Below are 62,690 nucleotides of genomic sequence, written 5' to 3'. Positions count from 1 at the left end.
AAGCCCACCTGTGGCTTCGAAACTCAATCTCTCTCCCAATAAAAGCTAACACACCACTGTCTTCTAAACCACCTTATCAACCTGGGTGGCACCTGTCAGGGATCTATGCACATGGACGCTGAGATCTCTCTGCTCAGCTACACTACCAAGAATCTTATCATTCGCCCAGTATTCTTTATTCCTGTTACTCCTTCCAAAGTGAATCACCTCACACTTTTCCACATTAAACTCCATGTGCTACCTCTCGGCCCAGCTCTGCAATGTCCCTCTGGAACCTGCAACATCCTTCAGCATTATCCGCAACTCCACCGACCTTAGTGCCATCTGCAAATTTATTTCGATGCCTTCATCCAGGTCACTTAATAAAAATAACAAACAGCAGTGGCCACAAAACAGATCCTTGTGGTGCAGCACTTGTAACTGAGCTCCAGGATGAACATTTCCCATCAACCCCCACCCTCTGTCTTCTTTCAGCTAGCCAATTTCTGATTCATACCACAAAATCACCCTCAATCCCATTCCTTCGTATTTTGTGCAATAGCCTACCATGGGGGTTATCAAATGCCTTTACTGAAATCCATACGCACCACATTTACTGCTTTCCCCTCATCCACCTTTGATCACCATCTTAAAGAACTCTGAGATTTGTGAGGCATGACCTACCCTTCACAAAACCATGTTGACCATCCCTAATCAACTTATTCCTCTCTGAATGATTATAAATCCTATCTCTTATAACCTTTTCCAACACGATTCCCACACGCCAACTGTGAGTCTCTCTTGTTCCTTCAGAACCTCCTATCTGTCCCCCTAACTATGGCTCACTGGTCTCTAATTACCAGGGTTGTCTCTACTCCCCTTCTTGAGCAAGGGAACAACATTTGCTATTCTCCAATCTTCTGGGGTTATTCCTGTCAACCATGATGACACAAATATGAACTTGTTATTAGGAGGAACGGCCATAGGGATTCCCTACACTGTCTGCCGGTTCCCTTCCTGTCCCCTGACAGTAACCCATCTGCGTTTTTTCTTGCACATGAGGTGTGACTGCCTGCCTGTAACTCCTCTCAATAACCCCCTCCACCTCCCGAGTGATCCAACGTGCATCCAGCTGCAGTTCCCTCGTGCAGTTTCCGAGGAGCTGGATATGGGTGGATGTCCCGCAGGTGAGGTCACCAGGGACACTGTGGTGACCCTTAGCTCCCACATTGTACAGGAGAAACATTCAACTGACCAAACCTCCGTCCCCACTGTTGTCAATTCCCAAAGAGACTGGAGAAAAATACAAAACTAATTACCTTACCAATCCGGTGAACAGAACCTTTTTTTTGTTAGAGCAGGAGGAGGATGGGTGTGAGACACTACCGAAGTAGTGTTTCGGGTAATGCAACCGCTCAGATATACGACTTGACTTACTCAGTCATCCCGTGTCTGCTCCTGCTCAGCGTGCGCTCTGCCTATTCACAGGGGAAGCTTTGCAGTCAGTGATTCTCTTTCCCATCAGCCCCTGGTTGATGCTCCTGCACTTGGTGCTGCTGAAACAAAATAGTTTGAATGCCAGTGCAATTCAGATTCTGTCCTGATGAGCCATGAATTGATGATTGGTTTCAATAACAGGCCCCAGGATGCAGATAGGATTGATGGAAGGAGATGCCAATGAACACTGAGGGGAGGTGGTCAGACGTCTCACTTGTGGAAGTTATTTGCTCACTCCCTACCCCAGCTGATGGATGGTCGAGTGTACTGACCTGAAGGTCACTGTGTATCGGTTAGTGAAGGTCACCTTGTGTCAGTCTGTGGCCCCAATGGAAGATGGAATGCATTGTTCAGCTCGAACTCAGGCTGTTTGTCACTCACTCTCCCCAGCTGCTGACCACACTGGGCTCTTGCAGTGATGATGCAGATGAGCAGCCTCTCACTGAGCATGGTGTCTGACACCAGAGCAGAAAAAGCAGGAATAGGCCCTTCAACCCCTCCAGCCCTGCTCTGCCATTCCGTATGGTCATGGCTGATCAGATAGCCACCTTGAATCCCTAGCCCCTCTCTCCCTCCCGACAAGCTTTCAGCTGTCGCTTTGGTCAGAGGTGACTGACTCTGGGGTGGTGTGGATTTGGCTGTGTTGAACTGCTCGCTGAGGAAGCTGTAGCAGTCAGTGTTGTTTGCAGAGAGGTAGTGTTGTTCTGCTGTCCAGCTGTCCCCTCCTTCCCCCTTCCCTCCCAAGCTGAACCCCATGAGAGTGAAGGAGGGGGTTTGGCTGTTGAGTTGAGCCGTGTCACCCGGTTATTATCTTTGTTCTTGGTTCTTGTTGTTCCCACACAGTTGCGTTTGCTGGGCTGGGCTTCACTAGCTTCTACCTGGGAGGGAAGCTGCACTGTTTTACATCGAGGGGCCGTGGTAAAGGCTGGAGGTTGTGTGCCACACTGCTGCCCGTCTACATCGCAGCCATGATCGCACTGTCCCGCGCCTGTGATTACAGACACCACTGGCAAGGTAAGAACACAGCACTGACAGTCCCACCCCTCACAGCACTGTCCCCCAGCCCACTACGACTCTCACTCTCTGTCTCTCATATTATCTCTCTCTCTTTCACACTCTGTCCTCTATTACACACTCTCCCTCTCACGCACTCTTACACTCTCGCTTTCTCTCTCTCAGTCACACAGTGTGCTTGCCGCATGCTGTGTTTGGCGTATGCTCTCGCCCACGCTTTCTCTCGTGCTTCCCCAGGCGCACTCACGCTCGTGCTCCCTGTGCTCTCGTGTGCTCCCCCATGCTCTTTCACACTGTGTACCCCTGTGCTCTCTTGCTCGAGCTTGCCCACTCTCTCTTGCGCTCCCGTGCATGCTCTTGTGCTCCCTCGCGTTCCCCCGCGCGCTCTCGCGCCCGCGCTGCCTTGCGCTTACGCCCCCCCCGCTCTCGCGCTCCCCTGCGGTCCCTTGCTCTCTATCTGTCCCCCGCGCGCTCACTCTCCCCCTCCCCATGCTATCGCACTCTCTCTCCACACTCTCTATCACTCTTTCTCTCTGCTGTCTGACACCCTCTCTCTCTTGCCGTCTCCCTTTGCTGGCTGCGTATTCCCAGCTGACAATCCCTCAGCTGCTGCGTTGGGAAAATTCCGACTGGAGCTTGCAGTGGACAGGAAAGACCTCGCGTCCCTTGGAGCTGTTGGTTTCCTGGTCTGTCTGTACTGGTTGTTGCAGTGACCTGAGCTTGATGAGCACCGTTGACCTGCTCAGGCCCTGCTTTCGGAGCAGGATGCCTTGTGGAAATGAGCCATTGAAATTCTCCAGTCCATTTTCCCCACCTGTACGCTGACTGAGTGACTGACTGACAGATGGACGTTGGCTGCCACACCCACACAGCTTCCATTTTCCCTTCCCTCGTTTTTTTTATATGTATCTTCTCATGGAGTCTCTCCCAAATCTGACATCGGCCCAAACCTGCAATCCTCTCTGCTCTCCAACTCTGGTCTTGTGCACATCCCTGATTTGGAACACAACCCCCTCCTGTGCCGTAAACTGTTTCAGCGCCAATCTCCATCCTCGCACACTGCCTCGGTCTCCTCAGAGATGCAGCTGAATACCTCCTCCTGGGACTGGACTTGTTGTCACCCAGTCTCCACACCCTGTGTGGGGCTCAGGGCTGAAATGGGTTTGGATGAGTACTGGGATGTACGATGATTACGTCGTCCCAATCTGTGATGAAATGATAGCAGGTGGAGACAGGCAGCAAATGCTCGGTGAAGCTGGGTTTCAGGGAATGCTCAGCAGGAGGAAGTGTGGCCCAGTGATGGCCCATTGGACTGCGGATCACAAGATCCCTGGCTCCAATCCGTGAGAACCCTTGGACAGGGAATTGTCATTCTGGGAATGTGAACCGTGTGTTCTGTCTGACCACGGTTTGATGGAATTGGACGTGAGGTTTGAAGGTGAGGAAGCGCACTCCAAAGCAAGAGCAAGGGTGTTCAATTTGACGATGGGAAATTCAAAAGGCATTAGGCACAAATTGGACGAGATGGATTGGGAAAATGGATGAAAAGGCATGACCAGACCTCGACAACTCAGAGCTATGATCCTTTGAGGAAGATCTGGAATTTGATGTGGCCACTGTGAACATTAGCAAGGCTTGAGAGAAGCTCCCTGGTGCAGTCTGGGCAAGATGTGAAAAGGCCATGGGCTCCTTGGCACAGTGAGACCCAGGGAGCAAGGTGACTTTCTGTGGTAGGATGTTTGTGTGGCTGAAGATCCAGCACATGGCTTGCTGCTGGAGCTCTTGCTGTTTGGGGTCTACATTGCTAACTTGAACGTAAACTTAGGGAGTGGACAGAGTGGGAAACAGAGAGGGGATGGCCATGGAGGAGGATATCACAGACCACAGTGGCAAATGGAATCTAATCCCGGAAAACTGTGAGATGATTCACTTGGGCAAGGCAAGGGGTTACAGTGTGAAGGATAGGAGCCTGGGATCCAGTGAGGTCAGAGGGACATTCCAGTGCATAGCCTCAAGGTAGCAGGGCTGGTCCATGTGCTGGTGGACAGCATGTAGGATACTTGCCTTTTGTTAGCTAAGGTACAGAACACACAAGCACAGCAATGTTATTGCAACTGTATGACATGCTGGCTAGGTCCCAGATAGAGCACTGAGTGCACTTCTGATGATCATATGACAGGAAGGAGGTGGTTACACGAGAGAAGCTGTGGAGGGGACTTAGCCAGATACTGCTTGGTTTGGAGGGGAGGCTGTTGTCTGCAGAAGATTGGGAGGAGACCTGATGGACATGTCATGGAAGTGAAGAGGCGCACCGGTCAGGGTGGAGAGGAAGGCACTTTCCACAGTAATGAAGCACTGGGGGTGTCCTTTTCTGGGGAAAGCTGGGAGGCTCAGACTGGAGTTGAGGGAAGAACCTTTTCAGAGAGAGGCCTGGGGTGAGGGTAGACCTCCCAGCCTCAGACCTTGCTGTTGTTCCATGAGGCAACTTCTGGGCAGTCCGTTGGGATGCCAGAAGCTCCAAGACAATGTGTGAAAGGCTGCAAACCTAGCCAGAGGGTAGTGTGGGCAGGATGGGCTGAATGATCTCTTGTTAGGGTATATACTGTGAAAAAATGCTCAGTTAGATGTGGCTGCCAAACAAATGGAAGGGGATTACATCTGATTTTTCCAAGAAGCTGATAAAGTCGCAAACCTGAGGAGTGAAGGACTCGGTCAAGGAGGTCTGAGGATCTGAGAAGGGAAGAGAGAATGCTTTGAAAGCACCCTGGTAAGAAAGATAAAACGAGAGTGTGAAAGCTTCTATTCCACAGAGTGTTACAGACAGAGTCCACAGGATTCATTGTGAGGACAACAATTGAAGGCAAGTCAGAATGATGAAAGCACATGGGATTGAAGGTCAGATGCTGGTCCAGATGGGTGACTGGTTCACAGACAGTCAGACTAAGTGAGGCATTCCCCCTTTGGCAGGCCATGGTGAGTACGGTGCTTGGGGCTCAGCTGGTACTGCTATTTGTCAATGACCTGGAGATGGGGACCAAATGTTCATCTCCCAATGTCCGGATGGTCCAGATGGAGGTGGGAATGTGTCCCGTGCACTCATGATGGTGTTAAGGAGCGGGTAGGACCGACGGGCTGAATGGCCTTCTCCTGCTTGTCCCCCGGGAATAACATGCGATCCATGTCTTGCAGATGTCGTGGCTGGTTCCCTGATTGGCTTGACGGTGGCATACACCAGTTACCGGCAGCACTACCCATCCCTGTCTGACCAGGACTGTCACAAACCCTATCCGAAGACCAAGCTGTCTACAACTCAGGAGCGGAAACTCTCCAACCCTGCTTTCAAACTGGACGTATAGAGAGCCAGCGCTTCAGGGATGTGGCCCAGGAAACATCCAGCCTCTCCTCGCCGTGTAAACTCGCTTCTCCTTTTATTTTTGGGACAGGGTTTGTGGGCGGGGGGGGGGGCAACATTTGCACATATTTATAATGGGACCTTGTGCAGCACTGTAATAAGTGCACATATGACTGACACACGCACTTACATGTACACACACGTACACCTGCACGTACACACGCACACACACACACACGCGTACACACAATATGTGTGCAAAGAAAGGGAATTAAATGGACCAGCAAGACACCCGAGCATTCAGATTTAATTAGTTCATGAAGTTAATGCGACTGATTTCCCCCCACCTTTTTTTAAAATTATCAACGTAAATCTTTTATTGTTCAAATAATGCTCGCATCTAAAAATTCACAAATAAAATCCAGATCATTCCAAGGCAATGATACATCATGGTTGTAAAAAGTAAGTGCGTTTCTGAAGGTGCTGAGGATTTGAGTGCAGGAATGTGCTGAACCGACATGTTCTGGAGAGTTAACATCAGTGCCCCATCTGAACATTACACCGTACTGTACTCACAGGGACTAGCGCCTGGTGTTCACTCCCCAGAATAAGAATGGAGGGATCTCCTGTGACCAGGGGTTCAGGTCTGTGGGTTTAATCAGAGTTTGTGTCATTCCAGCCTCGGATTCCCCCTGAGGTGTCCCAGTGTAAGCCCTGTTCTGCTCAGTCACCCACAGACCATGCTGGGAAAGCTGAGCAATTTTCCTCACTGACCCCCACCCTGATCACTCCCTCGTCATTTTGACTGGTGCCCGGAGTTCACTTCCAAGTCAGCCCAGACACAAATGCAGTCAGAAACCTTTTTCCAATTGCCCCAAATGAGGTTTATACAAACATTAAACCTAGGAGCAGGCCATGAAAACCCTTGAGTGTGCTCTGCTATTCAACACCATCTGCCTCAACGTCACGTTCCTGACCTTTCAACCCGTTTCAGACTGAAAATCAGTCCGTGTGCTGCTCCTATTTATTCAGTGTCTTGGTATCCCCCGCCCACTGGGGAAGTAAACTCGGCAGATCTCATTTCTGCCACGCCTCATCCTAAAACTGTGCCCTTTTAGAGGTACAGCTCTCGTGTGAGCCAAACTCGGGCACCCACAGCCCCTCACAACACGTCTGTGCAGCCAGTTTTCAAAAGAACCTTTGCCTGTCACCTGTGGCACTCGTTTTCATGAGACACTTGCTCACCCCCATCAGCAAGACGTGACATGGGTTATGGAGGTGGGAACAAAACACACCGCAGTACGGGCTGTATCAGTGTTGAGACGGTTCTGTCCGAGAGATGGGTGGCAGGCTGCTTCTCCGTTCTGCCAGGCACTTCTCATGCTGCTTCCTGGGGTAAACTCCAGCTGAAGCTGTCTCCCTTGAGGAACTTGAGGGTTGTTTCTGGGACTGAACCCAACCATTGCAGCCTTGCTGACCAGAGATGGGACCATGCATACAGAGCCCCTCGCTGGGCTTTGCTTCCTGACCTGACCACACTGCTGCGTATGTGGAATTGGCATTGCATCGTGTATTTTGTACAGTGTTTTGGGGGGTGGGGGAGGAGCCATTTCTTCTTGTGGGTGGGGATGTCGTGTGGTTCCAATGGCCAGAGAGCAGCCTGTTGACATTCGGTGCGCTGCAGGTCAGTGTGTCTCTGCTGTGCTGTGTCCAGGGAAGGGGTGCCCAATGTGCAGCGCAATTTGGGAGGGGTGGGATGCTTGGATATGACAGCAAGGTCCAAATGTATCCAAGCTGAGGACTTGGTTCAGTGCAGTGACTAACAGTCACACAGACATGCACACATCTCTTTCGCAACCCCGCCATCTCCACAGCCCCACAAAGCTACAACATTGCACAGAAGGTAACCGCCCAGTGTGGGGGGGGACCTGTTCCTGACCCTCCTGTTGATGGCAGGCGCACGGATCTTATCATTGCTCTCCAGCAGATAGGCTACTGCCTAGACTAGGCACTGAAATTGTTCCCCTCCTCTTTCACCACCTTCATCTCTGACTGCCCATCTGGAAGGTCTCAAAGAGAGGTCCTGGCCAGCTGCAGGGTACATACTCTGGAGAGCTGTACCATCTTCCCACCTGCTTTGCACAGCAACTTCTGTTCCCCGTCTCAACTACCCAGAGAATTTGACCCAGCACCAACCTTGCTGCTACTTTGAAGTTCCAAAGGGGTGCAGTCCCACAGGCAGAGGAAGGCTGAAGCAGCACATTGTTGTGCTGTTGGTGTTAACCTCCCGCCAGCCTCTGCGCTGGGTGGGCTGCAGGAACCAAGTATTGTGTTTGTCAGCTATGTCTTGTACTGTAAATATCCAGGGGGCCGACTGTAATGTGGTCCAGATCTGTGTTATGTCCCACACACCACCTGCAGCAAATAATGTCAGGTCAAACCTGTGTATTCATGGAAAGTATTCTGTTTTGTGTTGAAATAAAACAAAGACTGAAGAAGGCTCAGGTTCTCTTGTTATTTATCAATGAAGGCATTGCACAGTGACACTGGCAACTGTTGATGTCTTACTGTTCCCTCACAGGCTTTCTGAGCCCCATGTCCCTCTGACCCTTGAGATGCAGGGCCCTGCAGATGTACAGCTCGGATTTAGTTCAGGAGATGTGCTCCAGGTTCACAGTCCGGGTGGGTGACAGAGAGAGATCTGTAATGTCTGAGTGTCACTGTGGAGACCACAGCAGGCCAGGCTTTGCATGCCTTGTGTGTTTCTTTGTGAGGCACCTTGTGTGTTGAATACCACCTGAGACGTTTAAGCAGGTCAGCCTGCGGTGATGCTCCGACTGCAGTACCAAGGGTGTGCTGCACTGTCATCTTGCAGTTTAGACACTGTACTGAGCCTCTGTTTGTCCAACACTTCACCGGCTCTCATCTGTCTTGGCAAAAGAAATCTCTTATTCCTTCAACACAATTGTGATTTACACACAAACATATTTAAAAGCAAATGTGTTTTTTAAAAATGCCTCTCCATTCTGTCATCCAAGTTGCTTAGAATTCATATGCATTGGCTTGTTCTGTTTAAACCAGCAAATGAACAATACTGTGGGTTTAAACCTGAAGTGTAGGGCAAGGCCCCACTGTGCACATCAATGAGGCTCAGGAGATCTCAACTGGACATCTTCCCCTCTAAAGGGCTGTCCTCATCCAAAACCATTCTGTTAACCCATCTATCTGCATTTTGTGGCTTTTCATCTGTATCAAAGAATACAGATGCTTTCCAATGCTGTGTCAGACATCTCCAACCCTTATAATATTATTATGTTTATAATAGACACTTCCCAGACCTCAAAACCAGTGTTATGAAGATGTAAGGGACACCTGTTAAAAGAGTGGAAAAGCTTGCAAGGACTTAGAGAAGCACACAGAGTACTGGAAAATTTAAAATGTAACATTAGGTCGAACAGGTAGATTAGCTGGGTTGCCTGGATACAAAAATAATTTCAAATTCGGCCAATCAGTTTATATTGTGCCCCAAGATACCAAACTCCAATTAAGTTTGAATTTAGTATTTTGACAACATTAACACCAGTGAAACGATCCGATGCTTTGGGGCATAAAACCGGGGAAAATTGAACAGTTGAGGGAGAACTGTCAAGCCACCAACATTTACAGACTGCCCACAGAATAACTCTCTTAAAGGTACCTTTGTCTATCAGTGACCTGTGAAACATGATCCCTAAGAAGAAAAGAAGACAGAGGAAGATGCAAAGCGATGATTCAACAACTGGCTGGTTGAACTTTGAATTTTTTGGTAAATCTTAATTGGTGGTTTTGTTGGACCAGTATTGTATAAGGAAAAGTAAAAGATGAGAGAAAGGAGTTGTAAACAGTTGAGAGTTAATTATTCTAAGACTTTAAAAACTAACAACTGTATTTGTTTTTACTTTAAATAGTGACTTTGAGAATAGTTCCTTGCCTCTCGAATTTTCACAGATTACCACATGGGGTAAATCTGTTCTGTGTTGCTGGTTTAAATTAGCAGGGAGGTAATTTACTCTGTGTCTTAACACCAGTGAAATACTTCTGAAATGTAGTCCACTGTCATAAGGTAGGAAACATTGGTAAAGCCAGGAAAGAGGAATGAGAATGGTTTGAAATTATGACAAAAGGCTCACAGAATTTGTCTTATTTCTTTAAAGCCAAGGAATTAGAGAAATGACTTGATCCAGTTCTTTAAAAATCCAGAGAGGTGAAGGTGACACTAACTGAGTGACTCTATATAATTTATAATTGTGTGCTCAGAACATGGAGAAGATTAAAGTCACCCATCCTGAAATAAAACTAAAGATGAGAAGGACCTCCTTTAGCGTAGATAGTCAATAAAATGGAAACAAATCAAAAAAGGAACAACCATTTTCATCCTCCGTATGAGGGGGTGACATTGGCTCTTGAGATTTGCCTTGAAATGTCAGTGAAATTTGAACTCTCTTTTCACCCCCTGTCTGAAAACCATTCACTCGAAACCCTTCAAAATTGGAACACTTCAATCAAATTGCCTCTTATCGTTCACTGCTCTGAGGAAAATTATCTCATTTCTTCATTCTCTCCTTGTAACTGAACTCCCTTCAATCTGTGACCATTCCAGCTTGTCTATTTATTAAATCAGCTCACTGAGTCCTGGGGTTTGCTTTCTCCTGTTATCAGAATTGTCCATTACCAGCCTGGGTCCAGTTTCTGTCAAAGGTTTGCACCATAGGGAGAGGTTGAATAGGCGAGGGCTATTTTCCCCGGAGAGTCAGAGGCTGAGCGTTGACTTCAGAGGAGGTTTATGAAATCATGAGGGGTCTGGATAAGGTGAATAGCCAAGGTCTTTTCCCAGGAAGGGGAGTCCAAAATCAGAAGGCGTAGGTCGAAGGTGAGAGGGGAAAGATTTAGTCAGACCTCAGGGCAACATTTTCACCCAGAGGATAATGTGTGTATGGAATGAGCTGCCAGAGGAAGTGGTGGAGGCTGGTACAATTACAACATTTAAAAGGCATCTGGGTAGATGACAAAATGTAACTGAAGAAGCTGTACTAAGGTACCTTTGGATCGAAGATAAATCTGTAAGTGGCAACGAATAATGGACTCATTTGCGTACATGTGACAACTGTTACAACACAGGGTAAATCCCTCTGCTAATTTAAACCCAACCCACAGAGAAGCTCACCTATCCCAGAGGTCACTATTTGAAGTAAAAATTAACAATTTTATTCTTTAAGTCCAACAGAGAGCATTAAACCACAACTATTTAGAACTCCTTCCTCTTAAAACTATCTTTTACTCCCCACTCAACAATACTGCTCCGATTTAAAAAAAAACCCAGAAGAAGATTTACAAAAAAAATCACACCAGTCAGCTTTGTTGATTCTCCTTTGGAGATTTTCCTTTGGAGACTTTTCTCTGGGTCGGTGTTCTGCTGCACAAATTTCTTATGGACAGGTACCTTTCGGAGAGCTCTGCGGCTAACACTTGTTGGTGTTCTTGGCAGCTCTCCCCCTAACTATTCAAAATGTCTGGTTTTATACCCCCAAAACAGTGCGTCATTTCATTGGTTTCATGTCATCAAATCAAATTTGATGAAAACTTGGTGTCTTTGGTTTCCTCCAGGTGCTCTGGTTTCCTCCCACAGTGCAAAGATGTGCAGGTTAGGTCAATTGGCCATGCTAAATTGTCCTTAGCGTTGAGGGATGTGTAGGTTAGGTGTATTAGGAGAAATGTTGAGTAACAGGGTTAGGGGAATGGGTCTGGGTGGGTTACTCTTCGGAGGGTCGGTGTGGACTTGTTGGGTCGAATGGCCTGTTTCCACACCATAGGGATTCTCTGATACTATAAACTGGTTGTCCAAATTCGAATTTGTTGTGTACCACGGCAACTCAGCTGCACCTTTGGGTTCGCAGTCAAATATTACACTTTTGATTCTTTCGATCCACTCTATTTCAGCTTTCAGTCTCACTTCCAGGTACAATACACACCTCTACCTTTGTAACACAGTGAAGCTAATTCAATACATAGGAAGGGTGGGGAGGGATATGGGTCAAATGCTGGCATATGGGACTAGAGGAGGTGAGAATATCTGGTGGCCATGGGCAAGTTGGATCGAAGGATCTGCCTCTGTGCTGTACATCTCTACGATTCCCATATCTTTTGCCCCAACCTCGCAAACACAAGGCTTTATATTCCCATGGTCTTTTATTACACATTGGAGAAAGTGCCAAAGTCAAGGGGGTGATGCTGGAAAAGCACAGCCAGATCAGGCAGCATCCTGCCAATCAGCATGCAGCAACTAGCCCCGCCCCATCGACACCAGGCCCCGCCCCAAGATCCATGGTCTGAGCCGTGGTCCCGCCCCCCCCGCCCCGCGGGGTGACGGGCAGCCGGTCGGACCAATCAACGAGCGGCGGCGACGTCGTCACGCGGACGGGGGTGACGTCGCGAATGAGGAGACGGTTGGGGAAAGGGGCGGGGTTCAGCGGCGGACCGGGAGCCCCCGCGGCGTCGTCAAGGCGACGCGGCCTAGTCGGCCTGGCGCTGGCCTGGATGGTCAGTGGCGGGGGAGGGAGAGGAGGGTGCAGCAGGGAGACTGCTCTGGGTTGAGGGGGGGTTTCCCCTGGGGAGGGTCTGTGTCGGTCCTGGTCCTGTCACTGCGCTCAAACCCATCACCATCAGGAAGAGAGGGGCAGGCGGAGGCCGTTCAGCCCATCGAGTTCCAGCTGCTCACCCTCCACTCCCAGCCTTGGCTCTGGATCCACTTTCCTGATGATCAATCTCTCTCTCTCTCTTAGCCTTGTGTATCACTGCACAGGGCTGAATGTTGTTATAGGGTTAAAAACACTCACTGCAGATGCTGGAAACCAGAGTCTGGATCAGAGTGGTGCGGGAAAAGCACAGCAGGTCAGGCAGCATCCGAGCAGCAGGAAAGCCCTTTATCAGGAATACAGCACTAATCCAGATGTGTTGTCACACTCAAGGCTGAGAGGGAGACCAATATTTAACACAGTATCCCAAAAGTGGCCGAAGCAACCTCCCTGTACAGCCGCAACATAATATCCCAAATCGTATACTTAACGGACTGACCAATGAAGGCGAGTGTGCCAAATGCCTTCTTCACCATCCGAGGCAAAAACCCGAAATGTCGATTTTCCTGCTCCTCAGATGCTGCCTGACCTGCTGTGCTTTTCCAGCATCACTCTAATCTAGACTTCTCCACCACCCTGTCTACCTGTGACTCCACTTTCAACCAACTATGCGCCTACACCCCTTGGTTTCTTTGTTTGGCAACACTCCCAGAGCCGTGCCATGCCTTGATTTGCCTTACCAAAATGTAATACCTCATACTTATCGAAATTAAACTCCATCATCCACTCCTTGGCCCATTGGCCTTCATGTCCATGAGTAGATGCCGATGTATAACTCATTCTCGGGTATTCCTTCTACACTGTAACACTTCTGTGATATCCTGTGTGGTATTGCTTGAAGTGGTGGTGACAGTTCCCTTGCAACACTTCAAACTTGATGCGAGACTCAGTCAGGGTCTCTCTGTATTGATGTCTCTTCAGAGTGACAGTGCATCTGACAATGTCATGGTCCCGCACTCCTGCATTGGAGTCAGTGTTACCTGGGTGTTTGCGCTCAACCTCTGTTGTGTACAACTTGAATCCATAGAATACCGCTTCAGGTAAGAGAGTACATTCAGAAACAACCATGTGGGAACAAATGGAAAATAAATTACAGTTTGTATGGATCTGTTAAAAGGTATGTGATAAACTTGATGAGAGTTCTTGCATCAACTGGTGGGCAGATTGATGGTGATGCAAATACATATGGACTTAGTAAAGACGCAGGGCCTGGGTAATTTCACACTCAGGATGAATGACCTCTTCTGAACTGCATTAATAATCTTGGAATTTATCAACAGTAAGTACAAAAACACAGTTGCTCTGTTTAGAGACAGTGTTGGCTAAATTCTCGACACCAGATGTTTGCAAAGATATGGGGGTTTTGGACAGGCATCAGAAGAGACTGATGAGTCCAGTAAATGGAGAGACTGGAGATTTCAGTCATGATGTTGCAAAACATGAAGGGTTATTTTGGATGAAATGAGATAGATTTCTGCCATGCTGGTAGCTGAGCACAAGCGTTGGTACTGATGTGCAGTAACTTGAAAGAACTGTGGAGTGGAATTAGATTCAAGAGCAACAATTGAAACAGAATTGGGGCAAACAGCTGTATAATTAAAAGGAGGACATTGGGTAGGGGTTCAGGTAGATCATTGTTTGAAGTTTGTGTTACAATTGGACAGGGTGGTTAAGAAGCTGTTTAGCATGCTTGCCTTCATTGCTGAGATCTTTGAGTTGGAACATCATGTTGAGATTGTACAGGACATTGGTGAGACCTCTTCTGGAGTACTGTGTTCAGTAATAGGAAGGGGACTTTTAAGTTCAAGAGGGTTTAAGAAGAGATTGACCAGGATGTGGCCAGGAGTGGAAGCTTTGAGTTACAAGGAGAGGCTGGATAGATTGGGACTGTTTTCACTGGACTATAGGAGGTTGAGGGGTGGCCTTATAGAGGTTTATAAAATGGTGAGGGGTACAGATAAAGTGAAGGGCAGGTGTCTTTTCTTTATGGTGGGGGATGTCAAGACTGGGGGTCTTTTGTTTGAGGTGAGAAGAGAAAGATTTCAAAGATATGAGGGGCAACTTTTACAATACACAATAGGTGCAGGAGTAGGCCATTCAGCCCTTCGAGCCTGCACCGCCATTCAATATGATCATGGCTGATCATTCCTAATTAGTATCTTCTTCCTGCTTATCTCCATAACCCTTGATTCCACTATCTTTGAGAACTCTATCCAACTCTTTCTTAAATGAATCCAGAGACTGGGCCTCCACTGCCCTCTGGGGCAGAGCATTCCACACAGCCACCATTCTCTGGGTGAAGAAGTTTCTCCTCATCTCTGTCCTAAATGGTCTACCCCATATTTTTAAGCTGTGTTCTCTGGTTCGGCACTCACCCATCAGCGGAAACATGTTTCCTGCCTCCAGAGTGTCCAATCCTTTCATAATCTTATATGTCACAATCAGATCCCCTCTCAGTCTTCTAAACTCAAGGGTACACAAGCCCAGTCGCTTTAGTCTTTCAGTGTAAAGTAGTCCGGCCACTCCAGGAATTGACCTCGTGAACCTACACTGCACTCCCTCAATAGCCAGAATGTCTTTGCTCAAATTTGGAGACCAGAACTGCACACAGTGCTCTGGGTGTGGTCTCACCAGGGCCCTGTACAGCTGCAGAAGCACCTCTTTGCTTCGAAACTCAATTCCTCTTGCTATGAAGGCCAGCATGCTATTAGCCTTCTTCACTACCTGCTGTACCTGCATGCTTGCCTTCATTGACTGGTGTACAAGAACACCCAGATCTCTCTGTACTGCCCCTTTACCTAAATTGATTCCACTGAGGTAATAATCTGCCTTCCTGTTCTTGCCACCAAAGTGGATAACCATACATTTATCCTCATTCAAAGTTTGTGAGAAGATTTGTAGCTTGGGTGCTCGTTGTTGTGGTTCTGTTCGCCGAGCTGGGAGTTTTTGTTGCAAACGTTTCGTCCCCTTTCTAGGTGACATCCTCAGTGCTTGAGAGCCTCCTGTGAAGCGCTTCTGTGCTGATTCCTCAGGCATTTATAGTGGTTTGAATCTGCCGCTTCCGGTTGTCAGTTGCTGTCCGCTGCAGTGGCCGGTATATAGGGTCTAGGTCGATGTGTTTGTTGGTAGAATTTGTGGATGAGTGACATGCCTCTAGGAATTCCCTGGCTGTTGGCTGTTTGGCTTGCCCTATAATAGTGGTGTTGTCCCAATCGAATACATGTTGTTTGTCATCTGAGTGTATGGCTACTAAGGATAGCTGGTCATGTCGTTTCGTGGCTAGTTGATGTTCGTGGTTGCGAGTTGTTAGTTGTCTTCCTGTTTGTCCTATGCAGTGTTTTGTGCAGTCCTTGCATGGGATTTTGTACACTACGTTGGTTTTGCTCATGCTGGTATCAGGTCCTTTGTCCTGGTGAGTTGTTGTCTGAGAGTGGCTTTGTGTGCTGTTATGAGTCCTAGTGGTCGCAGCAGCCTGACTGTCAGTTCAGAAATGCTCCTGGTGTATGGGAGTGTGGCCAGTCCTTTGGGTTGTGGCATGTCCTCATTTCGTTGTCTTTCCCTTAGGCATTTGTTGATGAAATTGCGTGGGTATCCGTTTTTGGTGAATACCTTGTATAGGTGTTCTTCTTCCTCTTTTTGTAGTTCTGGTGTACTGTAGTGTGTTGTGGCCCTTTTGAATAATGTCCTGATGCAACTTCATTTGTGTGTTTTGGGGTGGTTGCTTTCATAGTTCAGGACTTGGTCTGTGTGTGTGGCTTTGCTGCATACCTTCGTGGTGAATTGTCCGTTCGGTGTTCTCTGTACCATCACATCTAGGGCAAACTGGTGAAGTGGAGACAGGTGAAGACAGATAGAGGGTATGACCTGGTTGGTAACTTCCAGTTCTCTGGCCCCCTCAGTGCTTTCTCTTCACTATGGATGTGCAGTCCGTGTACGCGTCCATACCCCACCAGGATCGCCTCCAGGCACTCCACATCTTCCTGTCCAATAGACCCATCCAATCCCCCTCCACCTTCTCTGCCTCATCCTCAGTAACTTTTGCTTCAACTCCCCCCACTTCCTTCAATTCAATGGAGTGGCCATGGATACCCAGATGGGCCCCAGCTCCTCCTGCCTGTTTGTTGGTTATATCGAACAGTCCCTCTTCAGTACCTGCGCAGACACTGTGCCCCAACTCTTCAGCCATTACATCGATGTCTGCTTCGGTGCAGCGTCCTGCACCCAGTCTGAACTAGAGCAGATCATTGACTCTGCCCACAACTTCCACCCTGTCCTCAAGTTCACTTGGTTCATCTCAGACCCCTCCCTCCCCTTTCTTGACCTCACCATTTCCATCTCCGGCAACCGTCTCCAGATGGACATTGACTACAAACCCACAGACTCCCATAACTACCTGGACTACACCTCCTCCCACCCGGTATCCTGCAAGAACTCCATCCCGTTCTCCCAACTCCTCTGCCTCCACCATATCTGCTCAGACAAGGAGACATTCCACTCATGACCATCCCAGATAGCCACCTGTATTGAACAATGTGCTTTCCTCCCACTGTCATCCAGACAGACGTCTGCTGCTCCACCTCCATATCCCGTTCCACTGCTCTAAACCCCCCTCCTCCCAATGCAATAATGACAGAGTCCCCCTTGACCACACCTACCACCCCCACAGTCTCTGCATCCAATGCATCATCCTGAAACACTTCCACCAACGAGACCCCACCACCAAGAACATCTTCCCCATCCCACTCCTCCCTGCCTTCCACAAGGACTGTTCCCTTCAACAGTCCTTGGTTTGTGTCACTATTTCCAACACCCCCCCCCCCCCCCCCCCCCAACCCACCCCCACCACCACCGAACCTCCAGGAACCTTTCTTTGCAATCGGAAAAGGTGCAAAGCCTGACATATGCCCCTCCCCCCTTCACCTCCATCCAGGGGCCCAAACAGTCCATCCAGGTGAGACCGAGGTTCACCTGCCTCTCCTCCAACCTAGTTTACTGCATCAGCTGCTCCCAATGCAGCCTTTTCTACATCGGGGAGACTGAACATAAACTTGGGTAACGGTTCATCAAATATCTGAGCCAGGCCCACAGGGACTGACCAGTCCTCCCAGTCACCGGCCATTTTAATTCCCCTTCCCACTCCCTTTCCGACATGACAATCCTTGGCCTCCTCCATTGCCACAACGAACCAAACCGCAAATGGAAGGAACAACACCTCATCTTCCGCCTGGGCAGCCTACAGCTCGGAGGAGTCAACATTGAGTACTCCAATTTCAAAAAACCTCCCTTCCCATCCCCTGACTCCCTTCCCAGCCCCTCCGCCTCCCTTCCACTCTTCCCTGCCACCTTCCATATTCACTCCTCCCATTGACCAACCAAGTCGTACCCTATACCCGTGTTCACCTAACTCCACCTCCCCACCCTCCTCCCACCATCCCCCTTTATTTGCAGCTCCCCTGATGGATGTGGGTCCATTGACATTCTGTCAAAGACATTTTGCTGAGGACGTGAACAGGAATGTTGAAGGGATGGACGCCCAATGCAGGCAGGTGGGACTCATTTAACTCGGGATTATGGTCGGACCGAAGGATCTGTTTCTATGTTGTATTCCTGTATGATTTTGACCCAGTGCCACTGAAGGTGTCAGGACCTTTTCCAGGTCAGGATGGGGAATGGTTCAGAGGGGAAACTGTTGGGGTGAGATTCCCATCTGTCTGCTGCCCTGACCTTTCTCTGGTTGAGGAAGATACTGAAAGGTCTGACCCCTTCGTCACTGACTCTGTGAGTGATTATGCAGTCTGATGGAGTTTATCAGTAAGAAGTGATGGATAATCGAGGGAGAACGTAGACAAAGATGAAATAGAACATCGGGAACTTGGGATTCACAGATCAAATATTATGTTATTAATATAATATAGAGTTAAAATGATGCCAACTCTTTTTTTGCTTGTATTGGTTGGAATATAAAAGCAGCGATGTGCTTCTGAGACTTTACAAAGCTCTAGTCAGGCCCCATTTAGAATATTGTGGCCAGTTTTGGTCCCCACACTTCAGGAAGGACATACTGGCCCTGGAACATGTCCAGCCGAGATCCACACAGATGATCCCTGGAATGGTAAGTCTAACATACGATGATCTGCTGAGGATCCTGGGATTGTATTTATTCAAATTCAAAAGTTTGAGGGGAGATCTAATAGAAACTTGCAAGATAATGTCTGGCTTAGAAAGGGTGGATGCTGGGAAGTTGTTTCCGTTAGACAGGGAGACGAGGACCCATGGGCATAGTCTTAAAATTCGAGGGAGTCAATTTAGAAGGGAAATGAGGAGATATTTCCCCAGCCAGAGAGTGATGGGCCCGTGGAATTCGTTGCCATGGAGTCCAGTGGAGGCCGGGATGTTAATTGTCTTCAAGGCAGAGATTGATAAATTCTTGCTCTCGCAAGGAATTAAGGGCTACCGAGAGAATGCGGGTCAATGGGATTGAAACACCCATCAGCCATGATTAAATGGCAGACTGGACTCAATGGGCCGAATGGCCTTGCTTCTACTCCAACGTCTTAAATCTTTACAACCAGCTTCAGGGGAGCTGGATCACTGAGATGAGCATCTTGTCTTTGATCAAAGATACTGAACATAGAAGTACTTCCCAAAAACAGCACCTTTCAGGCATGTGTCTGGTGGCCATGCAGTTAGAGCGTTTGGATGAGATCTGAAAGGTGTTGAGTTCAAGTCTCAGGCAGTGCCTTAGAAGTAGCCTAAGGTAGGAAAGGTTAGCTGTAATTTAATTCAGGGTGATAGTGAACTAAATGCTGAGTAAGATTGAGTACAAACTCCATGATAACTGTAAGGAGTGCCACCAGAGGCTGCTGGGTTTTACAGCTCAAAACAAAACCAAACCCCAAAAATATAAACAACATCGTGTATTTGGGGTGGGATTTGAACCCACACTCTGTCTCTTCACAAGCCCATCACTTTTCCTCTGTGCTACCAGGGCTTTCATACACACAAAGCTTTGGGGAGTAAACTTATCATTTGATTAAGTAACACAGCTCTCTACAGCAGATATATAAATTCAGAGACATACCCAAACCTCCAGGGTACACATGGACACACCAGGTAAGAACTAGGTGCTTGGAGGAGTACATGCTGAGAGACATTGGTTCAAAACTGGATTACACTTTTTACAACAACCAGCATTAATCTGAGAATAATGCAGTTTGCAAGTTCACCATCTTCAGTCTGAGTGCATTGACAACCCTCCTACCAGAGGAATCCTATCACACACAGTGTCATTCCTCAGTACCTGTCTCAGCCAGTGCACCAACTGGGAAGGGGCTTCTCATTTCTTGGGCACACACTGTCCACTGCAACATCTCTCTCTCTCTCACTGGTCCAATTCAGGACCATTCTGAATCTCCAAGTGCTGTGCAGCATCTCATTGGGTTCTACAAGCCTCTCCATTATAGATTGAGTAAAGCACCATCCTGTGTTTGCTGTATCCATTCACTTAACTAATTCCACCCCCACCTTCCTGCCATACTGACCCTCATATCACATTACGTCTTCTGTGGCCCCTGCTTGTTACACTTTCCGAATTGAGACATTTGACAAAAATTGCCTCCTACAATTTTCTAAATGGCCAGCTACTCCCTCCTCAATAATCAATTCCAGTATTTTCCTGTGGCTTCGCATCTCCTGCTTTCTTGAACAGAGAAAGTGTCACATTAGACTTGTCAGAATCTGGGGAGTTCTGGAAGCTGATTCCTCGTGCAGCCAATATCCAGAGCCACTTCTGCCCATTCGGGGGGGAACTGCAGATAAAGGAGGGGGATGGGTTTAGGTGGGGAGTCGGGTAGAATGATGAGGTAGTGATAGATGAATACAGATGCTGGGTCCGACCTGATTGGTCAATGGGAGGAATGAATCAGTAGCTACCCCAACCCTCAGTCCTGAAGAAGGGTGACATCTGAAACGTTGACTTCTCCAGCTCCTGCTGCTGCCTGGCTTGCTGTGTTCTTCCAGCCTCCTGCCTGTCTTCTCTTTATGTTAGATCCTCTACTTTCATCCTGAAACTCTCCCACAGGTGAACATGATCTCCCTCAGTCTCTTGGAGGTTCAGTCTGGAACCTACACTAACAATCTGGTCAGCAGAGTCTACTCAGTTAAAGTGAATTATATTTTGATGGAGCATGACAGAGTCAGTGCAGGAAGGCTGTTTTCCCTTGGCAGACCACAGTCTGGGACTAGGGGCACTGTCTCCTAAATAGCAACAAGCCGTTTGGCACAGAGAGAGGGAGAAACTGTTCACACAGACAGCTCAATCATGGGAATTGTCTATCCCAGAGCATTGTGGGAACTCAGCCATTGACAGAATGTTTGACAGGAAACAACACCGGTCAACCCTTGTAAAAACACCAAGGACTAAAGGAAACTGCACTGAGGGAGAAGATCAGCGAAGTGTTGGGATAGCAGAATGGTAGAGGGTGCGAATGGTCTTCACCTTTCCCTACCTTCCTGTATAACAGCTGATGGGTCATATTCTCTTCTCCTTCCACAGACCCCTCTAGGAAATAGGGCCGGTGACTAGAGAACCAAAATACTGTCTCTCTCTCTCTCTCTCTATCCACTCAAACCTGAAGCTCAGCTAGCAGTGGCTGTCTTCCTTTCTGAACACAAAGCCTGCCCACAAAGTGGGTCAGGAAAAGAAGAAACAAATCCAACTTCTTCTGAAACCCGTGACATCTCGCGAGACAAGGGAAGTCAGTGCATGGAACATACTGCCTTGTCAGATGGCAAGTTCCCCTCCAAGCCATTAACCATCCTGATGAAAAAATACAATTGTCATTGTTTCACTGTCAGAGTCAAAACTACACCCCTAACTGCATTGTTGGTCTGCCTCCAGTATGGAGACTGTGCTGGTTCAAGAAGGCAGCTCACCCCCCACCTTCTCAAGGGGCAACTAGGGACAGGCAAGAAATGCTGGGCCCAGCCAGCAATGCACATGTCCCATGGGGGATTTTATTCAAAAAGGTCTCATCTTGAAAGATTTAGACTTCCCCTCGTTCTTTTGTGGTTCCAAACCAACAAGTCCCTCCCTGGGAGCGCTGTGGGTCTGTAAATGCACACGCAAAAACATACACGTTTACATCAGAACATCAACAGTGCTAACAGCTTGTCGAATGCAATATTGCTGCTATTTTTCAAATCCTTGTTCTAAGCTGGGTGTGAACAAGTTAGTCTGTGTGCAGTGCAGGGACTCAGTGATCTGGTTACAAAACTGGAGGCAAATTGATGCTCAAAGTCACAAAACTGTACTAAGGACTGGGCAGTTTCACATTTCAGTCTCACTCCAACACACACAGCAAATGAAAACACCAAGGTAGCACATTTGTTAGACTTGGTTTAATTCCATCTTTCTTATTAAAAAATAGCTGAGACGTTTTAAAACTATCCGAATGTATGTTAGGTCATGAAACAGTGCGACAAAAAAATGTATCTATTTCTTACAGTCTGCTTCAAGTTCAGGTTGAACACTGATGGGAAGGCGATGCTGTGTTATCGGAAGCAGGGTGGTGCTCACAAAAGGGGATTTGCCGGGCATTCGGAAGGAAGGGATCAAGCACCTGGGAACTGTGGGCATCTTGCAGAACCTTGTCAGGATGGGTAAGGAGTCAGGGTGTGGAGAGGTGCACACTTCCTTGGGCCAGCTGAACTGTGATGTTGAGTCTGTTGGCAGACTGCCTGGAACTCTGACTCCACAACCTCAGGGAATAAGTTAATCCACCATAGCACCCCAACTTTTCCCCGCTGAACAATAAGATCATGGCTGATCTGACAGACTGATCGAGAATCTCTCTTCCCAGTCTTAAATATACACCACAAGGCAAATTTTCATCAAATCAGAAATATCAACAATTGGAAGGAGAACACAGCAAAAATATAAATATATATTTTCTTACCATTTTTTGTACTCAAATCAAGGTCATTTTTTGATTGCACCGCATTCACTGAGAAATATAGAAGCAGGTATGGGCCATTCAGCCCTTTGGACCAGAGATGGCCAAATGGATAGAAGTTTGGAGCAATGAGATCTGACTGACTGGGAATATGGAGTGTAGTCAGCCATTGTGGAGAATGGGAGTTATCCCCAATCTATTCCAAACCTCCTCCGTGGAATTCCATCACATGAACACATGCTTCCTAAATGACAGCAGTATTCTTGCCCCGTTCAGTTTCCCTTCCAGATCACCAGCTCAGCTCCCAACTACATAGAGACCGCCTTCAGTTACAACATCCTGTCCCTGAGGCTCAACATGGTCAGTCAGGTGAGGGGACCAATGGGACACTGCATAAGCTGCACCTCAGTCCTGTGCAGGATTCCCTCTGTTCATTAATGTTACTCTCACACACCTCTCCCACTGCCTCTGTCCACTCCACCCTACACAGGGAGGAGGGGCGCTCAGTTGGCTGGATGGCTGGTTCACAATGCAGAGTGACACCAACAGCCTGAGTTCGATTCCCACCTCGGCTGAAGTTATCATGGAGGTCTCTGATTCTTAATCTACACCTTCCTCCCTGAGGCATCGTGATCCCCAGGTTAAACCTCCACCAGTCTCCCCCCCGAGAGCATGCTAACAGGATGGAGACTTCACCTTGTTGCAAGTGTAGCATCACTTCTGTGCTGTGACTGAAGAGGATTCTTCCCCCTGCCCCACACCAGGATCACTACCACCATGTACACTTTCACTCCTTGTGTGTCAGGGTTTGAGTAAGACGTGAGTGGAGATGTGTTGGAATATTCCAGGGACTCCCATTCCCAGTCTGCTCCAGTTCACCGATCCGGCAAAAAATGGGAGAGCTCGACAATAGGTGAGAGGAGGAGGAGTTCTGCTCTCCTGAACCTCAACCTTGACTGGGAAATGCCGAAGGGGTGGGGACGAACCTGCCAGGGCCCATCAGTGGGGACTGGTCGTTTGTGGACAGGACCAACAGGCTGAGAGGGAACAGTGCAAAGCTGGTCTAGCCTCTATGTGACTCCAGGCATCAGGTTCCTGGTTCAACGAGCCTCCCCACCCACTCCAACCTCTGCAACTGTTCACAGGACAGAAGGAAGGGGTGTGGGGTGGGTGGGAGAAGAGGTGGTTTTGGTTCATCTCCCGACCACATTCGCTGGATTTATTGGAGTGTTTCTGAAGATAAAGCATCCCTTCCCAAAGAGCACAGGACAACCCCCATTTAGGAACCTCCACACCCACCCGCCTCCCAGCTCCTGACAGCTGACAGTTTGGGAGTGCCAAGGTCCCACTCCACAGTGCGTAGTCATAGCATTGTCACCCAATACCAACATCTGAGAGAGTGCCCACATCTAAACGTCTTGTGCCATTTGTTCTATCTGCTGTGCCAGGCTTCAAATCTGTGCCCAGGACTCTGTTAGCTCTTGTACTCGGGTCTCCAGAACAGCACGCATGACTGAATACCTGCAGATACAAACACCATCATGTCTTATTGTCCATCCTCAATGACAGTGTGGCACTTCCTCAGTACATCCCCAAGGAAGGGGGGTTCAGCAGTGAGATATAATACACAGCTATCAGTGTCAGGGACAGTGTGGCACTCCCTCAGTATTGCATTACAATTTCCTGTGTAAACGAGTCATGCTGCTGTTACAAACACATTCAAAGAGGTAATGTCAGGGAGATAAATTACAAATTACCGAGTAATTCTCTCAATTAACCCAATGTTTAGAGCTCTGACCAAAGTTCAAATCATCGCGATTCAGGTGTTAGTTCTCTGACTTGGTGTCCCAGTCTTCCCTCCGCCCAACAACTGAAACGAACAAAAACTGTGAAACAGACAGGGACAAGAACTCACTTGCGTGTTAATTTCTTCACCTCTCGATCTTCCTCTTCCTTCAGTTTGTGAATGAAACTCTGCAGCACTGGCATTTCAAACTTGATATACTGGGCAACCTGGCCAAAGGAGAGAGAGAAATACCTGAAACATCTGTTGTCCTGAAGCAAGCCAGTGATTTCCCTCTGAAAACACTGGGGACAGAAGCAAGGGAGAGCCATGAGAACAACTGCTTGGTCCTGCACGAGACACATCTATTCCCCCCTCCCCCCCCACCAAACTTTACTTCCGGCACTTCCAGCTCGGATCCAATAGGGAAGATGGATCATGTTTTCATCAATCTCACACATGTTGGAGTACACATTTCTGATTGGAATGGAAAATTCCCATGTAAACATGTCACATTGTAATGATATCCTCCTGCCTGTGGTGGCATTGCAGCACCTTAGCTATGCCTTTCATTGTCCATTCTCCTGCCTCCAATTCTCCACTTGATGTCAGTTATTCCCAGTTAACTATAGTATGGTTACAACACCAAAGGAAAGGCTTCAACCCTGGATCCCCAGAACATGACCTGTGTTTCAGGATTAATAGTCTAGCAATAATATTACACAGCCATCATCTCCTCTTATTGGGTCTTAGACATGTCTTGTTTCCTTCATCCATCAGGAGTCTCCCATAGCCCCTCTCAATCGGTTAAAACTATGAAACTGCAGAGGATTCCTAATTGCAAGCAGACTCACCCAGAACCCTTCACAGGCACTAAGCCAACACTTAATATGAAACAGCAACTTTTGGAAAGATTTGTAGCTCAGGTTGAGGTTCTGGATGTAAGTTTACTCACTGAGCTAGAGGGTTTATTTTCAAATGTGTCGAGACTATATGAGGTAACACCATCAGTGAGCCCCTGGTGAAGTGCTGGTGGTATGGCTCACTTTCTATTTACATGTCTTGGTCTCTTATGGTGGGGGATATCATTTCCTGTCCAATTCTCAGAGGGTGGTAAATGGGGTCCAGAACAATGTGTTTATTGATGGAATTCCCATTATAATGCCAAGCTTCTAGGAATTCCTGTCTCTGTCTAGCCTGTCCCAAGATGGATGTGTTATTCCAGTCAAAGTGGTGTCTTTCCTCATCTGTATGTAAGGATATGAGTGAGAGAGGGTCATGTTGTTTTGTAACTAGTTGATGCTCATGTATCCTGGGGGCTAGTTTTCTGCCTGTTTGTCCAATGTAGTGTTTGTTACAGTCCTTGCACGGTATTTTGTAAATGACATTAGTTTTGCTTGCTTTTACGACTTGCTTGTATTGAGAGAACTGTGAAAGATGATCGTTAGAGCATCTCCAAGATGCCACCCGTTTGAACATTCTTGAACAGAAACCTTCCACCTATCGTTGTGACTGAAGTTTCTCAATCAAGTTTCTCATTGACTGCTTCTGCACAGAATCCCCATTTTCCTCGACAATGTGGCACCCACACTTGTACACAATCCCCCAGCGGAGTTGATTGGCAACTTAACTTGCAACTGAAAACAATGCTCCTTTCCTGGTCTGTTCACTCCCATGTGCTCTTTCCTCCATGTAGCTATTTGACACAAACGCACAAATCTTTGGCACAATTCATTGATGGCACATGGCTATCACTGGCTGGACTTGCATTTATTGCCCACTCTGAGTTGCCCTAAAGCAGAACCTATTTGAGAGGGATGGACAAGAGGCTGCAGTTTCCACATCCAAAACAACACTGCTCAGAGACTCCAAGAAGAGGCAGAGAGAGTGAGTTGTTTATTGCTGGTACAAAAGGTAACATTGCATGAGGTTCCCCGATAGTCCGCCCTTCCTCCCTTCCCCCAGAGTCCATGCTGCATTTCTCTTTGGAGTGAACGCACAGCAGTGAGACAACACAGCCTGAGAGCAGTCCAACTTGGGACCTTGTTCGTCGGTAGCTTCACTGGGAGTTTCATTTTCTGAATCTCAAGAGGAAACTCATTCATCAAATAAGACGGGATTCTCCTCAAACCTGCTCATCACCCAAGTGGAATTTGAACGTGAAAATAAATAAGCCTGTGTCGATTGGTCCATGTCGAGCCACCTTGTGTTGTCCGTACAGCTCCCTCATCGGCAGACAGGATCCAGGTGTGAGTTAGTGGGGGAGTCATTTCCCCTTGCCTCCCCCATGGGTGGGTCTCTCTGGGAACACGCCTGCCATGAGCTGTGCTGTTCAGACAGAGCTCCAGGCCCTGTGGAAAACACACATAGTTCAGTGTTCCTGCTGCCCCCGGAGAGGCTGAGCTCGATAAGGAATGACGGGCAACATGCTCTGGCTCCTGTTAATGTCAATCTGATGGGTGCTGGGGGCTGTCTGGTCGAAGGCCATCAGTGCTGCACTTGTTCCAAAGTGACTCCCAGCATTTGGTAGATTTCCTTCAGAATTAACAGTGCCGTGTCTTCAGACTCCCTGCAAAAACCAGACAACAGGATTAGCTCAGTTCCCGAAAGGATCAGGACCGCGTTTGAAACAGCAGGGGCAAGGATTTTAAACTGTTCAATGGTTTGACAAGATCCGAGAGAGCGTCACAACAACACAGGGCTGCTATACGGAAATAGTGATCAGAAAGACAGGAGTGGGGGTTGGGGGGGGGGGGGTCAGAGAGACAGAGGGGACTGGGGGGTTCAGAGAGAGACGGGGGGACTGGGGGGTCAGAGAGAGAGGGGGGGGACTGGGGGAGAAGAGAGGGGATGGGGGGCTCAGAGAGAGACGGGGGGACTGGGGGGGTCAGAGAGATGTCAGGGACTGAGGGATCAGAGAGACAGGGAGGGACTGGGGGGGTCAGAGAGACAGGGAGGGACTGGGGGGGGTCAGAGAGACGGAGGGGACTGGGGGGATTGGGAGGGTCAGAGAGACGGGAGGATCAGAGAGATGGGGGGACGGGGGGGTCAGAGAGACGGGGGGTGCTAGGGGGTCAGAGAGACGTGGGGATGGGGGGGGGTCAGAGAGACAGGGGTGGACTGAGGGGTCAGGGGGACGGGGGGGTCAAGAGACGACGGGATGGGGGTGTCAGAGAGACGGGACTGGGGGGGTCAGAGAGACAGGGGGACTGGGGGGGTCAGAGAGACAGGGGGGACTGGGGGGGTCAGAGAGACAGGGGGGACTGGGGGGGTCAGAGAGACAGGGGGGACTGGGGGGGATCAGAGAGACTGGGGGACGGGGGGGTCAGAGAGACTGGGGGACTGCGGGGTCAGGGAGATGGGGAGGGAGTGGCGGGGGTCAGAGACACGGGGAGGACTGGGGGGGTCAGAGAGATGGAGGGCGATGGGGGTGGTTAGAGAGACGGGGTGGACTGGGGGTGGGGTCAGAGAGATGGGGGACTGGGGGATCAGACAATCTGAGTGATGCAGAGGGAGGTCAGTCCCTTGACCCTGTAGCCCACCCCTTACACACACTATCCTTACCAATAACAGAGGTGACTCTGCAGAGCAAACAGGTACTCGTTAAAACTCTCGATGGGTTTCTCCTGAAGCACGTAGTCAATCCGATCTCCTCCGTTCAACATTCCTATCTTTACCTGTTCCTTCTCCTCCTCCTGCACTGGGCAGCTGCTGTCTGTCTCCTCACCAGCTTCAAGACAAACATAGCAGTACCTCAGACAACAACCACCTGTGTGTTTGTGTATGTGTGTCACTCACTCACTCACTTGCTCGCTCGATCTGTCTGTCTCGCTCAGACCCTCACCCTCTCCAACCCATGCATGGGAACTTTCCTGCTCTGCTCCTCTCCCATGGGAGAGGCTGACTGACCAGGATCCTCCCCCATTCCCCAACTCATCCTACCTTTCACAGGCCAAGTGGGGGCAGGCAAAGATTGATGTGTTACAGCACCTCAGGGAGGACACACACACACACACTTACAAATTGTAGGCATGTATTGTACCTTTGAGAGAGAGTGAAAGCTGCTAAGGACTGACTGCAAGCACAGAGTGTGCTGAAAAATTTAAAACTGTAACATTTGGCTGTGAAACAAATAGCTGAAACAGAGTTGCTAAATTGAGCCATTTAAATTATGCCCCAAGATACTAAAATCCAATCGCATTTGATTTTTACTGTTTTGACGACATCAAACCAATCGATGACGATCCTCTGTTTTGGGGTATAAAAATCAGACATTTTCAACATTTAGCCACAGCAGCAAAGAGCACCAACAGACTGCGCCCGCAGAGATGCTCTCGGAAAGGACCTGTTGGTGGGCGGCACGGTGGCATGGTGGTTAGCACTGCTGCCTCACAGCGCCAAAGACCCGGGTTCAGTTCCCAACTCAGGCAACTCTCGGTGTCTCCTCCGGGTACTCCGGTTTCCTCCCACAGTCCAAAAATGTGCAGGTTAGGTGAATTGGCCATGCTAAATTGCCCGTAGTGTTAGGTAAGGGGTAAATGTAGGGGTATGGGTCTGGGTGGTATACGCTTCGGCGGGTCGGTGTGGACTTGGTGGGCCGAAGGGCCTGTTTCCACACTGTAAGTAATCTAATCTAATCTGTTCATATGAAATCTGTGCAGCAGAAGACCGAAGAAAAGACCCAGGAAAATCGACACAGGAAAATAGACAGCTGGCTGGTTTTGAAAAGTGATTTTTTTGTTAACTTAACTGGAGGGACTTTCTTGGATCAGTATACTGTCGTAGAGTGGGAGGTAGATAAATCAATGGGACAAAGGAGGTTTGCAGGATAGTTAGTTGTTGTTTACTGTTCTCTTCTTTCTTGGAGTTAATGAATAAATTGTTAATTTTTTTCTTTAAGTCGTGGGATTTGGTAGTCCTTTGTCATTCACACTTTCTTGGATGCTGCCTAACCTGCTGTGCTTTAACCAGCAACACATTTTCAGCTGTGATCTCCAGCATCTGCAGACCTCATTTTTTACCCTTATCATTCACACTTTATCAGATAAGGGCATGGGGTGAGGTTTTTATGTGGCGTCTGGTTTAATTTAGCAGAAGAGTTTACCCGATGTCATAACAGACCCACCGCACCCTCCTACCCCTCATCCACGGTCACCAAATCCTGAGCTCGGACTCAAACCCAGGGCTTCTGACCCACTGGGAGGGACACTGCCCACTCCCTGAGATGTGATTCATGTAGCACCCATAAGGTGATGAGCGGTCACAAGGAGGTCTGTGGGAGTACTGTAAACCTTGGAAACCACACCAAGCCACATGGGGTCAAAGACTCATAGAGATGTACAGCATGGAAACAAACCCTTCGATCCAACCCGTCCATGCCGACCAGATATTCCAACCCAATCTAGTCCCACCTGCCAGCACCCGGCCCATATCCCTCCAAACCCTTCCTATTCATATACCCATCCAAATGCCTCTTAAATGTTGTAATTGTACCAGCCTCCACCACTTCTTCTGGTAGCTCATTCCATACCCGTACCACCCTCTGCGTGAAAACGGTGCCCCTTAGGTCTCTTTTATATTTTTTCCCCTCACCCTCAAACTATGCCCTCTAATTCTGGACTCACCCACCCCAGTGAAAAGACTTTGCCTATTTATCATATCCAGGCCCCTCATAATTTTGTAAATCTCTATAAGGTCACCCCTCAGTCTCCGACGCTCCAGGGAAAACAGCCCCAGCCTGTTCAACCTCTCTCTGTAGCTCAAATCCTCCAACCCTGGCAACATCCTTGTAAATCTTTTCTGAACCCTTTCAAGTTTCACAACATCTTTCTGATAGGAAGGAGACCAGAATTGCACGCAATATTCCAACAGTACCCTAACCAATGTCCTGTACAGCCACAACATGACCTCCCAACTCCTGTACTCAATACTCTGACCAATAAAGGAAAGCATACCAAACACCTTCTTCACTATCCTGTCTGCCTGCAACTCTACTTTCAAGGAGCGATGAACCTGCACTCCAAGGTCTCTTTGTTCAGCAACACTCCCTAGAACCTGACTATTAAATGTATAAGTCCTGCAAAGATTGACTTTCCCAAAACGCAGCATCTTGTATTTATCTGAATTAAACTCCATCTGCCACTTCTCAGCCCATTGGCCCATCTGGTCCAGATCCTGTTGTAATCGGAGGTAATCCTCTTCGCTGTCCACTACACCTCCAATTTTGGTGTCATCTGCAAACTTAATAACTGTACCTCTTATGCTCGCATCCAAATCATTTATGTAAATGACAAGAAGTAGAGGACCCAGCACCGATCCTTGTGGCACTCCACTGGTCACAGGCCTCCAGTCTGAAAAACCACCCTCCACCACCACCCTCTGTCTCCTACCTTTGAGCCAGTTCTGTATCCAAGTGGTTAGTTCTCCCTGTACTCCATGAGATCTAACCTTGCTAATCAGTCTCCCATGGGGAACCTTGTCGAACACTTTACTGAAGTCCATATCGATCACATCTACTGCTCTGCCCTAATCAATCGTTTTGTTACTCCTTCAAAAAACTCAATGAAGTTTGTGAGACATGATTTCCCACGCACAAAGCCATGTTGACTATCCCTAATCAGTCCTTGCCTTGCCAAATACATGTACATCCCTTCGCTCAGGATTCCTTCCAACAACTTGCCCACCACCGAGGTCAGGCTCACTGGTCTATAGTTAGTATTTAGTGAAATCAGCTTGGTCAAGGAAGGTTGTTTAAGGAGTATCCCAGAGGGAGGAGAGAGAAGGAGAGTGGGTGGGGTCCTGTCCTCAGGGGATTCCACAGCTGGGAGGGGCTCAAGCACACACAGACTCCAATGAGACAGCAGTTAGGAATGAAAATGGCTGAGACACCCTCACGAGTACAGCACAGAGATCGGAGGAGCGGGTTTAAGGTCAGATGGCAAAGATTTAAAAGGGACCTAAGGGGCAACGTTTTCACACAGAGGGTGGTATGTGTATGGAATGAGCTGCCAGAGGAAGTGGTGGAGGCTGGTACAATTACAACATTTAAAAGGCATCTGGATGGGTAGATGAATGGGAAGGGTTCAGGGGGATGTGTCCCAAATGCTGGCAAATGGGACTGGGTTAATTGAGGATATCTGGCCAGCATGGACGAGTTGGGCCGAAGGGTCTGTTTGCGTGCTGTATATCTCTGTGAGTTAGTCAGTTGGGGTAAACTCGGGATTTGCGTCAGTTCAGTTATATTTTTTGTGTGTATGGTGTGTGTGTGTTTGTGTGAGAGAGAGAGAGGGAGAGAGAGTCACAGGGGCTGGCTACAGTGAGGTTAATGCTCCATCACTCTGCCCCAGTGGGGTGTGGCAATGCGCAGACACAGGGATGCTCTGTATCTGAGGAAGCATGTTGTAAAAAACAGACGGGCAGTGTGAGAGAGGGAAAGCAAACACTACCTTGAGTCTCCTTGGCTGCTGGTTCATTGGTTTGATCACCCATAGTAGATGTATCAGTTGGCAGCAGCTGAGGCATGGGGGACTGGATGCGGGTAAACGATTGCCAGGCATTCCTCAGAGAACAGAACAGACCGTGCTTTAAATCAGAGCCCATCCGCGTCAGACTATCCTTCAGTTCTGTTTGGGGAGAGGAAAGAAAACAGATAATGTATACATCCAGGAGAGAGACAAGCTGATGTGTAAACTCCTGCTCAAAGACTGCTCTCAAGAAACCAGAATGGCAAATAGCTTCACAAAACAGAGAATTCTTCTGCTCTGCAATTTACCAGCATCTGTCTCCTCTTGGAAGCAGTGCTTGTTTCTAATGAGCAGCTATCTGCTCAGACTATACCTCAGTGTCCAGGGCAGATGTTCACACACACAGGGACACCACCCGAACACAGTGTTAGGGACCAGGCTAGACCCTCTCAAAATATTTTCAGAAGGTCGCCCAGACCCTAACATTTTCTTATTGTAAAGGTAGGTGTGAAGTGGATATTCCAGGAGTGATACAGCTGGTCAAACCACTCGGCTTTAAGCAAAACAGAATTTATTTACCCACTACAGTTGAATCACAAACAAAAGAATACAGAATTTAGAATAACTTAGCAGGCTTGATACCCAACTGAGAAGCTGTTCCAATTCCCATAACATCCCACAAACGCACCCCTTGGCAAACACGGGTTCCTCCAGGCAGGAGAGATTTCAGAGACAGAGGCTGGAACCTGTTTGCACTGTAGCAGCTTCTGACTGCCTGCTCCCAGCACCTTCTCTGCTCCAGCTAAACCAAACCAGAAAAAACCTCAACAGGGAGAACTGGCCAGTGTTGCTGTCGGCTCTTTGCAGACAGTTTGACACCTCTGCCTGTACAACCTCTCTTTTTAAAAAAACGAAGACAAAATAACCTTTTTAAATTGATGGCACCATCACAACACAAAAACACACACACAGGGACATAACACCAGAGGCAGGGATTGATGCATGCACAGATAGGACACTGAGTACAGAGACCCATAATAGGTCCAGCCATCCACCCAAACAAGGGGACAGAGTTGGGTTGAGAGTTGCCCGCAGTGTCCCAGCCTTGCTGCAGGACTTGGCCTCCAGTTCGGACAGTCGAGCTGAGAGGAGTCCAGGCTGGAAGGAGCAGTGAGTGGGGATTTCAGGGACGATCTGACATGGTGTTGCAGGGGTGTGACGGAGAGCCTGTGCTCAGGGCTGACCACATCAGGCCACAGCCACCATCCACTGCCAAAAACATGGGACAACCTCACCCACATGGACAGGAGAAGGAAGCTGGAATATTGGAATAACATGCCTGGGTGGGTGGCGGAGAATGGGACAACAGCTGAATCTTCCTCCCATCTCTCCCACCTCCAGTTCTGGTCAACTGGACATCCTCAGGGCAATAAGGCGGACCTGATTACATCTGAACACCGTGCTGAGGCCAGGGAGATTCTTGTTAATGGACACCCAGTGGAGAAAGACTGGGGTCTGCCTCAGGTTTTTAGGTGAGACCACCCCCGCCTCTCTGCCCCAGAAGTGTGGTGCCTTACCCAGGTGCATTCTCTTCCTGCCCTTGTGGTGAGGGATCAGCATGGGTTCCAGTTCTAAATCCGGCACAATCATTGGCTCGATCCTGTAGGCTACTGGGTCAAACTGCAGGAGTAAAGACAGACAGACACAAGGTCAAAGGGTGTTAAGTTAAACTCACCGTCTGATTGGCTGCAAACACCCAGTCACCCTGCCCCGAGGGAGGAGGCCATCACTAGCAGGTAAAGCAATCTCCTTATCATCAGCAGCAATATCCTGGGAGTGACCACTGACCAGAGACTCAGCAGGACTCACCACCATCAAAACACTGTGGCTGCAGGAGCAAGTGGGGGCTTGGACGGTGATCATTTCCCAGGAGGCCAGCATTTATAGGAGAAAGTGAGGACTGCAGATGCTGGAGATCAGAGCTGAAAAAGTGTTGCTGGAGAAGTGCAGCAGGTCAGGCAGCATCCAAGGAGCAGGAGAATCGATGTATCGGGCATGAGCCTTTCTTCAGGAATTCCTGAAGAAGGGCTCATGCCCGAAATGTCGATTCTCCTGCTCCTTGGATGCTGCCTGACCTGCTGCGCTTTTCCAGCAACACATTTTCAGGCCAGCATTTATAACCCATTCCAGGGAGCAGTGAACAGTCAACCTCAATACTACAGGTCTGGAGTCACATGTTGGCCAGATCAGGTAAAGATGACTTCCTAAACCAAAGGGACTTTTCTGACAATCGACACAGTCTGAATTCCAGATTTTTCACAGAATTCAAATTCCACCATCTGCCCTGGTGGGATTCAAATCTGGGCCTTCTGATCATTAGCTCAGCCTGTGGATTAGACATCCTGTGATAATACCACTCGCCCATCGTCCCCCCACCCCCCCAGATATTCCCAGTTCAGATTCCTGAGGCAACTACCTCCCCTCCTGGCTCTCCAAGGCCTGTCCACTATCTATGAGGCACAAGTCAGGAGTGGGATGGAATACTCCCCACCTGCCTGAATGGGGGCAGCTCCAACAACACTCAAGAAGCTTGACACTGTCCAGGTCAAAAGCCCCACAAACATCCCCTCCCTCCACCATCGACGCTTAGTAGCTGCAGTGTGTACTATCTCCAAGATGCACAGCAGAAATTCACCAAATTCTTCAGGCAACACCTTCCAAACCCACAACCACTTCCATCTTGAAGGACAAGGGGCAGCAGATACATGGGAACACCACCCCCTGCAAGTTCCCCTCCGAACCTCTCACCATGATTCCTGATGAAGGGCTTATGCTCGAAACGTCGAATTCCCTATTCCTGAGATGCTGCCTGGCCTGCTGTGCTTTGACCAGCAACACATTTTCAGCTGTGATCTCCAGCATCTGCAGACCTCATTTTTTACTTGGAAATATATCACCGTTCCTTCACTGTCACTGGGTCAAAATCCTGGAATTGCTTACCTCACGGCATTGGGGGTCAACCCACAGCACATGGACTGCAGCGGTTCAAGAAGGCAGCTCACCCCCACCTTCACAAGGGGCATGTGGGGATGGGCAGGAAATGTTGGGCCCAGCCAGCAATGCCACACCACTGCCCAGAGCATTCCTCTCCTGCCCTGGATGGGAAACAGGACCAAGTCTCGTCCTGTGCGTAATGGATGCTGTCAAACAGTGTCTCCCTTTCTCGCTCAGAAACTCCTGATGGGTGACTGTGGGGTGGGTCTCCTGTTGACCCAATTCTCTACGCCATTCAAATGGCTCCAAGTCCCCGTGAAACCGACAGACAGGGAGGGAACGCAACAGGGTCGGAGGTGTTGGCACTTTCCCTGCCATCCCCCATAATGACCGTTTGGATGCTAGGACCAGACAGGAATCACTGAAACAGTTACTCACAGGGTGATAAATGTTGAAGAACCTCTTGCACGTTGGGAAGGTGTAGTTGGGGTCAATCCTCTTTAACCCTCGGACAGTCAGAAACATTCCAATTGGTGAACCAAACGCGAAGAAGATCTCTGGTTGAAAGCTGATGGGTGGGTAGTTGACCGAAACCTGCAGCGGGGGTGGGTGGGGAGCGGGAGAGAAAGAACACAAGGGCAATCTTTTCACCATTCGGCCCATCTTGGCAGGGGGAGCTGCAGCTGGAGCTCCCCCTTGGGTCCCCAGGTTGAGGGGGACAACGAGAAAGCGCTGACCCACAGGAGGAAGGGGACGCAATCTCATCGCACGGTGGACAACCCGTGGCAAGGGGCTACACCCATCCTCATCGCCAACCCCACCCTGTCAACCTTGTCGCTGATGGTGGTTAAAGAGACGTTTCTTCACTCAGATGGTAGTGACCTCGGGAATTCTCCCCCACCCCTCCTCCCAGGAGAGGGGGGGGATCCTCACTTGCGAAGGTGCCTGCTCTGGGAGGCTAGATTTCTTCAGCGATGCTGTCAAGCGACCAAGAGCACAGGGGCTGAAGACAGCTCACCATCAGCTTCCCCAGGGCAGCTCGGGGTGGGCAATAAATGCAGGGCCCACTCAGAGACATCCACATCCCCGATTCAACTGAAATATAGCACAGCAGGTGCAGCTGTTTGTACACACCTGTATCTGTGACCAATAACAGCTCACCTGAACAACATAATCCGACAGGTCAAAGCCACGTCAGCACTAACCAGGCATTGGACAAGTTGGATGTGGGGACAGAAAATAATCTCATGACATCGGGGAAGACCCGAAAATAACTGGGAATGGAAGTTGCAATGAAGCAACAAGAAATTTACAAACAGACGGGGATAGGATCAAGGTTTGACAGATGGATTTTAATGTGGATAAGTGCCAAGTTGTCCATTTCATTAAGAGGATTGGAAAGGCAACTTATTATCCCGATGGACAGAACCTTTGGTGTGCCACAGCGCAGAGGGATCGGGGTGACTTCCAACATTCACAGAAAGATCCTTCACAATTACACCGGGTAAGGAGGACGTCAGACAGAATTACAGCATTCATTGCAAAACAAGTGGAGCATTACAGTAGCAGAGTAATAGTGGTTATTACACAGAGATTTGGTCTCTTTGCCTGAGGAGGGATGTTGTCGTACTGGGTCAGTTGGGAGGAGAGTCACTGGATCGATTCCAGAGGTGACAGCTTTGTCTTCTGAAGAGAGATTGAGCAGTTTCAACAGCTACAATGCTGCTTCTTCAATAACGTTAGGTTGTCCTTGGATTTTGTCACTTTTCAGAGGGGTTGGAAAGACACAGGTCTTTATCTACTCGACAAGACGTTCAAGTTTTTAAAAAACAATGGAAGGGGAGTGGCCAGTTCTCCCAGCTCAGCTTTGGTTTGCTCTGGTTTTAGCAGGGAGTTCGTTGTGAAAGGGGTGCTGAACCCAAAGCAGCAGGTCCATGCTGATCCTCCCTCCCTCTCTCTGACATCTCTCCTGTAAGACCCTGTGTTTGACGTTCCCTTTTGTGCCAAGGGCTGTTTAGGGGGATTGTTGGGGACCAGAATCATTAAGGTGGGATAGTCTGTTAGTTTTCGGATGGGTCAGGTTATTCTGTTCTCTCTTGTTTGTGGTTCGTTCTGTACTCTGTAAATAAGTTCTGTATTGTTTAAAACCCAAGGGATTTTCACCAGCTGTATCCCTCCTGGAATATCCACTTTACACTTGCTTGAAACAACTGGAGAAGTTAGGGTCTGGGTTACTTTTTGAAATGTTTTGACAGGTCCGCCCTGGTCCATAAGAAAACCAATAATCTCTGGAGTTCAGGAGAACGAGAGGGGATCTCATTGAGGGATGTAAGCTGTGAAAGGCAGCTGACAAACCAGATGTGGAGCAGATGCTTCCTAATGTGTGGTCAACACTTCAGGAGAAGGGGTAGCAGGGTCATGAATGTGGAATGCACTGCCCCAGGGTGGTGGGTGTGAGGAGATTGAATCATATAAAGGAGGAGACAGAGAGATTTTGACATAATAATGGGCTGAAGGGGAATGGGGAGAGGGAAGGAAGCAGAGTTGAAGCTGAGATGTTACTGAATGACAGAGCGGGCGCGAGAGGGGCTCCTCGTTATTCTGAGCTTATCCGAATCCGGGGACACAGAGAGGGAGCTTACCTGACCAATACCTACATCGAACTGCTCGTAGCTGACCGAGGTGATGCTGCTGGTGGACAGCGGGCGCTGGGGATCCTCCCCGCTGCCTGCCCGTTCTCTGGCCTGGCTGCTTTTCTCTGGGACAGGCCTCACTGCCGGCTCACCCATCTGCTCCTGCTTCTCCTGTGGCACACGAGGAGGAGACCAGTCAGTGGGGGAACTCATGGAGAGCTTGACAGAGCAAGAGGACCACACCGCTCCCCTTTCAGTTGGAGTGGGGAGGGGCACACTGCATTCTTCCACCTTACCCACCGCTCCCCCAGCCCCCTATAGTCTAGTCTCGTCGTGAATGATATAGAAGATGGTATCAGCAATAACATTAGCAGATTTGCTGATAATACTAAGCTGGGTGGCAGGGTGAAATGTGAGGAGGATGTTAGGAGATTACAGGGTCACCTGGACAGGTTAGGTGAGTGGGCAGATTCATGGCAGATGCAGTTTAATGTGGATAAATGCATGGTTATCCACTTTGGTGGCAAGAACAGGAAGGCAGATTACTACCTAAATGGAATTAATTTAGGTAAAGGGGCAGTACAGAGAGATCTGGGTGTTCTTGTACACCAGTCAATGAAGGTAAGCATGCAGGTACAGCAGGTAGTGAAGAAGGCTAATAGCATGCTGGCCTTCATAACAAGAGGGATTGAGTATAGAAGCAAAGAGGTGCTTCTGCAGCTGTACATGGCCCTGGTGAGACCACACCTAGAGTACTGTGTGCAGTTCTGGTCTCCAAATTTGAGGAAGGACATTCTGGCTATCGAGGGGTGCAGCGTAGGTCACGAGGTCAATTTCTGGAATGGAGGGATTACCTTACACTGAAAGACTGAAGCGACTGGGCTTGTATACCCTTGAGTTTTGAAGACTGAGAGGGGATCTGATTGAGACATATAAGATTATTAAAGGATTGGACACTCTGGCAGCAGGAAACATGTTTCCGCTGATGGGTGAGTGCCGAACCAGAGGACACAGCTTAAAAATACGGGGTAGGCCATTTAGGACAGAGATGAGGAGAAACTTCTTCACCCAGAGAGTGGTGGTTGTGTGGAATGCTCTGCCCCAGAGGGCAGTGGAGGCCAAGTCTCTGGATTCATTTAAGAAAGAGTTGGATAGAGCTCTCAAAGATAGTGGAATCAAGGTTATGGAGATAAGGCAGGGAGAGGATACTGATTCGGAATGATCAGCCATGATCATATTGAATGGTGGTGCAGGCTCGAAGGGCTGAATGGCCTACTCCTGCACCTATTGTCTATTGTCTATTGACCATTTGCCAGTGAACCCTCGCCCAGACCGGTACCGACCAGTTCCCCTCTCCCTCCCCGCCTCAATCCCGGTCCTGAGGCAAGTCCCCTGGTGATGCAGCAGACCCTGGTGTACCTGCGCTCCGACCAGCTCCTTGGCCAGACTCAGCAACTTCTTCCTGGGTCCCAGGGGGATCCCCAACTCCTTCAGCTCAGCGTCTGAGCAGATCACCTGGGGAGAACAACACGAGTGAGACTGAGGGGCTGGTCCACCTTTGCGAATCCCTCCCTCCAGAGCCAGCTGCCAGGCAATCTTCACATCATCTCTTTCTGAAGGGAGAGGTGGGGAGATTGACAAAGACCGAGGAGGGGATGGAGGAAGCAGGGGTGGGGGGAGGAGAGTGGGAGACTGATCCCAAAAGCAGTGGGATTGACACAGACGGAGGGAAAGGGGACAAGGAAAGAAATGGGTGGAGATATGCAGTTGGTCCTCACCAGTGACTCCAGATCCAGTTTCTCCTTTTCTAAAACCCCCAAAAATTCCGAGAGTCCATGTGCCTTCAGAATCTGTTCCAGACTCACATCCTGAGGGAAGGAACGAGAAAATGCTTCAGTATCGTGCTCCAGTCTGGGCAAGATCCCCAGACTGGAGGTCAAGTAACAGCAGGGTCATCAATACCAAGCAAGAGGCAAAGCATCCGAACAGATGCAGAGAAGCCATGTGGAGCTGAAGGATGTGGGGGCGAAGCAGGAACAGGGCACACAACTGGATAATCAGTCAGGATCCCACTGGATGGCTCAGCGGTCTGAAGGAGGGTCAAAGGGCATCCTCTCCTCTTTCCGACATTTCGGTGACTTCAGTAGCAATACTTCACTGTGACGGAGTTTCAAGGTTAACTTTTCAAACTGCAGGTCGATGAAACGTGCACCAAGAGGTGGCCCTTCAGCCCCTCGCAGCTGTCCTGTCCCTGCTAGAATCCGTCACACAGCCTCTGGCCCACTTCCCACAGCGGCCTCCCCTATCAGGTCACCATCACTGCTCTCCCAGCTCCCCGTCATAGGTGACCGTGCAGGTTTCAGGGAAAGAGTGCTCTGTCCCCTTGGCATGGGGAACCCTTTCAGCTCGACACGCTCCTGATTCAATGCGGGAGCTGCCACACTCCCCTGCCAGGCCCAGGAAATGGCCGTCTTCACAGCTTCACCCAGCTCTGAAGGCTGGTCCCACAGCAGGGTCACCTTCACCGCAGGCAGGCACAGAGAGAGCCAGCACCACAATCCACCGCACACTAACTGCGGAGCAGACCCTGTGCTGTTGGTGCCTGACTGCTCCCCATGGGAGATAGCCCACAGCCACTCCCACCCCCCACCCCCATCCCCGTGTCAGACTGGAGCTGTGGATAGCATTGGAGCGGAGACTCCGGCATTGTTCCACTTCCAGTGGCACAGGGATGACCAGCCGTCTCTGTCTCTCACGTCACCCTGCCATCAGTGCGTTAGGGATTTCCAGGTCGATTCTCAGCCCACACCTCCCTGTGATGGTCACAGGTGAGGCACTCGACCCTGGAGTCCCCAGCTCAGAAGCAGGGACACTTCCCAGTGCACACCAAGGACTACCGGGACAGTGTGGTGACCTCCCATGCCTACTCCACGTTAGTGCTGCAGCTTGTCCACCATCCTTGTGCTGTGAATGCGGGGTGGTGCCTTCCAACAGGAGGTGACATCTCACTTCCACAAGGAGGCGATCAATTCCATTTGGATTGGATTACGTTCATTGTCGAGTGTGCCTTAGTACAGGGAAAAGCTTTGTATGTGAGTAAATCACAGTAAGGACATACTTGGACGGACAAAGGCATAAAAGTTTTACTGGGCTAGATCAACATGAAAAAGAACACCAATATTCAAAGGCCGCCCCACAAAGGTGCCCAAACTAAAGAAAGAAACGTGGAAAATAGAGGCAGGAGGAGGCCATTCAGCCCTTCGAGCCTGTTCTGCCCATTCAATATGGTCATGGGTAATCATCCGACTCAGTCTCCTGTTCCTGCTCTCTCCCCATGATCCTTTGCTCTTTTTAGCCCTGAGGAATATACCTCATCCCTGCAATGGTTTGGCCTTTCTGTGGGTGAGGACTCCACAGGCTCTCCAGTCTCTGGGTGGGGACGTTCCTCCCCATCCCGGTCCGCCATGGCCCACCTCAGACTCTGACCCCTTCGGACTTGTGGACTCTCTGAATGTGGGGAAAATCCTTCCTGTGTTTACCCTGTCCAACCCTGTCGGAAGTTTTGATGTTTCTATGAGACTCCTCCCCGACGCCCACTACCCCTCTACCCTCTGACATTCTACTGAATTCACCAGACTCTGGTTCCCAGAATGTGCGCCAATCCCAGTGAAGACCCTTTCTGGCAAACCTCACATCTCGTCCCAAGAGCGGGGGAGGGAGAGACCGCGTTCAGCGCCTCCTGGCTGGCCCACTTGGGATTACCTCGATGCAGGAGGGACAGTCCTTTCTGGCTGCGTGCTGACCCGTACGGTGCCCCCTGTGGTTGGAGGTGCTCTGGTTTGTCAGAATGTCAAAGAGGATCAACGATCCTGTAAAAACAAAAACGACGAGGCAGTGAGAGCCACATCCACACGCGTCACGACTCTCCGTGTGGAGAGAATCAACCCGATTTCCCAGAAGGATTGGCGAGAGTGGCCTTGGCAGTGAATCTTGATGAGATTACCCCAAGGCAGCTCCACCACCCCACCATCCCCATCGGCATAGCAACTCTCAAAACAAACAATCACAGGGCAATCTCAGCCAATCACATGGCTTGGCCAACCATTCAGCGTTGCCCAGTGAGTCAATGGTTGGGTTGGTTTGGGAACATAGCATTCTTGCCTTGTGTCCTGACGAGTGCCAACTGCGATGTTCAGCACCCACCAGGCCTTGCGTTTCAGCACCATCGTCCCAGACAGGAATTTAGGAACAACCTTTTCATTCTGCTCACTTAGCCCTGACCAGCGCACAGAGGTCAGAGCACAATCCAGAGACTGCCTCCATGTTGAACCTTGAAAGTGGTCAAGGCTCCCCCCACCTCGGTGAACCAAAGGAGGGGGAGGAGATTTGACACAGCAAGTAGAGTGATGTTGCCCATCGCTGTTTTGGTACATGTGTCGACCCCCACCCCACTACAGTTCAACTCCTGAATCCACTCGGGAAGGTGTGATTCAAGGGAAAGTTACAAACATGGGAACAAAACGAGTTCAACAAAATGCTGAGATGAGTCTGGAAGCCAGGTGGCACGGTGGCTCAGTGGTTAGCACCGCTGCCTCACAGCGCAGGGACCCGGGTTCGATTCCTGCCTCGGGCAACTGTCTGTGTGAAGTTTATACATTCTCCCCGTCTGTATGGGTTCCTTCCCACAGTCCGAAGATGTGCAGGTTCGGATGGATTTGCCATTGTGTCCAGGGATGTGCAGGTGAGATAGGTGAGCCATGGGAAAGGCAGGATTACAGGGATAGAATAGATGTGGACCAAATGGCCTGCTTTTACATTGTAGGGATTCTGTTCTATTCTATAAGCAGAGAGATTGAGCAGACGGGCCGAAGAGCCTTTTTCCGTGATCTGCAGTATCTTACGGTGTGGGGTGTGGGTGGGGTCAAGGTGGGTGGTCAGGTAACCATGGGCATCCAGTCAGTCTCTGGGAGAAGAGAAGGAGCCAGTAGGTGAGGAAGGGCTCAGCCCCTGACTATGATGGATGAGGCAGCACTGGACACAACTGCAAGGGGGGCTGTACTAACTATCAACCTGCAGTCCCACTCTCTCGGAACCAAACACGAGCACAGGGGTCCAATCAATGCACTGACCGCGGTGATCCCACCCAGCGACGGGGGGAGGGGAGCTGGTGAAGAGAGCCAGCAGTGTACCTCAGCATTACCGAGACGGTGACCAGGCACCAGCCTGGGTCTTACCGAGACTGTGACCAGCCACCGAGACCCCTCCGCTGAAGTCCGGGTTGCGTTGCTGGAAGACAGTGAGCAGGCGGTTCATCTCATTGGCCACCGTGTCGACGATGGTCTGGCAGTAGGTGGGGCTGTTGTAGAAGAAGAGATCCAGCAACGTCTGGTTGGTGAAATGGCGCAGACGGCTGATACTGGGCAGTGTAATTTTCCGAATGTCCCTGGAGTAAGGTGGGGGGGGAAGGAGAGCAAGAGGGAGACTTACCAATCTATGAAGGTTTACCCATGGCTGGGGGGGAGCACCGATAGCACGACACGCAACATTCCAGCATGACCCAAGGGACAGGTCAAGGAGAGCCCAGAGGGTACAAGGGACCAACAGCAGGAAGGAGGTGCCCACACCAGGGAGCTCCAACTAAGCTGTTGTCTGTCTAGAAATCACCCATGACAGCACCCCAATGTCATTTGGGGTGACATTTCACTCAAACCTCACGAAATACCCAACCACTTCCTCAGCAGGGCAGGGAGACCTGGATGCACATGTCACCGCAGGGGATTAACATGGATCCCAAAAGCCCGGAGATGAACCAGCAACAATCTCCCACAGTGTTCCTGCCCGGGAGATGCTGGGTTCTCTCTCTCTCCCCGCCCCCCCCCGAGGCCTGGTGGAGAGGGGAGCTTTTGAGGTGACCTCTCCCACGATCCCCATGTGCATGTGGTGGGACCTGCCAATGCTTCGATGCCCAGCTCCCCAGTGAAGCCCCCTCACTCACTCGCCCACCCACCAGTCAGTCCCAGGCTTGGCAAGCTCTGAGGTAACCTGAGGTGGGGTGGGATTGGGGTTGGGGGGGGGGGGGGGGGGGAGGGGAGTGTGAAATGGCTCTGGGAACACAACGCAGGGGTCAGATCCAGACTCAGTTGATACAAAGCTGGGAAGCTCGGCAGACAAGTCAGATAGCACCCAAGGAGCCAGAACCCTTCATCAGGACGAGGCAGGGGAACTGGGGGAGGGGAGGGGAGGGGAGGGAGCCCATATATAAATATAGGCCATTGGGGGGGGCAGAGAAGGGTAGGAGGGAGATGGTGATTTGTGGATGCAGATAGGCAGTTATTATGATTGGTCAGCAGGAAGGGAGGAGGAAGATGGACAGGTCAGGGTGGAGGGGAAGGGAAGGGCTAGACATGGGATCAGGCTTGGGGAAGGGATGGAGGCTGGGGTCAACTCTGTATTAAGACTATAAGACACAGGAGTGGAAGGAAGGCCATTCGGCCCATTGAGTCTGATGGCTGATGGGTATTTCAACTCTGTTTACCCGCACTCTTCCAGCATGCCTTCATTCCTTGCAGATTAAGACAATTCCCTGCAGGGAGTGGGAGTTGAAATGGATGCCATTTGCAAGGTCTGAGTCTATGAACTGGTGCCTGAGTCTGCGTTTGGTCTCCACCCTACCCCACCACAGATGAAGCTCGGACAGACCTCGCACATTGCAGTGGGTGCTCAGCCCGCAGCATGTTTCCCCTTCCCCAGAGACTGTGCCACGTGTGAGGGAGGGGTGAGGGTGGGGCAGTCTCAGATACTCACTCATCCACTCCAGTGGCGTCTCCGTGCAGCGTGCAGTACCAGTTCACGGGCAGAAACTCCACTCGGCCAATCTTCTGCTCCTCAGCCGCCCTCCTGAAGTGAGTCTGAAGCAGGCTGAGGGAGGCGGTGCGGAAATCGTTGACTGTGATGAGCAGAGAGAGCGAGTTAGGCAGCAGCTTGAGTGGGCAGCTGCCCTCCATCCACGCCCTTGGAGAGGGCAACGTTGCCTCTGGGAAGTGGGTGGGGGGGGGGTTGAGGCGTGGCGGTCATCGTGCCACAGACCAGAGGGCAGCAGAACTGCTTTCCCCTCCCCCTGCCCGTCAGATCTGCTGCCAATCCCCGGGAACACTGCTCTGGAACACAGCGACCACTCAAAGCAGCCGAGTCCCTCCAAGGTGTCCACAGGGAAAGCTGCAAGGACAGCAGGAGGCGCTAGACTGACCCCAGGGCATCACTGAGACAAGGGAAAACCACCTGCAGCAATCTCCAACCAAAACTGCGCAGTCCACCCCAAATCCCAGCACTCAATTTAACTTTCCACTCTGTGCATTCATTTGACCAACTCCCCTCCCCCCCCCCCCCCCGGCTTTTTGCTTCCTTTTCCAGTGAAGGAACTTTAACAGAACCTTGGAAACTTTGGCTGTCTGTGGTTTGACATATTTCTGAGCGGCAAAAAGGAACTCCCTGGTGTAAACTTCTGTGCAGAGTGTGGCAGCACTGTGCACAGTCTTCGCAACTGGCCCAAATACAGGGACAGAGCTCACAATAACCCTGAACTGGTCACCAAACAGCAGGAACGTGCCTCACACGCTGGTCATGTGTGTAGGGATGTGGGATGGCATGGTGGCTCAGTCATTAGTACTGCTATCTCTCAGCACCAGGGTTCAACTCCAGCCTTGGGCATCTGTCCATGTGGGTTTCCTCCCACAGTCCAAGGGTGTGCAGGTTCGGGTGGGCTGGCCATGGGGAAGTTATCCACAGTGTCCAGGGATGGGGTGTGTGTGTGTGTGTGTGTGTGTGTGTGTGTGTGTGTGGGGGGGGGGGCGCGGAGGGAAGGTCAGCCAGGGGAAATGCAGGGTCACAGGAACAAAGTGGGACTGAGCAAGATGCTCTTTGGAGCGTTAGTATGGACTTGATGGGCCAAACGTTAGATTGTTCGATTCCCGGCAGAATGGAAACAGGCCCTTCGGCCCAATTAGTCCAAATTGACCCTCCAAAGGGTAACCCACCCAGACCCATTTCCTTCTGCCTAATGCACAGAACACTATGGGCAATTTAATATGTCCAATTCACCTGACCTGCACATCTTTGGACTGTGGGAGGAAACCAGAGCACCCGGAGGAAACCCACACAGACACAGGGGAACGTGCAAACTCCACACAGACAGTCGTCCAAGGCTGGAATCGAACCTGTGTGCCTGTCGCTGAGGCAGAAGTGCTAACTACTGAGTCACTGTGCCACCCCATGCTTCCATACTGTCGGAAGTCTCCCACTGAGACACATCCCGAGGGGCTCATTCCTGGTCTTGTGGATCTGACTTGGATCAAACTGTTCATTTCTCACCTGCCTCTGGGGTGTCAGCATACAACGGAGGTAAGGAGGGATGGAGAATCTCTGGAACACCTTGCAACAGGGAGCACTGAGGGGGTGGAGGTGGTCACAGAATGTTGGTGTACATCTAAGGCTGAGATAGAGGGATGTTTAATCAGTCTGGGAATTAAGGATGAGGTGGAAAGGAAAGGAACGTGGATGGTGTCAGGTCAGCCGTGATGCCAGTGGGTGGTGGAGCAGGCTTGAAGGTGGGGGGGAATGGCTGCTAAGAGCCTACTCCCATTCCTACTTCCTACGGTCCACAGCGAGAGCAGGATGTGAGGTCGCTGTCTGTTGGTGCCCTGGTCCCCAAAGGATAAAAGGCTGGGGCAGGCCCAAGGTCAGAACCAGGTGGACAATCTCAGTCTGATGGTAGCTACAGCTTAGCGACCTTCCCCCCCCCCCACCCCCAGCCCCATCCTGCTCCCATTTATCTCTCCACCCCCCGAGGCTCCCAGCCTCATTCCTGATGAAGGGCTCCTGCCCGAAATGTCCTCGGACACTGCCTGACCTGCTGTGCTTTTTCAGCACCACTCTGATCTCCAGCATCTCCAGTCACCAGTTTCACCTAAGCTCAGTCTGACAATCAGTGTTCGTTTGAAGGGAACACATCAAGGCTGGGTGCCTCGTTCACAGACACACTTGCCATTGCATTATGCTGACTCATGACGAGAAGGCACAGGTTGGATTTGACCCGAGGGGCTCAGATCCTCACCCCAAGGGATTTGGAGCGAGAGATGGGGAGCAGCTCCCCTACATCACCCGGTCTGTGCTGGGCTCACTGTCTTGAAAGGGCGAAAGTGGGTACTGCTGATGCTGGAGATTAGAGTAATGCTGGAAAAGCACAGCAGGTCAGGCAGCATCCAAGGAGCTGGAAAGCAGATTGTCTAGCACTTCTCTAATCTTGTCACTATCGTGAACACCTTTGTATTGATGCTCCCCTGCTCCTGCTCAAGAGCTTTCCCTGAACAGCGCCCGCAATGTGCTTCTAGAGAGCCAGCACTTTTGAGACAGTTGACAAGGATGTGATCAGCTTGAGTGCCTTCAGTGAGGTGACCACAATGAATATTTTACCAATGCAGCATGGAGGGAGGCAGTGATGTGTGGTCAGAATTCTGTGCAGTATCTCACACCCGAAGGCACACATGGATAGGATCCTGTCAGTCAATTCCAATACACAGTCCTCAACTCAACAGTCACCAGACACACCAGTCCTCGGTGAGCTAAGAGTAGAGGCCAAGGATTTGGGGGGAGGTGGTACAAAGCGAAGGTCAATGGGAACTCACCGCACTGAATAATGCTGCGGAAGCGAATATCACAGGCAGGCCCAATGCCGTGTACCATGAACACTAAATGGTCCACTTTGACAGGCTCGCCCACAAAGATACCTCCGTAGGTCTGTTCCACCCCTCTCTTCACAGACCACGGCTTACTCTGCTCCGAAGCAGCCGCGTTCCAGTCTTGGAAATGCATGATCAGCTAGGCCAAACAGAGAGAGAGAGAGAGGCGGTGGGGATTAGACAGGGAGTCACAAAGGCAGCTCCAACAATCAGGCACACGCTGCTCGAACACGGCCAACCTGTCACATTACCCATCCAGATCACAATATAACCTCTGGGCTAGAGAGGAACGGGGGTGGGCGAGAGTGGTGGTGGAAGGACACAGTTGTCACACAGGGATCAGCAACGTGGGTAGGACTCGCACAGACATTCTGCTGAGGGACTGTAAGCAAGTCAGGGCTGAAGCAAAAAACACAACTGCAAAGATAATGATCTTCAGATCACTGCCTGAGCCACGTGCAAGTCAGCACCAACTGAGGCAGGTCAGAGAGAGATATGCCTGGGCTGAAGGATTGGTGTGGGTGAAATAGGTTCCACCTGCTGAGGGACTGGTCCATTGGATTCGGCTTCATCTGAAAGGGGCTGGGACCAAAGTTTCTCAAGTCAAGCTTTTAACTCGGGTTGGGGGTGGACTTGAAGGGAACTCTAACGGATCAAAATGGAACGAGAGGGGTGCCGGGTAACAAAGGGGGAGGTGTTACTCCAAGTGGGGGACAGGAAAGCGTCAGAAACACGAGTAGAAGGGTACAGCTGAAACCCAAACCAGAATAAATAATACCTTCATAGATTGCCCACTGAGCAACAATCATAAACCATGCCAAAGTGACAAAGGTCATTTTGTTATTTGTTACTGAGTCAAAAGACAGACTATTACTGAAATGGAAAAAGACTCCAAAAAGTGCAAAGTAGAGAGATGTGGGTATTTCTCTACATGAAATACAGGAAGTGAGCATCCATGTACAACAAGTAACTAATTAGGCAAATCGAATTTTGTTCTTTATTGGTAGGGGGCTGAGATTTAAACCTGCAGAAGTCTTGTTCTGACATGCAGGGTGTGGGTGAGGCTGTGCCGGGAGTACAGAGTACTGTCGAGAATAGAGTGCTGCTGGAAAAGCACAGCAGGTCAGGCAGCATCCGAGGAGCAGGAGAACTGGTGTTTCCGGCAAAAGCCCTTCATCAGGAATGGAGGCCTGTATGGAATACCGTTTCAGTCCCGCGTTTAATGAAGGATGTGCTGACACTGGACACAGTTCAAAACAGATTCACTCGGGTGATTCCTGGGACACAGGAGGGGACTTATTCAGCCTTTCTTGGTGAGGGTCTGGGAGAATTTTCCTGAGAAATGTCAGACTGTGAGGGAGCCTGACAGGAGAGACCTTGAGAAGATGCTTCCAGCAATGGGGGAGGTTTTCAAACTGGGGACACAGGAGCAGGGTTAGGGGACTCTCTTTTACCCTGAGAGGCAAAAGGAACTCCATCTCTGAGGAGGGCAGTGAATGTCTGGAAGAAGTTGATGGAGAAGCTCCGCAGGTCTGTGAAGAGAAATCAGAGTTAACGTTTCGTGTCCGGTGACCCTTCCTCAGAACTGGCGGTCACGTGATGACACATCGCACTGAGTGAGGATCTCAGGGCGTGGCCAGAGAACGTCCCCAAGGTGGGCATGCCTGGAAGAGATGTGGCAGTGAATCCTCTGGCCCAGACAGTTCGGGGAGGCTAGAGCAATGTAAATCTTTCAAGAGGAGACTCACTGATCTCTGAAACATTGAGGAGTTGAGGGTGATGAGGAGCAGGTATCATGGGGCAGGTCAGCCATAATCCTGCTACATGATGGGGGCAGGCATGAGGGGCCGAATGGCCTACTCCTGCTCCTATTTCTTATCCTCAGTGATTGACCAATCTAAACAAATTTCAGTGTTACAAAAGGGAAACCGGCTGTTCCATCTCTGACCATGCACGTGACAGAAACAGAAGAGTCTCGGTACCTTGGGATTGTGCAATTTGATGACTTCTCCACTTGGAAACTGTAATTTTTTGTTCCACTCATTCGACATTACCGCTTCCTTGTATGCTGCCTGTTGGGAAGAGAAGGTGATTTTGAGATAAACTGTCCCAGACAGGGAGACCCGACTTTGCTGAGCCAGCCAAATGCTCGCACAGTGCTGACTGAGGGCCAGTCTGTCGCTGAGCCCAGGCGATATCATTCCTCCTCCTCTCAACCTCACACGGTCACCTGGAGGCAGGTTCCGCACTCCCCTCAGCGTCAACCAGCTCGCACTCCAAGCTCAGGTTTCCAACAAGACAGCAGACCATCTGCCCACAGCAGTTCTGTGACTCTGTCACCACAAGCTTCGAGACTGAGGTTTCCAACTCTCGGCAAACAGAGCTCTGGAACGTGCTGCCAGCCCCAGAGGCTGTTGTGGAGTTACTGCAGCACCACACGGAAGCCATTCAGCCCAATGTCAGTGCTGCTGGAGGCAATCTCCCTGCACTGGTTGGGTCAACACTGGGAAAGTGCCGTGGTCACAGCTCATGGGTTATTCTCAGTGAGGGCAGGGCAGCTTCCCAAAACAGGAATTACAATTCCCGCAGTCAGGAACTCCGTGGGGAAGGTTCAGCCTCAGGCAGCTGTGAGTTAACTTTTCCCAACCTCAACTCCCAGAGTTAAAACACAGAGCACATCCTGAAGGCACTGTCACTCCTCTATTCTCGTACCAATCAGCCCTCCCAAGCCCAGTGACAGTCCCACCTTCCACACAAACCAGTCTGACAGGACAACAGAACTATTCCACTTAATCCACGGGGTGTGAAGTCAGGAGGACACCCTGTTGTTCAGGATTTTCAGGATCTGACCAATGTCCTGAGTTCTACCAGAGTTCCTGGCATCTTGAGATCTGCTTTGGGTGCACTCAGAGAGAAAAATCTTTGTCCTAATTACTTCTCTCGAACAGAGGATCCCAAGCTCAGTGTTAAGTTAAACGCAGACAGGATTGGTAAATTGACAATTGCTAAGTTCCCCTCCGAACCACTAACCATCCTGGCTTGGAAATATATGGCTGTTCCTTCAGTGTCACTGGGTCAAAATCCTGGAATTCCCTCCCTAAGGGCAATGTGGGACCCTCTCCAGCACATGGACTGCAGCGGTTCAAGAAGGCAGCTCACCCCCCCACCACCCCCCACCAAGGGGCGACTGGGAATGGGCCACAAAAACCAACGACACCCATGCCCCCCCGACAATTACCACCTGAGCTGCAGTAAGGGTTGTGTCACAACGCTGAGACTTGGCGGGTTGTTGTGGTGATGATATTGGTGTGTTAGAACCCACCTCGATCAGGTCACTGAGCTCCTCCGTGTACGGGTGGTAGCTGTTATCTTTCTCACTTTTGAAAAACCACATACATCTCCTGACTTGACTGGGCGCCTCCTGCCAGTAAACAGCGTGCCTCGTGCGACTGCCCAGAAAGACATCATAACGCCCTCCATCTGTCGGCACAGCCACGTCCTCCGAGTCCACTGCTACTGAAAGAGAACATTCGTGAGCAGGCACAGCCCTGGTGCTTGGCATCTTTCTGAGCTTGTATTACCACCCCAATCACTGTTCCCTGCCCCACTCTGACAGCATTCCAAACTTACTAACACCCCAGCTGACGTTACCACCAGACAGATCGACAGTCATTCAGAGACCCTTCGGTCCAACTCTCCCACGCTGACCAAGTTTCAAACTAGTCCCATTTGCCCATATCCCTCCAAACTGGACTAGTCCCATTTGATATGGATGCATTTGATCCATATCCCTCCAACAGTAGCCTCAGCTACGTCCTGTACAACCACAACATGATGTCCCAACTCCTGTGGTCAACGGTCTGAGCAACAAAGGCAAGTGTGTTAACTGGCTGTTTCCAGTCCGACTATCTGCAGCACAACTTTCACTGGACTATATACTTATGTACCGAGGTGTCTGTTCTACAACACTCCTCAGGGCCCTATCATTCAGTGCGTAATCCCTGTCTTGTTCAGCTTACCAAAATGCAACACGTCTCATTTATTGAAATTAAACTCCTTTTGCCACTCCTTGGTAGAAGTGAACAATACTCCTTCATAATCTTAGATAACATTCTTTACTGTCTACTCTAGCACCAATTGTGCTGTCATCTACAAACTTACTAACCATGCTACCTTTATTCTCAACAAAAGTTTTATATAAATGACAAACAACTTTGGACACAGTCATGTCAGATCCCAGCCTGAATTCTGGCCTGACAGATCACTTGGTTTTGTTTATCATGGTGGTATTTCAATGTTTCTTTCAACTCCTGGTCTTGACAGCTTCAGAAATGTTTCCCTGATTTGTCACACAACTGAGCTCAAACTTTCTCAGCTTTAAATAGCCGTTCAAAGTTCTAACCAAACACTTCTAGTCCAGAATTTTCAAACTAAAGTCCTTATGCTGAGGTACATTTTTACAGCAGGATTCAGCTCACTCTTTTGTGAATGGCTCACAAAAGCTTTCCAATTTTCCAAAGCAAAAAACATTTATTGATTCTTCTTCAGGAAAAGCACAGAAATGCCTTTCATTGGTTACTCTCTTCAACCATAAAAGTGTAACAACACAAACAAGTTCACACTGTGACAGCAGGAGGGCCCCCAGTCAGCTTCTCTCTGACAGAAAACTGCTGAAAATCATAGCAAGTTAGTAACTAAACTTCCTCATATGCATGGACCAAAACCCACATGCCACTAGTGCAAAATCCAAACTCTGAAAGTAAAAGGTACAAACATATTTCTATTAATACAAGTCTTCCATCATGGAAGATGGCACAGTGGCAGTGAGGGCAGCTTGTTGGCTTAGCGGTTAGCACTGCTGTTTCACAGTGCCAGGGACCCAGGTTTGGATCCAGCTTCGGGTGACTGTGTGTAGAGTTTGCAAACTCCCCCCGTGTCTGCGTGGGTTGCCTCCAGGTGCTCTGGTTTCCTCCCACAGTTCAAAGATGTGCAGGTTAGGGTGGATTGGCCATGCTAAATTGTCCATAGTGTTAGGTGCATTTGTCAGAGGGAAACGGGTCTGGTGGGTTACTCTTCGGAGGGTCGGTGTGGACTGGTTAGGCCAAAGGGCCTGTTTTCACGCTGCAGGGAATCTAACAATCTAAGAGAGAAAGACAGAAAGAGAGAGAGAGAGAGACACGTAGGCCTCACAGGTTGGTCTTTCTCTGCCTTGAGGAGGGGGTGCCTGAGGCTGCAGAAGAAGTCTCACCGGGTCAGTGTGACAGATGTGTTCTGGCCTCTTTCACATCCCCAGTTTTTAATCGTTCTGGCAATGGACAGTGTACCTTCCCTGGACGCTGGGGCTTGAGAACTCCCTTTCTCTACCAGCATCTTAACGGTTATGGATTTTGCCCTAGTGTCTCCCTTTATTGCTGGACACACAGGGTTGTGTAGCTGTTCGCTGCCCAGCACACCAGGGGGGTTTGACCCTCCCTCGTCATTGCCCTCCCACCTGCCCTCCTTGTGTTCCTTGTTCCTGACAATCTGCTACCCCCAGCCCCCGCCCCCACCCCCACCCCCACCCCCCCTATTGGAATGACATTCCAGCCACACAGAGGGATGGACATTGAGGGTCCTCACCAGGAGCTTGCTTCTTGGAAGAGCAGTACTTGGTCTCCAACATCTGAGAGTCTGTCTTACTGAAGGGAGTCCAGTTGGGGTTGGCATCGTCCATCCTGCAGTGGAACCAGTGGGGCTGCACCGTTTGGTAACAGCCCTGGACCCCCTCAGTGTGCTGACTTGGCAATGTCGGATCAGGCTGGCCTTCCCCTGAACCCAGCGTTCCAGGCGGATCCTGTCAGAAAGATCAGAAGATTGGGCCACGATCTGCATACACTTGAGTCCCACTGTCCTCAGATGGGATAACTGAGGGTGCCGCCCAGAGTGAGGTGCGCGTCTCCCTTTGGACCCCTACCAATACCCGTGCCACTTCAGCCCTCTCCTCATCCAACACCCCCTCCTGGCCACCAGTCCAGGAAGGTCTCCAGCAAGTCAAGTGTTGGTGGGACCTGGGCCCTCCCTGGCTGCCCAGCAGGGTCTGAGCCAGCCACGTCACCGTGTGCCTAGAGTCACACGTTGGCAGGATATGATTACTTCCTCTCCTTCGTGCCATGATGGAACGGATATTGAGGTGGGGAATGGTCAGTGCGGAACGCACGTCCATTGGGAATTCAGCCATGGAGCTTTCCAGAGGCCAACAGCAAAACCAACGGGCACATTTCAGTCTCACTCCTGGGAATGAGTGTGCTGAGGAACAGCCCCCTTCGGCTAGCCCGAGGATGCTCTCAGAGATACACCACTGGCTCTTTTGTAAGAATCGCAATGAAACAACATGCATTTCAGTGGTGCACATTTAGGGCTGCAAACTATTCACGGCTTACCATTAGCTGTTTCAGATTTCCCCTGCCCCCAACTGAGGCAAGGGGCATCGGATCTTACTCAGCATGTTAACAGAAACAAAACACTGCGGATGCTGGAAATCTGGGACAGAGACAGACACTGCTGGCGGAATTCAGCAGTATATGTGCGGAGAGCGCGTTAAGGCTTTGAGTGCATTACAGAAGCCAAACGATCAGCGGGATAGGGACAGCCGTGAGTAAAATCGTGAAAATTCAGTGGGCAATCAGGAGATAATTTAAGACAGAGCAGTGTGAGATTTGTACCCTTTACAGTGTAACAATTTGATCCCAGCTCAGAGGTGTTTGGGATCCTCCAGAGCTTGGTTGCACACTTCACGGTGATAAGACTGGCTCTCCCTGCGCGTGGAGAGAATAAACGCATGCCTGCGACCACACCTCAACTGGGGGCAATACCCACCTGGTGTGTATGGCTGGTATCTGGGAGGACCGTGTGCTGCTGCCCAGAATGGAAATTGCCCACGCCATTCCCCTCCTTCTGAATCTCGGAAACGGCTGCTTCCCCAGTCTCCTCGTGGCACTCCTCACTGGCACACAGGGGTTCGACATCAGGAAGAGATGGTAGTGCCGGATGCCAGGGCGGGAGCTGGGAGTCGGTCATCCGCTGCGGTAACTCCCTAGTTCCGTCAGGAGCAAGGGGTGGCCTGGTGGTGTTGCTGGTGGCATTAACAGGAGAGCTTTGCCTCTGCATGTCTACAAGATCTGAGGAAAACACACAGGCAACAAATCAAATTCACAATCTAATGCCACCATTCAACCTTTCACCTTACAAAAGCTAACAATTATTGGACAAGTGTCTTCTGCCCTCCGAAAAACATTTCTCTCCAGAGAGAAATCTATTTGTTTCCATTTATTTTAGAAGTTGTTCAAATTTTGGGATATTAAGGAGACAGATATTTTTAAATACCAAAATTTTCTGTTAGTTAGCTTTACATCTCCAACAACCAAGTTTTTTTTCCCCCAGAATAAATTAATATTTCACAGTTATGTGTAGAATCCTGTTTGATGGATATTTTTATTCCAAACCTAATGGAGAGTAAGTATCTAACTGTTGGTGTAATTGGATAAAAAACATTTGATTTTATCTTAAGACCCGTGGAGTAGTAGGAGCTGACAGAGAGAGAACGTGAGTGTGCAGGAGTTCTGTCTCACTTGCTACAGTATTTCTGTCAGTCTTAAATGTGTCTCTGTTGGTTACTTTCCCCTCCTAACCCCCTTCTGGAAATACTTTCTCATTACTCACTGGATTTAAAAACTTTTCAAAATATCAGAAGTGTCCCCAAATGGGAACATTTATTAAAGTGACATGGGGGATAAGTGAGATGGCTGGTCAAATGATTCAGGGGTGATCTGATTTAAAGATTCGAGATATTAACAGGAGAAGACAGGGTTGCTAAAGATAAACGAGATAAATCCCCACTGGTTGGGGATTCCACAACTTTGAGACACAGCCTGAGAATGAGGGCCAGACTGTTTGGGAAATGTCAAGAAGCACTTCCACACACAAAGGTTGGGAGAGGTTTGGAACTCTCTTCCACAAATGGATGCAGAATAAGTTGCTAACTTTAAATCATGGTAGATGTATCTTTGTTAACTATGAAGGCAGGTTTATGGAGTTAGGCCTCAGACCAGCCCTGATCTCATTGAATGATGGAACAGGGTGAATGGCCTCCTCCTGTTCCTAACTGGATCAAGTGGTTCCACAGGTTCAGGGAAGGGAGATACAACACGTTCACTGGAAAAAATTTGGGTCCAGACTCTCATTTTTAAAAGAAACTGTTTTTGGGAAATCGCAAGGCTTTTGTCAAATGGGGCCAAGTTTTACAAGATCAGGCTTAAATCCATTTTACCCTCTTTGTGAACTTGGATTTGCTGTTTGGGTCAGTCATCCCACAGGAATGACTGGAACATTCTGCTGGATAATTTGGAGTGGCGATTGTGTCCCTGGGGGACTCTCTCTCTGTGCAGAAGCTCCCCAGAGGGGTAGATGCAAGCGGCTGAGGAGTCGGCCCAGACTTTGCAAGATGGAGCCTCACCCAACTGCTGTTGTTCTCCGGTCTGGTGGGCATCACTAACAGCTCGGGTGTACACCAGTCTTGGGTCGATTCGGGGTGGGGGCTGTGGAACTCGCTATGCTCCTGGTCAAATTCGAGACCCTTGTCTCATCAGCCTGTTCAAACATGTTACTGCACCAGGCAGGAATTGAACTCAACCCCACCAGCCCTGGAGCTGCCCCCACTCTCCGCTTGCCCTCTGCATCAACACTCACTCGCTTGAGGAAACTCGCCTGAAGACAGTCAAGCTGTCCCGACAGTGGGCACCAAGTGCCCTGCCAGCATCTTGCCCACCTCAAACCTACCCCCACACGAAAATATAACCCCAGACCCCAACCACCCCCAGGAGCAGGCTTGTTGTGGAAGTATGCTTGACGCCCACCCTCCATGTTGCCTCAGCCTCCCCTGTACAGGGGCAGGGGGATAGGGGTGGCCCGGGGGAAGAAGGAGGCGAGAGGGCAGCAGCTGCTTTCTGTCCCCACTCCCTCCTCCCCCTCTCTGTCAAGATCAGAGGCTGTTGCTAAGGCCCGACGCTCCTTCCTTCCCTCCCCCCCTCCCCCCATCCTGGCCGAGCGGCCTTACCGGTGGTGTAATCCCAGGCCTGAGGTGAAGACAGTACCCGCTGGGTCTCCCAGCCGAAGTATCAGGGTCGGCCCACGGTTACAATGTAGCGCCCGGGCCGCCGCCGCTGCCGCCACTTTGTATCCATTCGGAGTCCGCTTCGAACCCGGAGCCGCTTTCAAACAGATACACAGCCGCTCCCCACCCACTCCCCTCCCCAGAGCAGGTCCTCCCTGCCCAGCGGGACATCCACTGCCGGGGGGAGGGAGGAGCATGAGCCCCGCCCCAGGGGCTGGGGCAATGGCAATGTCTGTCTCAGGGTGCACCCTGCTCTGCCTGGGGGACTCGCCCTCTGGTTGTTTATCTCTCTCTCTGTCTGTCTGGGACAGTGTGGAGGCTGGGGGTGGGGTCCATATCCCACTCCCCCCCCCTCCCAAACATCCTCATGCTCCCGCCCAGGTTGGGAGTGTGTGTACCCTGCTCTCTTGTGAAATAAAAGAGAGAGATGTTTATGTCTGTCTCCCTGAGCTCCGCGCTGTGTGCAGGTTTTGTCTGTCTGTGAGTGTAGGGAGGTGGGGGTGTACCAGCCTGCCCAGCTCCCATCTCCACAGCTGTGTGGTGTACATTTGTGTGTGTTGGTGCCAATGTGGGTACTCCTCACCCTATCTCCCTGTCTGTCTGGGTGAGGGTTTGTGTCTCTGTGTGTTTATGTGCATGGCTGTTTGTGGGTCTTCCTCACCCTATCTCCCTGGTGATGTCTGGATGAGGGTTCTCTGTGAATGTGTGTGCACGTCTGTCTGGGTCTTCTTTACCCCCCCCGCCTGTCTCTGTCTGTCTCTCCCCCTCCCCCAGCCCCCTCTCTGGCATGTTTTTACAGGGCCTGAGCTCATTCTGCATCACCCCACCCCAACTTCTGCCCTGATCAGAGCAGTTTCCCTGGAGCCAGGGAGCTGTTCCTTATGCTGCATCTCTCCATCTGAAAGGGCTTCCCTTGCTCCAAGTGCTCTCACTTGGCAACATTTTTTAAAAAGAGTTTGTGAACATAGAACACCATACAGATTCCAGCCCCATCCCCTTCCCTCAGCAACATGGAGGGAGGGACAAACTCGACTTACTATCAACTCCATTTATTATACTGGGGACCAGGAGTCACATCAATACACAGCTCAAAAACAGACCCTTTGATCCAACTCGTCCATCCTGACCAGATATCCTAAACTAATCTAGTCCTGTTTACCAGCATTTGGCCCATATCCCTCTAAACCCTTCCTATTCATGTACCCATCCAGATGCCTTCAAAATGTTGTGATTATATCAACCTCCACCACTTCCTCTGGCAGCTCATTCCTTACACGCACCACCCTCTATGTGAAAAAGTTGCCCCTTAGGTCCCTTTTATATCTTTCCCCTCTCACCCTAAACCTATACCCTCGAGTTCTAGACTCCTCCACCCCAGGGAAAAGACCTTGTCTATTTATCCTACCCAAGCCCCTCATAATTTTATAAACCTCTATAAACCTCAACTCCAACACTCCAGGGAAAACAGCCCGGGCCTGTTTAACCTCTCCCTGTAGCTCATACCCTCCAGCCCTGGCAACATCCTTGTAAATCTTTTCTGAACCCTTTCAAGTTTCACAACATCCTTCTAATAGGACAGAGACCAGAACTGCACGCAATATTCTAACGGTGGCCTAACTAATGTTCTGTACAGCCGCAACATGACCTCCAAACTCCTGTACTCAATGCTCTGACCAATAAAGGAAAGCATACCAAACACCTTCTTCACGATCCTATCGATCTGCAACTCTACTTTGAAGGAGCTATGAAACTGCACTCCAAAGTCTCTTTCCTCAGCAACATTCCCAGAGGACCTTATTTTTAAGTGTATCAGTCCTGCTCTGATTTGCCTTTCCAAAATGAGGCACCTCACATTTATCTAAATTAAACTCTGTCTCTCACTCTTCAGCCCATTGGCCCATCTGATCAAGATTCTGCGGTACTCTGAAGTAACCTTCTTCGCTGTCCACTGCATCTCCATTTTTGGTGTCATCTGCAAACTTATTAACTCTTCCTCCTTTATTCACACCCAAATCATTTACATAAATGATAAAAAGGACTTTGGTAATTATCTCTTACACTCTGGTCTAACACACCGATGTCCAAAGACTCGGACAGCTGATCCATCAAGAAATTTAAATCATACCACAGCACCAACGGAACGTCCAGTCAGATCCAGCACGAAACAAGGCCATTCAGCCCGATTCATCTCCACCAAAATCCCCAATGGGAAACACATATCAGTCACAGTGACCATAAAACTATCTGACCACTGTTGGCCAGGTTCATACGTGCAATGGGGGGAGAGTGGTTGTCTCATGAGAAAGGATTAAAGAGGTTAGAGTTTTATGAAAATAAGAGTTTGCCGTGACAGAAACGTATAAGACAGATGGTGGTGACAGGTGAATGTGGGATGATCTATCTCCACTGACGACTGGGATTAATTTGGGAGGTAAATGCCTTTAGATTACTTACAGTATGGAAACAGGCCCTTCGGCCCAACAAGTCCACACCGACCCACCAAAGCGAAACCCACCCATTCCCCTACATTTACCCCATACCTAACACTACGGGCAATTTAGCATGTCCAATTCACCTGGCCTGCACATCTTTGGACTGTGGGAGGAAACCGGAGCACCCGGAGGAAACCCACGCAGACACGGGGAGAATGTGCAAACTCCACACAGTCAGTCGCCTGAGTCGGGAATTGAACCCAGGTCTCTGGTGCTGTGAGGCAGCAGTGCTAACCACTGTGCCACCGTGCTCCCCCACTTGCCACCGTGCTCCCCCACAAGGCCTGGGTGCTGCTTGCTTGGCTTATCGCCTTTGGGGGCGATAAGCCAAGCAAGCAGCACCCAGGCCCTTGGTCCAATGGGTTTGTTCCTTGCCTGCAGAACACAATAACACTGTCCTTTCCAGCGCAGGCTGAACCTTTCATTGAAATCCAGTGAACAATCACTGTTCTGTTGCGATTACAACAACCTCAGTGGAAAGATAAAACAGTCTTTATGCTCATGCAGTCCACAATCCAGCAGTGGACTTGGAAAAACATCTAATACTGTTATTTTCTTCAATTTGCAAAATATTTTAATCACGCCTGTTCTCCAACATCATGAAGTCAATACTGTTCATGCAGAGCATCTCTCAGTGGAACTGCAACCATGGTGACAGCAGTACAAGGTACAAATGATTGAAATAAATCTTATGTAACCACCATCAGCTTCGAACACATTGCCAGGGGTTCTTCAATGCCCACCTGATGAAGGGAGACAGTGATCAATGGGCCCGTGTCTTCACCTGTCCGCTAAAGGCAGTGCCTCTGACAGTGGAGCACTCCTTCTGCAGTTCATTGGAGTGGCAGCCTGGACAGCGTGTATACCCCACAACACCCTGCTGCAGAGGATAGAGACTACCTGCTGACCCACAACCAGTGCTGTGTGTAGGAGCCGGGGGCGGCTGAGAAAACCATGTGACAGGAATTAAGCTGAACTTGGGAGGGAGTGTGTACAATTCAGAGAGCGCAAATACAGGCCTGAGGTGCAGACTGTCTGTACGTGATCAATTCCATCTTGTGGTTGTATTATGTCACTGCAAGAAGATCATGAAACCAGGCATTGGTCAGCCCTTTTTAACCCATGTATGTCATCATTTTTTACAAAGTTAAAAATCACACAACACCAGGTCATAGTCCAACAGATTTAATTGGAAGCACACTAGCTTTCGGAGCGACACTCCTTCATCAGATGGTGATGAAAGAGTAGCCCTCCAAAAGTTAGTGCTTCCAATTAAACCTGTTGGACTACAACCTGGTGTTGTGTGATTTTTAACTTTGTACACCCCAGTCCAATACTGGCTCCTCCAAATCATCATTTTTGTATGTATTTCTGTTCTTAATTCCTCGCCTCACATTTATCATGGAAACAGCCTGTGTGTTTCTGAATGTGGCTTGCAGTCTATTAAGAATGGTCGACTCTCTGTCTATGGGGAGGGAGAACGTAAAAAAAAATCAGAGCCTGGATTTTGTGCTGGGTCAGCTGCCTGTTCTGCAAGCAGAATAAAGTCCATTTAGTCAGCGACATTTTAAATGGATGCATGCAGTGATTAAAAGGAAAACGCTAACACCTCATGCCATTAAATGTAAAACTTTGAATGCCAAGGTTGCTTCTAAAAACCAGGTGTGAGGCTGCAGATCAGGAGACCTACTCAAATTCAACAAATCCAAGTATGACCTTTGCATAGCCATTAATACTGATCCAAATAGAGACCCAGACAGACTCCCAGAGACGATGGCAAAGACTGAATGACATCACAGGTTCTAAAAAGAGACAGTGCAGATAGCCGACGATGACATCTCGCTCCCAGATTGACCCAATGTCTTCTACGCTCGCTTTGAGCAGAATTTCGGCAGAGACCTAACACCTATTCCGATAAGTTCTGATGAACCTATCCCAACAGTCACTGCATCAGAGGTCAGATCGGTTTTCCTTCGTGTGAATCCAAGGAAAGCGATGGGACCAGATGGAGTCACAGGCCATACACTCAGAGCACGCGCAGATCAACTGGCAGAGACTTTCTCGGACATCTTCAACCTCTCCCTGCAGCAGGCCACTGTCCCTGCCTGTTTCAAGAGGGGCAACATTATCCCTGTGCCTAAGAAGGCTCATGCAGCATGTCTCAATGACTACCCGCCCAGTGGCCCCAACCTCGGTGGCCATGGTGTATTTTGAAAGGCTGGTCATGGCATTAATCAACTCCAACCTCCCCATGGCTCTTGACCAACTCCAATTTGCCTATCAGACCAACAGATCCATGTCAGATGCCATATCACTTGCCCTTCACACCTCCCTAGAACATCTCGACACCAAGAACAGCTATGTAAGAATCCTACTCATTGCTACAGGTCAGCTTTCAACACTATTATCCCCTCGAGACTGATTACTAAACTTAGTGATCTCGGACTAAGCCCCACTCTGTGCGACTGGATCCTCAGTTTCCTGACCCACAGGCCACAATCAGTGAAGAATGGGAACAATGTTTCATCCTCATGAACACTCAACACCCCCAGGGGTACGTACTCAGCCCCCCTACTGTACTCACTGCAAACCCATGACTGCGTCACCAAATACCAGACTAATGCCATTTACAAGTTTACTGATGACACCACCATAGTCGGTCAAATGTCAGATGGCGATGAAACAGACTACAGACGGGAGGTGGAAGACCTGGAAAAATGGTGCATTGAGAACAACCTGCCTCTCAATGCTGGCCAAACCAAGGAACTCATTATTGACATTTGGTGGGTTGTTACTCATGGACCCCCTACACATTAACAGCACAGAGCTGGAACGAGTGGAGAGTGTTAAGCTTCTGGGAGTGGTCATCCACAATAAATTTTCTTGGACTCTTCATGTGGATGCACTGGTTACAAAGGCCCAACAATGTCTCCTCTTCCTCAGGCAGCTGAGGAAATTTGGCATGACAGCAAACACCCTTGCCAACTTTTATAGGTGCGCCATATAGCGCATTCTGTTTGGATGTATCACTACCTGGTATGGCAACTGTACAATTCAAGATCGGAGACCATTGCAGAGAGTGGTGAACTCGGCCTGGACAATCACAAAGGCCAACCTCCCATTGATAGAATCCATTTACCAGGCCCGCTGTCAAGGAAAGGCCACCAGCATTCTCAAAGGTCCATCCCACCTTGGCAATGTTTTTCTATAACCTCTACCATCGGGGAGAAGGTACAGAATCCTGAACACATGCACCAGCCGGTTTCGAAACAGTTTCTGTGGTTAGAGTACTGACTGGGCTCACAAACTCTTAACATTCCGGTTGGGAGGTCATGTTGTGGCTGTACAGGACATTGGTTAGGCCACTGTTGGAATATTGCATACAATTCTGGTCTCGCTTCCTATCAGAAAGATGTTGTAAAACTTGAAAGGGTTCAGAAAAGATTTATAAGGATGTTGCCAGGGTTGGAGAATTTGAGCTACAGGGAGAGGCTGAACAGGCTGGGGCTGTTTTCCCTGGAGCGTCGGAGGCTGAGGGGTGACCTGATAGAGATTTATAAAATCATGAGGGGAATGGATAGGATAAATAGACAAGGTCTTTTCCCTGGGGTGGGGAGTCCAGAACTAGAGGGTATAGGTTTATAGTGAGAGGGGAAAGATATAAAAGAGACCTAAGGGGCAACGTTTTCATGCAGAGGGTGGTATGTGTATGGAATGAGCTGCCAGAGGAAGTGGTGGAGGCTGGTACAAATTGCAACATTTAAGAGACATTTGGATGAGTATATGAATAGGAAGGGTTTGGAGGGATATGGGCCGGGTGCTGGCAGGTGGGTTTAGATATCTGGTCGGCATGGACGGGTTGGACCGAAGGGTCTGTTTTCATGCTGTACATCTCTGACTCTGTGACTCTATTCGCCTGTACTCATGTTTTTGTTTTTGCCAGTGTTTACCTAGATTACTTACAGTGTGGAAACAGG

At 49.7% G+C, this 62,690-nt stretch overlaps 2 protein-coding genes across 6 annotated transcripts in view; one reads left to right on the top strand and one right to left on the bottom strand.

Moving 5' to 3' along the window:
• LOC132836884 (phospholipid phosphatase 4-like) overlaps positions 1–8,342 on the top strand; it is a 19,404-nt gene extending 11,062 nt beyond the window's left edge. For all 3 annotated transcript variants that reach the window (XM_060856449.1, XM_060856448.1, XM_060856447.1), the window contains exons 8-9: positions 2,320–2,490; positions 5,680–8,342. In XM_060856449.1, coding sequence (XP_060712432.1) covers positions 2,320–2,490; positions 5,680–5,846 — 338 coding nt within the window. In that variant the 3' untranslated portion in view covers positions 5,847–8,342. The remainder of the gene's footprint in view (positions 1–2,319; positions 2,491–5,679) is intronic.
• Positions 8,343–26,084: 17,742 nt separating this feature from the next.
• LOC132836921 (phospholipase DDHD2-like) lies at positions 26,085–56,520 on the bottom strand. 3 transcript variants are annotated; one of them, XM_060856487.1, is made up of 17 exons: positions 56,165–56,520; positions 53,929–54,230; positions 52,693–52,906; positions 50,396–50,589; positions 49,056–49,145; positions 47,020–47,212; positions 44,144–44,285; positions 42,574–42,782; positions 41,102–41,208; positions 39,118–39,207; positions 38,759–38,854; positions 37,349–37,510; positions 35,145–35,300; positions 33,290–33,392; positions 31,695–31,871; positions 27,814–27,979; positions 26,085–26,818 (listed from the first exon to the last, which is right to left on the bottom strand). In XM_060856487.1, exons 2-17 carry the CDS (start codon positions 54,217–54,219, stop codon positions 26,737–26,739), a joined length of 2,472 nt encoding a protein of 823 aa, XP_060712470.1. In that variant the 5' UTR covers positions 54,220–54,230; positions 56,165–56,520; the 3' UTR covers positions 26,085–26,736. The 3 variants fall into 3 exon arrangements, with proteins under 3 accessions (XP_060712470.1, XP_060712472.1, XP_060712471.1); XM_060856489.1 differs by having other exon boundaries at positions 37,364–37,510; XM_060856488.1 differs by having other exon boundaries at positions 50,396–50,586.
• Between the last annotated feature and the right edge of the window lie 6,170 nt (positions 56,521–62,690).

Source organism: Hemiscyllium ocellatum, chromosome 48 (assembly GCF_020745735.1).
Source record: "Hemiscyllium ocellatum isolate sHemOce1 chromosome 48, sHemOce1.pat.X.cur, whole genome shotgun sequence".
Lineage (NCBI taxonomy): Eukaryota > Metazoa > Chordata > Chondrichthyes > Orectolobiformes > Hemiscylliidae > Hemiscyllium > Hemiscyllium ocellatum.
This window is presented reverse-complemented; position numbering and strand designations above follow the sequence as displayed.

Bases quoted from the DNA above. Each gene is read 5' to 3' on its own strand.
- LOC132836921 (XM_060856487.1), bottom strand. From the start codon at position 54,219: ATGCAGAGGCAAAGCTCTCCTGTTAATGCCACCAGCAACACCACCAGG. The intron at 52,907-53,928 runs GTGGGTATTGCC...TCTTTCTGACAG, and splicing joins ATACCAGCCATACACACCAG to GATCCGCCTGGAACGCTGGG. The intron at 26,819-27,813 runs GTAAGGATAGTG...TGGTTTTTGCAG, and splicing joins CAGAGTCACCTCTGTTATTG to GGAGTCTGAAGACACGGCAC.